Genomic DNA, 72089 nt, shown 5'->3' on the forward strand with positions numbered 1-72089 from the left:
GAGCTTCAAACTCACGAGTGTTGGGCGTAGTGACAGACGCAAAAGGATCAATGGATCCTATTCCGGCATGAGTGGGAACCGACAGATGATTAGCCATGCGGTGACAGCGCACCTGGACCATTTTCACTGAGAGGACGGATGGTAGCCATTGACAACGGTGATCCACCAACACACAGCTTGCCATAGGAGGAACCTTGCGTGCGTGAAGAAGAAGACAGGGAGAAAGCAGAGATTTAGAAGACAAAGCATCTCCAAAACTCCAACATATTCTCCATTACTGCATAACAAGTAGTATTTAATTCATGCGCTTTTATTTTTCGCAATCCAAACTGGTAATTATAATTGATATCCTGACTAAGAATTACAAGATAACCATAGATTGCTTCAAGCCAACAATCTCCGTGGGATTCGACCCTTACTCACGTAAGGTATTACTTGGATGACCCAGTGCACTTGCTGGTTAGTGGTACGAGTTGTGAAAAGTGTGATTTACAATTCGTGCACCACCTTGCTAGAATGTTCATTTAGTTGCAAGTAAAAGTACATGCTAAAGAAAGCTATCTGAAATTTTTCTCCAGCTTAAAAGTTGTCTGCATAATAATTGTCATCCTTCATTTGCTTAAATACTTTGCTTTGTTCCTTGCTTGCTTGAATAAAAGAAAGATGCTTGATTTAGAAAAGTAATTGTTCAATGTTACAAAAGTTAGAATGAAAGTTAGTGGTGGTATGTGTTTAATTCAATTGTTAGCTCATAGAATAATTGCTGCAAAATGACATGTTACTTGAAGCTTAAGCTAGTTTGCTGCTATGAGCCTTCAACTAATGAAAAATCCCTTGAAAATAAACCAAAATAGAAAGATAAAGAAATAGAAAAAGCCAAAAAAAGTGGCAAAGAAACAAACAATAAGGCTAGGCACCAATAGCTTGGACCCTAGGACATATGCCTGTGGTATTTGGGTACTAGGATATGCTTGGACAAGTAAGTTCTAAGGAGTATTTCAAAACTTGGCCACTTAGATCAACTGATTTGGGATTGCCAACTGAAAGTCCACAATAAAGAGCAACCTAGCTACAAAACACTTAGTTATCCAAAGAGATGATGGGCATCAATGATCTTAGGAAGAAAAAGGTGAGCCATGTGTCTGTGGTGAAGGAATGTTGAGTATAATTAAGCCAAAGGCTACTGCAACATTTGCCACCAAGCCTTCAATGAGTAATAAGCTCTCTAAGCAAAAGAAAGAAGGAAAAAAAAAAGCTAACAAGGGAAGTAAGCAAAAAGCAAGGCATTGTAGCAGCAACCTTAGTGAACCCTTGAAGAAACATTGTTTGTTTAACAACAAGTAATAAATGAGCTACTATTGATCTGCATGAAACCCCATGAACTAAGTTCAACTATCTGCTTAATAAGGACATGTATACTTCTCTATTTCATTTTATCTTCTCTTATGTTTAATGCTTGCTTGGGGACAAGCAAGTTTTAAGTTTGGTGTTGTGATGACAAGTCATCTTAGCCTAGTTTTACTAGTGTTTTTCTTTATTTTTATTAAGTTTCATGCACTTTCTTGCATTGTAAGTAAGTAATTTGGAATGGAATTGCATGTTTTCTTTGAATGATTTATAAACCTTGTGAATTTGGAGATACTTTGATTGGTTGTTTTGATTAATTATAGGTGAAGAAAAGAAGAAAATAAGAAAGCGTGGCCTAAGAAGCGTGGCCCAAGGAAGAGAAGAGTGAGGCAAAGAAGATGTGGAGCATGGCACATGGAAGGAGGAAGCATAGCGCTCTCTTCAGGAGCGGAGCACTCTTTCAAAGGAGTGCAACAATGAACCAGGAAAGCAAGGCATGATGCTACGCTCCCCTTGAGAGCGGAGCATACTTTTGAGCCAAGAAACAAAGGAAAGAAGAATGATGCTCCGCTCCCCTTGAGAGCATTATCGGGCTTCACTCAAGAATAATTCCAAGGAAATAAGTTGCCAATGCTTACTCCAAGGATCGAACCCATGAGCAACGGGGAGTGGGGAGCGCTACTCACAAAGGAAAATGAGCCACACTTGGCCAAAATGCCACCTCCAAGGATCGAACACAGCACCTTAAGGAAGCAAGGAGCAAGGCACTACAAGAAACCAAGGAAATTTGCATCAAAAAGCTATCCCCAAAGTCTCGAACTTGGGACTTCCCTAAGCAAAAGCCAATGCTCCGCTCCCAAGGAAAGCAGAGCGCTACTCCTTGGTGCAACACACACAAGCTTGACACGGCCAAGGAAATTTGAGCGCGCATCATGACACGGCCAGGAGACATGGAGTGCACAAGACACCCCACACCAAGGCAACAATGCTCCGCTCCCCACAAGAGCGGAGCGCTATCCTGAATGCCTCCCAAGACTTGGCACGCAACAAGGGATTCAGCACAAGCATCAATGCTCCGCTCCCCACAAGAGCAGAGCATCCTCCTGGGAGCAACATATGGGCTGAAAATTTAATTAAAAATCCAATTCTATTCAATTCTTCACCAAATTAAAAAGCCCACCCAAATTCTTAAATCCAAGAATAGAAAGTGTATAAATAGAAGCTAGTTTGATTTAGGAAGGACCTTTACTTTCACTTTTGAACTTTTACCTTTTTGCTTTTCTTTTAATTTTTGTAATTTTGAGAGTTTTTGGATCTTGGAGAATTGGGAAGGAGAATTGATCTCTCTTCTTCCTTGATTCTTGCTCTAGCACTCTTTACTTTTCATCTTGGATCTTGGGTGGAGAATTGAAGAAATTCTGTTTCAATCTCACCTTGAGATCTCTTGTTTACTTTTTACATAATTCTAGAAATTGAGATTTGAATTCCAATTCTGTTTACTGCTTCCATTCATCTATTTCTTCTGCAATTTACTTTTCCATTTTCGTTTTGCAATTGTTCTTGTTGGATCAAGGAAGGATTTGGGATCTAGACTTGTTTTCTAGTCTCTTCCGCTCCTGAGATCTTCAACATTCTTTTAATTGCTGCAATTAAGCATGGGTCACTTTCTGTTTTAATTCTTCAAGCAATTTTACTCTTATGTTTGAGATCTACTTCAATTCAATTCATCTTTTGCTCTTCTGTTTGTTGCAATTTACTTCTGCTTGTTTAAATTCTGTAATCCCAACTCCCAATCCCTTTTATAATTCAAGCAATTTACATTTCTTACACTTTAAGATTCAGTTATTTACATTTCTTGCAATCTAAGTTTCTGCAATTTAATTTACTTGTTCTTTAAGATTCAGCACTTTTATTTTTTGTTCTCTTTAATTTCCTGCAATTCTTCCCTCTCCCTTTACAATTCATGTAATTTAACTTCTGTAAATTACAAACCACTCAAATCAACACTTGATTCGCTTGACTAAATCAACCACTAAACTAAAATTTCTCAATCCTTCAATCCCTGTGGGATCGACCTCACTCATGTGAGTTATTATTACTTGATGCGACCCGGTACAGTTGCCGGTGAGTTTTGTGTTGGATCATTTTCCACACATCACATTCTTTTGTAGGCAAATACTCCAGAAGGACATGTGAATGCTGTTTTCTCTTGATCCTGAGGATCTATTGCAATTTGGTTGTAGCCTGAATAGCCATCCAAAAAGTAGTAATAGTCATGACCTGCTAGTCTCTCTAGCATCTGGTCTATGAATGGTAAAGAAAAATGATCCTTTCTGGTGGCTGTATTGAGCCTTCTGTAGTCAATACACATACGCCACCCTGTAACTGTTCTTGTAGGAACCAGTTCATTCTTTTCATTGTGAACCACTATCATGCCTCCCTTTTTGGGTACGACTTGGACAGGACTTACCCAGGGGCTATCAGAAATAGGATAAATAATCCCAGCCTCTAGTAACTTAGTGACCTCTTTCTGCACCACCTCCTTCATGGATGGATTTAGCCGCCTCTGTGGTTGAACCACTGGCTTAGCATCATCCTCCAATAGGATCTTGTGCATGCATCTTGCTGGGCTAATGCCCTTAAGATCACTTATGGACCACCCAAGAGCTATCTTGTGTGTCCTTAGCACTTGAATTAGTGCTTTCTCTTCCTGTGGATTTAAAGCAGAGCTTATGATCACTGGAAAAGTGTCACCTTCTCCCAGAAATGCATATTTCAGGGATGGTGGTAGTGGTTTGAGCTCGGGTTTAGGAGGCTTATCCTCTTCCTGAGGAATTTTCAGAGGTTCTTTTATTTCCTCTGATTTTTTCAGATCGGGCTAAACATCTTTAAAGATGTCCTCTAGCTCTGATTCAAGGCTTTCAGTCATATTGATCTCTTCCATTAAAGAGTCAATAATATCAGTGCTCATGCAGTTAATTGATGTGTCTGGATGCTGCATAGCTTTGACAGCATTTAACTTGAACTCATCCTCATTGACTCTCAGGGTTACTTCCCCTTTTTGGACATCAATGAGAGTCTGACCAGTTGCTAGGAAAGGTCTTCTTAGAATGAGAGTTGCACTCTTGTGCTCCTCCATTTCCAGCACTACAAAGTCAGTGGAAAAGGCAAATGGCCTAACCTTGACAATCATGTCCTCAATTATGCTTGATGGATGTTTAATGGAGCCATCAGCAAGTTGAAGACATATTCGGGTTGGTTTGACTTCTTCAATCAAGCCAAGCTTTCTAATATTGGATGCAGGTATTAGGTTGATACTTGCTCCAAGGTCACATAGAGCTGTCTTGGTACAAGCACCCTCTAATGTGCATGGTATTATAAAGCTTCCTGGATCTTGAAGCTTCTTTGGTAGGCTTTTTAGAATGACTGCACTGCATTCTTCAGTGAGAAACACCTTTTCAGTTTCTCTCCAATCCTTCTTATGACTTAAGATCTCTTTCATGAACTTAGCATAAGAGGGTATTTGCTCAAGTGCCTCTGCAAATGGGATCTTTATCTCGAGAGTCCTGAGATAGTCTGCAAAGCGAGCAAATTGTTTATCCTGCTCCGCTTGGCGGATTTTCTGAGGATAAGGCATCTTGGCTTTATATTCTTCAACCCTAGTTGCTGCAGATTTATTTCCTACAAAGGTGGTTGGAGAAGCCTTCTTAGAGGGGTTACTATCAGCACTTGCAGGTGTCTGATCCCTCACTGGCGTTTGAACGCCAGTACTGGGCAGGGAATGGGCGTTTAACGCCAACTTTTCTCCCTTTTCTGGCGTTTGAATGCCAGAAGTGGGCATCCACTGGGCGTTTAACGCCAATCTTTCACCTTTTCTGGCGTTTGAACGCCAAAATTATTCCTCTCTGGGCTCTTGCTGTCCTCAGAGGGATTTTGGGTAGTGGTTTGGTCATCCTCTGTTAGTTGTTCCTTTCTTGGCTTTCTGCTACTTTGAGCTTATTTATTCAATGTCTTCCTGCTCCTTAGTTGTACAGCTTGGCATTCTTCTGTTATCTGTTTAGATAGCTGTTGTCTTGTCTGATTCAATTGTGCTTCCATATTCTTGTTAGCATTTTTAGTGTCTTGGAGCATCTCTTTAAATTCTGCTAATTGTTTTGTCATAAGGAGTAATTGTTGATTAAGCTCAATAATCTGTTCTTGAGGATTAGGATCAGTAGTTACTGCCCTGGCCTCTTCCTTTATGTAGGACTCACTGCTAGAGTACAAATGTTGATTTCTAGCAACCGTATCTATGAGTTCTTGAGCCTCTTCAATCGTCTTTCTCATGTGTATAGATCCACCAGCTGAGTGGTCTAGAGACATCTGAGCTTTTTCTGTAAGCCTATAGTAGAAGATATCTAACTATACCCACTCTGAAAACATTTCAGAGGGGCATTTCTTTAGCATCCCTCTGTACCTTTCCCAGGCATTATAAAGGGATTTATGATCCTCTTGTTTAAAGCCTTGGATGTCCAGCCTTAGCTGTGTCATCCTTTTTGGAGGGTAAAATTGATTCAAAAATTTGTCTGATAACTGTCTCCATGTTTTTATGCTTGCTGTGGGTTGGTTATTTAACCACCTCTTAGCTTGATCTTTTAGAGAAAATGGAAACAGTAATAATCTGTAGACATCCTGATCCACTTCTTTATCACGTACTGTGTCAGCAATTTATAAGAACTGTGCCAGAAACTCAGTAGGTTCTTCCTGTGGAAGACCGGAATACTGGCAATTTTGCTGCACCATGATAATAAGCTGAGGATTTAGCTCAAAACTGCTTGCTTTAATGGGAGGTATACAGATGTTACTCCCATATGCAGCTATAATGAGGTTAGCATATGACCCCAGAGTCCTTCTGGACTGTTCATTTCCACTTATGTCCATGATGGAGAAAATGGAATTGATATGAATTGCAATTAAATTATATTTTTTAATTTTTTTAATTTTATTTAATTAAAAGTGACAAAAAAATAAAACAAAATAAATGGAAGATAAAATAAAACTTTCGAAAATTAGAAGAAAATAAAAGCAAATTGAAAACTAAATTAATTAATTGATTAAAAAAATTTTGGAAATTAGCAATAAAAAAAATATGATTTGAAAATTATTTTAAAAAGATATGTTGAGAAGATATGATTGCAATTTCAAAAAGAAAAAAGATATGATTGAAAAAATTGAAAAGATTTTATTTTTGAAAAAGATTTGAAAAGATCAATTTTTGAAATTAGAATTTTGACTTGACTAAAAAAAGATATGATTTTGAAAATCTTTGACTAAATTAATGCAAAATTTCGAAATTTATGAGTAAAATAGGGAAAAGATATTTTTTAATTTTTGAATTTTAATGAGGAAAGAGAAAAACAACGAAATGACACTAAACTTAGAAATTTTAGATCAAAACAAAGAGAACAAACAAGAAAACTTTGAATGTCAAGATGAACACCAAGAACACTTTGAAGATCAAGATGAACACCAAGAACAAATTTTTGAAAAAATTTTAAGTAAATAAAAGCACAAGGGACACCAAACTTAAAATTTTTAGAAAATCAAATACAAATTTTCGAAAATTTAAAGGAAAACACAAAGAAGACACCAAACTTAGAATTTTTAAAGATCAAGAAAGAACTAAGAACATGCAAATTCGAAAAATAAATAAAAAAATAAAAGCATGCAATCGACACCAAACTTAAAATATGAAACTAACTCAAATAAAAGACTCAAATTTAGTGACTCTAAACCAACAAAAATAAATTATTCATAATCTAAGCAACAAGATAAACCGTCAGTTGTCCAAACTCGAACAATCCCCGGTAACGGCGCCAAAAACTTGGTGCACGAAATTACAATCACACTTTTGCAACTTCGCACAACTAACCAGCAAGTGCACTGGGTCGTCCAAGTAATACCTTACGTGAGTAAGGGTCGATCCCACGGAGATTGTCGGCTTGAAGCAAGCTATGGTTATCTTGTAACTCTTAGTCAGGATATCAATAATTCTCAGATTTAATTGTAAAAAGTAAAAGAACATGAAATAAATACTTGTTATGCAGTAATGAAGAACAGGTTGAGGTTTTGGAGATGCTTTGGCTTCTGAATCTCTGCTTTCCTACTGTCTTCTTCTTCATGCACGCAAGGCTCCTTCCATGGCAAGCTTCATGTTGGGCATCACCGTTGTCAATGGATACTTCCCGTCCTCTCAGTGAAAATGTTCCAAATGTGCTGTCACCGCACGGCTAATCAGCTGTTGGTTCTCGATCATGTTGGAATAGGATCCATTGATCCTTTTGCGTCTGTCACACGCCCAACACTCGCGAATTTGAAGCTCGTCACAGTCATCCCTTCCCAGATCCTACTCGGAATACCACAGACAAGGTTTAGACTTTCCAAATCTCAGGAATGGCCGCCAGTAATTCTAGCCTATACCACGAAGGTTCCAATCTTAGATTAGAGACCCAAAAGATACACATTCAAGCTTCATTGCATGTAGAACGGAGGTGGTTGTCAGGCACACGTTCATAGGTGAGAATGATGATGATTGTCACGGATCATCACGTTCATCAGGTTGAAGTGCGAATGAATATCTTAGAATAGAAACAAGCGTGATAGAATAGAAAACAGTAGTAATTGCATTAATTCATGAAGAACAGCAGAGCTCCTCACCCCCAACAATGGGGTTTAGAGACTCATGCCGTAGAAGATACAATATGAAATGTGTAGAATATCATGAGGTACAAAATGAATCACTAAAAGTGGTTTTTATAATTAACTAGTGACCTAGGGTTACAGAAAATGAGTAAGCTAGGGTGTTTAGTGTAAAAATCTACTTCTGAGACCCACTTGGTGTGTGCTTGGGCTGAGCATTGAAGCATTCATGTGTAGAGACTTTTCTTGGAGTTAAACGCCAGCTTTTGTGCCAGTTTGGGCGTTTAACTCCAGCTTTTATGCCAGTTCTGGCGTTTTGACGCCAGAATTTCTATGCTGACTTGGAACGCCGGTTTGGACCATCAAATCTCGGGCAAAGTATGGACCATTATATATTGCTGGAAAGCTCAGGATGTCTACTTTCCAACGCAATTGAGAGAGCGCCAATTGGGCTTTTGTAGCTCCAGAAAATCCACTTCGAGTGCAGAGAGGTCAGAATCCAATAGCATCTGTAGTCCTTTTTCAGCCTCTGAATCAGATTTTTGCTCAGGTCCTTCAATTTCAGCCAGAAAGTACCTGAAATCACAGAAAAACACACAAACTCATAGTAAAGTCCAGAAAAGTGAATTTTACATAAAAACTAATAAAAATATGATAAAAACTAACTAAAATCTACGGAAAACATACTAAAAATAATGCCAAAAAGCGTATAAATTATCCGCTCATCATTAGCCTTTTCTCATCTCATCTGTCACCTATGCAATTTAGCTGGAGTGGTCATAGGTGAAGACATTCTCATTGAAGAGGATAAGCCCATCACTAAAAAGAGGATAGAGCAAATAAGAGAGCCCACTCATGGACCTCAACAAGAACATGAGGAAGTCCCTCATTAAGAAATCCCTGAGATGCCTAAAGAGATGCATTTTTCTCCACACAACTATTAGGAACAACTCAACAACTCTTTGGGAGATTTGAGTTCCAATATGGAGCAACTAAGGATGGAGCACCAAGAACACTCAATTATTCTCCATGAAATTAGAGAGGATCAAATAGCCATGAGGGAAGAGCAACAAAGGCAAGGAAGAGACATTGAGGAGATCAAGCACTCCATAGGATCTTTAAGAAGAACAACTAGCCGCCATCACTAAGGTGGACCCGTTCTTTAATTTTCTTGTTCTTATTTTTCTGTTTTTCGATTTTCATGCTTGATGTTCTATCTATGTTTGTGCCTTCATTACATGATCATTAGTGTCTAGTAACTATGTCTTAAAGCTATGAATAATTCCATGAATCATTCACCTCTCTTAAATGAAAAATGTTCTAATTGCAAAAGAACAAGAAGTACATGAATTTCGAATTCATCCTTGAAATTAGTTTAATTATTTTGATGTGGTGACAACCCTTTTTGTTTTCTGAATGAATGCTTGAACAGTGCATATTTTTTATAGTAAAGTTTATGAATGTTAAAATTGTTGGCTCTTGAAAGAATGATGAAAAAGGAGAAATGTTATTGATAATCTGAAAAATCATAAAATTGATTCTTGAAGCAAGAAAAAGCAGTGAAAAACAAAGCTTGAGGAAAAAAATGGTGAAAAATAAGAGAAAGAAAAAGAAAAAGCAAGCAAAAAAAGCCAATAGCCCTTTAAACCAAAAGGCAAGGGTAAAAAGGATCCAAGGCTTTGAGAATTAATGGATAGGAGGGCCTAAAGGAATAAAATCCTAGCCTAAGTGGCTATATCAAGCTGTCCCTAACCATGTGCTTGTGGCATGCAGGTCCAAGTGAAAAGCTTGAGACTGAGTGGTTAAAGTCGTGATCCAAAGCAAAAAGAGTGTGCTTAAGAACTCTGGACACCTCTAACTAGAAACTTTAGCGAAGCTGAGTCACAATCTGAAAAGGTTCACCCAGTTCTGTGTCTGTGGCATTTATGTATCCGGTGGTAATACTGGAAAACAAAGTGCTTAGGGTCACGGCCAAAACTCATAAAAGTAGCTGTGTTCAAGAATTAACATACTAAACTAGGAAAATCAATAACACTATCTGAATTCTGAGTTCCTATAGATGCCAATCATTTTAAACTTCAAAGAAAAAAGTGAGATGCCAAAACTGTTTAGAAGCAAAAAGCTACTAGTCCCGCTCATCTAATTAGAACTAAGCTTCATTGATATTTTGGAATTTACTATATATTCTCTTCTTTTTATCCTATTTTGTTTTTAGTTGCTTGGGGACAAGCAACAATTTAAGTTTGGTGTTGTGATGAGCGGATATTTTATATGCTTTTTGGTGGTATTTTCATGTAGTTTTTAGTATGTTTTAGTTACTTTTTATTATATTTTTATTAGTTTTTATGCAAAATTCACATTTATGGACTTTACTATGAGTTTGTGTGTTTTTCTGTAATTTCAGATATTTTCTGGCTGAAATTGAGGGACCTGAGCAAAAATCTGATTCAGAGGCTGAAAAAGGACTGTAGATGCTGTTGGATTCTGACCCTCTTGCACTCGAAATGAATTTTCTAGAGCTACAAAAGCCTAATTGGCGCGCTTTTAATTGCGTTGGAAAGTAGACATCCTGGGCTTTCCATCAATGTATAATAGTTCATACTTTGCCCGAAATTTGATGACCCAAACAGGCGTCAAAACGCCCACTAGAGACCCTTTTCTAGCGTTAAATGCTAGAACTGGCATAAAAGCTGGCGTTTAACTCGAAGAGTGGCCTATGCACGTGAAAGCTTCAAGGCTCAGCCCAAGCACACACCAAGTGGGCCCCGGAAGTGGATTTCTGCATCATTTACCTGTTTCTGTAAACCCTAGTAACTAGTTTATTATAAATAGGACCTTTTACTATTGTATTTTCATCTTGAGATCATCTTTAGATCATTTTTGAGACTATCTTTGTATCACTTTTGATCTCTTGATCACGTTTAGGGGGCTGGCCATTCGGCCATGCCTGGACCTTCACCACTTATGTATTTTCTACGGTGGAGTTTCTACACCTCATAGATTAAGGTGTGGAGCTCTGCTGATCCTCATGAATCAATGCAAAGTACTATCATTTTTCTATTCAATTCATGCTTATTCTTATTCTAAGATATCCACTCGTGCCTCAAACATGATGAATGTGATGATCAAGTGACACTCATCACCATTCTCACTTATGAACGCATGCCTGACAACCACTTCTGTTCTACATGCAAAAGCTTGAAGTGTATGTCTCTTGGATTCCTGGTGCACGACGCATGGTTGCCTCTCCTGACAACAGAGCGTTCCATTCCGTGAGATCAGAGTCTTCGTGGTATAAGCTAGAATCAATCGGCAGCATTCTTGAGATCCGAAAAGTCTAAACCTTGTATGTGGTATTCCGAGTAGGATTTGGGATGGGATGACTGTGATGAGCTTCAAACTCGCAACTGTTGGGAGCAGTGACAGTGCGCAAAAGGATCAATGGATCTTATTCCGACACTAGTGAGAACCGAGAGATGATTAGCCCTACGTAACCCGTAGCCGGACCATTTTCACTGAGAGGACGGACGGTAGCCATTGACAACGGTGATCCCCCAACATACAGCTTGCCATGGAAAGGGGTATGCATGATTGGATGAAGGCAATAAAAAAGCAGAGATTCAGAAGGAACAAAGTATCTCCATACGCTTATCTGAAATTCCCACCAGTGAATTACATAAGTATCTCTATCTTATTTTATGTTTTATTTATCTTTTATTTATCAAAAACTTCATAACCATTTGAATCCGCCTGACTGAGATTTACAAGATGACCATAGCTTGCTTCAAGCCGACAATCTCTGTGGGATCGACCCTTACTCACGTAAGGTATTACTTGGACGACTTAGTGCACTTGCTGGTCAGCTGCACGGATTTGTGAAGAAAAGTGTGCGATCACGATTCCGTGTACCAAGTTTTTGGCGCCGTTGCCGGGGATCGTTCGAGTTTGGACAACTGACGGTTCATCTTGTTGCTTAGATTAGGTAATTTTATTTTATGTTTAAGCTTTTATTTTAATTTTTAAAAAAATATATTTTATTCTGTTCTTCAGAATTTTTAAGAATGAATTCTAGAGTTTCAGATGATATGTGAAATCTGGCTGGCTGTTAAGCCATGTCTGATCTATTGGACCGAGGCTTCAACTTATCATCACAAGAGCTCGTTGATTTCTATCATTCTTGCTGTTGAATGTCATGACCTGCTAAAGCTTGGCTGGCCATTGGCCATGTCTAGTGTTTTGGACCGAAGCTTTCACTTAAAAGCTTGACTGGCTAGCAAGCCATATCTAATTCCTAGACCGGAACCTTAGACTAACATTACATGATTCTTGGAATTCTTATTAAAAAATTTGAATCTCTTTATTTGCTTTTTCAAAATGATTCTCAATAAAAATACAAAAAAATTTATAAAAATATAAAACCAAAAATATTTTGTGTTTCTTGTTTGGGTCTAGTGTCAAATTTTAAGTTTGGTGCCAGTTGTATGTTCTTCATTAATCTTCAAGTTGTTCTTGATGATTTTCTTTGTTCTGATCTTTAAATTCTCTTGTTTTGTGTCTTTTGTTGTTTTTCATATGCATTCTCAAAATGTTAGTGTCCCTAGTATAGAAAACTTCTAAGTTTGGTGTCTTACATGTCTTTGTTTTCTTGAAAATCTTCAAAAATATGTTCTTGATGTTCATCATGTTCTTCAAAGTGTTCTTGGTGTTCATCTTGGCATTCAAAGTGTTCTTGCATGTATTATTTGTTTTGATCTTAGTTTTTCATGTTTAATTCCATTTTGTTGTTTTTCTCTCTCATTATTAAAAATTCAAAAATTCAAAAATATATCTTTTCAAGTCAATAATACAGAGAATTGAAGATTCAGAACATACAGCAGAGGAATCACAGAGAAAAAGCTGGACGTTCAAAACACCTAGTGAAGAAAGAAATCTGGGGTTTAAACGCCAGCCAGGGTACCTGGCTGGGCGTTAAACGCCCAAAAAGGTAGTAATTTGGGCGTTAAACGCCAGAATAGGTATCATTCTGGGCGTTTAACGCCAGGATGATACAAGGGAGGTAAGTTAGTTTTCAATTCAAATCTTTTTTCAAATTGTTCATGTTTTAATTTTTAATTTTGAGATCATATCTTTCAAAATCAAATCTTTTCAATCATATCTTTTTCAAAAATAAAATCTTTTTCATTTTTCTTCTTAATATTTTCGAAAACCTTGCTAGCAATTAATGTTTTGATTCAAAAAATTTCAATTTTGTTACTTTCTTGTTAAGAAAGGTTCAACATTTGAATTTTCGAATCATATCTTTTAAATTTCTTGTTATTCAAGTCATCAATTTTAAAAATCAAATCTTTTTAATTTATCTTTCAAATCTTTTTCAAAATAAAGTTCAGTCATATCTTTTCAATCATATCTTTTTCAAATAAATATTTTTTCAATCATATCTTTTCAAAATTTGATTTCAAAATCATTTTCTAACTTCTTATCTTTTCACAAATTGATTTTCAAATCTTTTTCAATTAACCACTTGAAATTTTTTGTTTGATTTTAAAAGTTTACTATTTCTTATCTTTTTCGAAAATCACTAACATCTTTTTCGAAATTCCTTTTAATTAACTAATTGTTTTGAATTCAAATATCATTTTATTTAAAATTTTCGAAAATTCCCTCTCCCATCTCTTTCTATTTAATCACTAACACCTCTTCTTTCTTAATAATTCGAACCTTCTCCCCTCTTTATATGTTCGAATTCATCTCCTTCTACCTCATCCTTCTACTCTTCTTTTCCTCTGACACCCCAAGGAATCTCTATACTGTGATATAGAGAATTCCATACTTTCTTTATTATCTTCTCTTTCATATGAGCAGGAACAAGGACAAAGGCATTCTTGTTGAAGCTGATCCTGAACCTGAAAGGACTCTAAAGAGGAAGCTAAGAGCAGCTAAAGCACAATACTCTGAAGAGGACTTAACTGAAATTTTTGAAAAGGAAGCAGACAAAACAACCATGGCCGAACCCAACAACAACAATGCAAGGAAGGTGCTTGGTGACTTTACTGCACCAACTTCCAACTTCTATGCAAAAAGCATCTCTATTCCTGCCATTGGAGCAAACAACTTTGAGCTTAATCCTCAATTAGTTTCTCTTATGCAACAGAATTGCAAGTTTCATGGAATTCCATTGGAAGATCCTCATCAGTTCTTGGTTGACTTCTTGCAAATCTGTGACACTGTTAAGACCAATGGAGTTGATCCCGAGGTCTACAGACTTATGCTTTTCCCTTTTGCTGTAAGAGACAAAGCTAGTATATGGTTGAACTCACAACCTAAAGATAGCCTGAACTCTTGGAAAAAGCTGGTCAATGCCTTCTTAGCTAAATTCTTTCCACCATAAAAGATGAGTAAGCTTAGAGTAAAAGTTCAACCTTCAAACAGAAGTAAGGTGAATCCCTCTATGAAGCTTGGGAAAGATACAAGCAATTGATCAGAAGGTGTCCTTTTGACGTGCTTTCAGAATGGAGCATCATAGGTATCTTCTATGATGGTCTGTCTGAGTTATCCAAGATGTCATTGGACCATTCTGCAGGTGGATCTATTCATCTGAAGAAAACGCCTGCAGAAGCTCAAGAACTCATTGAAATGGTTGCAAATAACCAATTCATGTACACTTCTGAAAGAAATCCTGTAAACAATGGGATAACTCAGAAGAAAGGATTTCTTGAGATTGATACTCTGAATGCCATATTGGCTCAGAATAAATTATTGACTCAGCAAGTCAATATGATCTCTCAGAATCTGACTGGATTGCAAGCTGCATCCAGCAGTAATAAAGAAGCATCTTCTGAGGAAGAAGCTTATGATCCTAAGAACCCTGCAATGGAAGAGGTGAATTACATGGGAGAACCCTATGGAAACACCTATAATCCTTCATGGAGAAATCATCCAAATTTTTCATGGAAGGATCAACAGAAGCCTCAACAAGGCTTCAACAACAATAATGGTGGAAGAAATACATTTAGCAATAGCAAGCCTTTTCCATCATCCTCTCAGCAACAGACAGAGAATTCTGAGCAGAGCCGCTCTAGCTTAGCAACCATACTCTCTGATCTATCTAAGACCACTCTCAGTTTCATGAATGAAACAAGGTCCTCCATTAGAAATTTGGAGGCACAAGTGGGTCAGCTGAGTAAAAGGGTTACTGAAACTCCTCCTAGCACTCTCCCAAGCAATACAAAAGAGAACCCCAAGAGAGAGTGCAAGGCCATAACCATGACCAACATGGCCGAACCTGGAGAGAGTAAGGAGGACGTGAATCTCAGTGAGAAAAACCTCATGGGACGTCCTCTGGACAAAAAGGAGTTCCCCTTTGAGGAACCAAAGGAATCTGAGGCTCATACAGAGACCATAGAGATTCCATTAAACTTCCTTCTGCCATTCATGAGCTCTGATGAGTATTCTTCCTCTGAAGAGGATGAAGATATCACTGAAGAGCAAGTTGCTAAGTACTTTAGAGCAATCATGAAGCTGACTGCCAAGCTATTTGGTAATGAGACTTAGGAGGATGAACCTCCCTTGCTCACCAAAGAACTGAATGACTTGATTAGGTAGACATTACTTCAGAAGAAACCGGATCCTGGAAAATTCTTAATACCCTGAACCATAGGCACCATGACCTTTGAGAAAGCTCTGTGTGACCCGGGGTCAGGCATATACCTCATGCCACTCTCTGTAATGGAGAAATTGAGAATCTTTGAGGTGCAAGCTGCAAGAATCTCCCTAGAGATGGCAGACAAATCAATGAAACAGGATTATGGACTTGTAGAGGATGTCTTAGTGAAGGTTGAAGGCCTTTACATCCCTGCTGACTTCATAATCCTAGACACTGGGAAGGATGAAGATGACTCCATCATTCTTGGAAGACCTTTCCTAGCCACAGCAAGAGCTGTGATTGATGTGGACAGAGGAGAGTTAGTCCTTCAATTGAATGAGGACTACCTTGTGTTTAAGGCTCAAGGATCTTCCTCTGTAGCCATGGAGAGGAAGCATGAAAAGCTTCTCTCAACACAGAGTCAAACAAAGCCCCCACATTCAAACTCTAAGTTTGGTGTTGGGAGGCCACAACCATGCTCTGAATATCTGTGAGGCTCCATGAGAGCTCACTGTCAAGCTATTGACATTAAAGAAGCGCTTATTGGGAGGTAACCCAATTTTTACTTATCTATGTTAAATTTATATTTTCCATTGTTATTTTATATTTTCTTTAGGTTGATGATCATATGGAGCCACAAAAATAACTGCAAAAACTAAGCAAAAATAAAAAACAGCATTAAAAACAGCACACCCTGGAGGATGAGCTTATTGGCGTTTAAACGCCAGTAAGGGCACCAGACTGGCGTTAAACGCCAGAAAGGGAAGAAAAGCTGGAGTTAAATGCCAGAAATGGGTAGCAACCTGGCATTTAACGCCAGGATTGGCACTCAGAGGGTGTTTACATGCCAGAATGGTGCAGGGATGTACAATCTTTGACACCTCACGATCTGTGGACCCCACAGGATCCTTACCTACCTCAACTTACTCTCTCTCTCTCTTCTTCACATATTCCAATAACACCCTTCCCCAAATACCCATCATCAGTCACCTCCATCTCTCCTCCCCATCACCTCTTCACTACTCACATCCATCCACTCTTTCCCAAAAACTCCACCTACCTCACTATTCAAGTTCAAACACTTTTCCTCCCAAACCCAACCCCAAATACACGAAACCTAACCCTCCCTCCACTCCTATATAAACCCCTCATCCCTCCTTCCATGTCACACATCACAAACACCTTATACCCCATAGGCCGAACTCACTCTCTACCTCCATCTCCTCCATTTCTTCTTCTTCTTCTTCTTCTTTCCTTCTTCTTTTGCTCGAGGACAAGCAAACCTTTTAATTTTGGTGTGGTAAAAGCGTTGCTTTTTGTTTTTCCATAACCATTTATGGCACCTAAGGCCGGAGAAACCTCTAGAAAGAGAAAAGGGAAGGCAAAAGCTTCCACCTCCGAGTCATGGGAGATGGAGATATTCATCTCAAAGGTCCATCAAGACCACTTCTATGAAGTTGTGGCCAAGAAAAAGGTGATCCCTGAGGTCCCTTTCATGCTCAAGAAGAATGAGTATCCGGAGATCCGACATGAGATTCGAAGAAGAGGTTGGGAAGTTCTCACCAACCCCATTCAACAAGTCAGAATCTTAATGGTTCAAGAGTTCTATGCCAATGCATGGATCACTAAGAACCATGATCAAAGTGTGAACCTGAACCCAAAGAATTGGCATACAATAGTTCGGGGGAAATACTTAGATTTCAGTCCGAAAAATATAAGGTTGGCATTCAACTTGCCAACGATGCAAGGAGATGCACGCCCCTACACTAGAAGGGTCAACTTTGATCAAAGGTTGGACCAAGTCCTCATGGACATATGTGTGGAAGGAGCTCAGTGGAAAAGAGACTCCAAAGGCAAGCCGGTTCAATTGAGAAGGCATGACCTTAAACCTGTGGCTAGAGATGGTTAGAGTTCATCCAATGCTCTATCATTCCTACTAGCAACCGATCTGAAGTGACTGTGGATCGGGCTATCATGATCCATAGCATCATGATTGGAGAGGAAATAGAAGTTCATGAGGTCATATCTCTAGAACTCTACAAAGTGGCTGACAAAACCTCCACCTTGGCAAGGTTAGCCTTTTCTCATCTCATCTGTCACCTATGCAATTTAGCTAAAGTTGTCATAGGTGAAGACATCCTCATTGAAGATGATAAGCCCATCACTAAAAAGAGGATGGAGCAAATAAGAGAGCCCACTCATGGACCTCAACAAGAACATGAGGAAGCCCCTCATCAAGAAATTCCTGAGATGCCTCAAGGGATGCATTTTCCTCCACACAACTATTGGGAACAACTCAACACCTCTTTGGGAGATTTGAGTTCCAATATGGAGCAACTTAGGATGGAGCACCAAGAGCACTCCATTATTCTCCATGAAATTAGAGAGGATCAAATAGCCATGACAGAAGAGCAACAAAGGCAAGGAAGAGACATTAAGGAGCTCAAGCACTCCATAGGATCTTCAAGAAGAAGAACGCCATCACTAAGGTGGACCCGTACTTTAATTTCCTTGTTCTTATTTTTCTGTTTTTCGATTTTCATGCTTGATGTTCTATCTATATTTGTGTCTTCATTACATGATCATTAGTGTCTAGTAACTATGTCTTAAAGCTATGAATAATTCCATGAATCCTTCACCTCTCTTAAATGAAAAATGTTCTAATTGCAAAAGAACAAGAAGTACATGAATTTCGAATTCATCCTTGAAATTAGTTTAATTATTTTGATGTGGTGACAACACTTTTTGTTTTCTAAATGAATGCTTGAACAGTGCATATTTTTTATAGTAAAGTTTATGAATGTTAAAATTGTTGGCTCTTGAAAGAATAATGAAAAAGGAGAAATGTTATTGATAATCTGAAAAATCATAAAATTGATTCTTGAAGCAAGAAAAAGCAGTGAAAAACAAAGCTTGCGAAAAAAAAATGGCAAAAAATAAGAGAAAGAAAAAGAAAATGCAAGCAGAAAAAGCCAATAGCCCTTTAAACCAAAAGGCAATGGTAAAAAGGATCCAAGGCTTTGAGCATTAATGGATAGGAGGGCCCAAAGGAATAAAATCCTGGCCTAAGTGGCTAAATCAAGCTGTCCCTAATCATGTGCTTGTGGCATGTAGGTCCAAGTGAAAAGCTTGAGACTGAGTGGTTAAAGTCGTGATCCAAAGAAAAAAGAGTGTGCTTAAGAAATCTGGACACCTCTAACTGGGGACTTTAGCAAAGCTGAGTCACAATCTGAAAAGGTTCACCCAGTTATGTGTCTGTGGCATTTATGTATCCGGTGGTAATACTGGAAAACAAAGTGCTTAGGGTCACGGCCAAGACTCATAAAAGTAGCTGTGTTCAAGAATCAACATAATAAACTAGGAGAATCAATAACACTATCTGAATTCTGAGTTCCTATAGATGCCAATCATTTTAAACTTCAAAGGAAAAAGTGAGATGCCAAAACTGTTCAGAAGCAAAAAGCTACTAGTCCCGCTCATCTAATTAGAACTAAGCTTCATTGATATTTTGGAATTTACTGTATATTCTCTTCTTTTTATCCTATTTTGTTTTCAGTTGCTTGGGGACAAGCAACAATTTAAGTTTGGTGTTGTGATGAGCGGATATTTTTTACGCTTTTTGGTGGTATGTTCATGTAGTTTTTAGTATGTTTTAGTTACTTTTTATTATAATTTATATTAGTTTTTATGCAAAATTCACATTTCTGGATTTTACTATGAGTTTGTGTGTTTTTTTTTGTAATTTCAGGTATTTTCTGGCTGAAATTGAGGGACCTGAGCAAAAATCTGATTCAGAGGCTGAAAAAGGACTGCAGATGCTGTTGGATTCTGACCCTCCTGCACTCGAAATGGATTTTCTGGAGCTACAGAAGCCCAATTGGCGCACTCTCAATTGCGTTGGAAAGTAGACACCCTGGGCTTTCCTATAATAGTTCATACTTTTCCCGAGATTTGATGGCCCAAACTGACGTCAAAATACCCACCAGAGACCCTTTTCTGGCGTTAAACGCCAAAACTGGCATAAAAGCTGGAGTTAAACGCCCAAACTGGCATAAAAGCTGGCGTTTAACTCCAAGAGTGACCTATGCACGTGAAAGCTTCAAGGCTCAGCCCAAGCATACTCCAAGTGGGCCCTGGAAGTGAATTTCTGCATCATTTATCTATTTCTGTAAGCCCTAGTAACTAGTTTATTATAAATAGGACCTTTTACTATTGTATTTTCATCCTGAGATCATCTTTAGATCATTTTTGAGACTAACTTTGTATCACTTTTGATCTCTTGATCACATTTAGGGGGCTGGCCATTCGGCCATACCTGGACCTTCACCACTTATGTATTTTCTATGATGGAGTTTCTACACCTCAAAGATTAAGGTGTGGAGCTCTGCTGATCCTCATGAATCAATGCAAAGTACTATTATTTTTCTATTCAATTCATGCTTATTCTTATTCTAAGATATCCACTCGCGCCTCAAACATGATGAATGTGATGATCAAGTGACACTCATCACTATTCTCACTTATGAACGCGTGCCTGACAACCACTTCCGTTCTACTTGCAAAAGCTTGAAGTGTATGTCTCCTGGATTCTTGGTGCACGACGCATGGTTGCCTTTCCTGACAACAGAGCCTTCCATTCTGTGAGATCAGAGTCTTCGTGGTATAAGCTAGAATCAATTGGCAGCATTCTTAAGATCCGAAAAGTCTAAACCTTGTCTGTGGTATTCCGAGTAGGATCTGGGATGGGATGACTGTGACGAACTTCAAACTCGCGACTGTTGGGTGTAGTAACAGTGCGCAAAAGGATCAATGGATCTTATTCCGACACTAGTGAGAACCGACAGATGATTAGCCCTACGTAACCCGTAGCCGGACCATTTTCACTGAGAGGACGGACAGTAGCCATTGACAACGGTGATCCCCCAACATATAACTTGCCATGGAAAGGGGTATGCATGATTGGATGAAGGCAATAAGAAAGCAGAGATTCAGAAGGAACAAAGCATCTCCATACGCTTATCTGAAATTCCCACCAGTGAATTACATAAGTATCTCTATCTTATTTTATGTTTTATTTATCTTTTATTTATCAAAAACTTCATAACCATTTGAATCCGCCGGACTGAGATTTACAAGATGACCATAGCTTGCTTCAAGCCGACAATCTCTGTGGGATCGACCCTTACTCACGTAAGGTATTACTTAGACGACCCAGTGCACTTGTTGGTCAGCTGCACGGATTTGTTAAGAAAAGTGTGCGATCACGATTCCGTGTACCAAGTTTTTGGTGCCGTTGCCGGGGATTGTTCAAGTTTGGACAACTGACGGTTCATCTTGTTACTCAGATTAGGTAATTTTATTTTATGTTTAAGCTTTTATTTTAATTTTCGAAAAAAATATTTTATTCTGTTCTTCAGAATTTTTAAGAATGAATTCTAGAGTTTCAGATGATATGTGAAATATGGCTTGCTGTTAAGCCATGTCTGATCTTTCGGACCGAGGCTTCAACTTATCATCACAAGAGCTCGTTGATTTCTATCAATCTTGCTATTGAATGTCATGACCTGCTAAAGCTTGGCTGGCCATTGGCCATGTCTAGTGTTTTGGACTGAAGCTTTCACTTAAAGCTTGGCTGGCTAGCAAGCCATGTCTAATTTCTGGACCGGAGCTTTAGACTAACATTACATGATTCCTGAAATTCTTATTAAAAATTTTGAATATCTTTATTTGCTTTTTCAAAATGATTCTCGAAAAAAATACAAAAAAAATTATCAAACCATAAAACCAAAAATATTTTGTGTTTCTTGTTTGGGTCTAGTGTCAAATTTTAAGTTTGGTGTCAGTTGCATGTTTTTACTTTCTTGTAATTTTCGAAAATATATGCATGGTGCTCTTCATTGATCTTCAAGTTGTTCTTGATGATTTTCTTTGTTCTAATCTTTAAATTCTCTTGTTTTGTGTCTTTTGTTGTTTTTCATATGCATTCTCAAATTGTTAGTGTCCCTAGTATAGAAAACATCTAAGTTTGGTGTCTTGCATGTCTTTGTTTTTTTGAAAATCTTCAAAAATATGTTCTTGATGTTCATCATGTTCTTCAAAGTGTTCTTGTTGTTCATCTTGGCATTCAAAGTGTCTTGCATGCATTATTTGTTTTGATCTTAGTTTTTCATGTTTAATTCCATTTTATTGTTTTTCTCTCTCATCATTAAAAATTCAAAAATTCAAAAATTTATCTTTTCAAGTCAATAATACAGAGAATTGAAGATTCAGAAAATACAGCAGAGGAATCACAGAGAAAAAGCTGGGCATTCAAAATGCCCAGTTAGGAAGGAAATCTGGCATTTAAACGCCAGCCAGGGTACCTGGCTGGGCGTCAAACGCCCAAAAAGGTAGTAATTTGGGCGTTAAACGCCAGAATGCGTATCATTTTGGGCGTTTAACGCCAGGATGATACAAGGGAGGTAAGTTAGTTTTCAATTCAAATCTTTTTCAAATTTTCATGTTTTAATTTTTAATTTTGAGATCATATCTTTCAAAATCAAATCTTTTCAATCATATTTTTTTCATTTTTCTTCTTAATATTTTCGAAAACCTTGCTAGCAATTAATGTTTTGATTCAAAAAATTTCAAGTTTGTTACTTTCTTGTTAAGAAAGGTTCAACATTTGAATTTTAGAATCATATCTTTTAAATTTCTTGTTAGTCAAGTCATCAATTTTAAAAATTAAATCTTTTTAATTTATCTTTCAAATCTTTTTCAAAATAAAGTTCATTCATATCTTTTCAATCATATCTTTTTCAAACAAATGTTTTTTCAATCATATCTTTTCAAAATTTGATTTCAAAATCTTTTTCTAACTTCTTATCTTTTCACAAATTGATTTTCAAATCTTTTTCAATTAACCACTTGAAATTTTTTGTTTGATTTTAAAAGTTTACTATTTCTTATCTTTTTCGAAAATCACTAACATCTTTTTCAAAATTTCTTTTAATTAACTAATTGTTTTGAATTCAAATTTCATTTTATTTAAAATTTTCGAAAATTCCCTCTCCCATCTCTTTCTATTTAATCACTAACACCTCTCCTCTCTTAATAATTTGAACCCTCTCCCCTCTTTATATGTTCGAATTCATCTCCTTCTACCTCATCCTTCTATTCTTCTTTTCCTCTGACACCCCAAGGAATCTCTATACTGTGACATAGAGGATTCCATGCTTTCTTTGTTAGCTTCTCTTTCATATGAGCAGGAACAAGGACAAAGGCATTCTGGTTGAAGCTGATCCTGAACATGAAAGGACTCTAAAGAGGAAGCTAAGAGCAGCTAAAGAACAATACTCTGAAGAGGACTTAACTGAAATTTTTGAAAAGGAAGCAGACAAAACAACCATGGCCGAACCCAACAACAATAATGCAAGGAAGGTGCTTGGTGACTTTACTGCACCAACTTCCAACTTCTATGGAAGAAGCATCGCTATTCTTGCCATTGGAGCAAACAACTTTGAGCTTAAGCCTCAATTAGTTTCTCTGATGCAACAGAATTGCAAGTTTCATGGACTTCCATTGGAAGATCCTCATCAGTTCTTGGCTGACTTCTTGTAAATCTGTGACACTGTTAAGACCAATGGAGTTATGATAAACCACTATTTCATAGTTTATCTTGTACTCAATTGAGTGGTTTTTATCAACTCTTTACCCACTTATTCATACTATTTGCATGGTTTTACAATTCCTTCCCAAAATTTGTTCTATGATTGAAAACTTGCTTCCTAGAGTCTTTAATTTGTGTATTTTAATCATCTCTTATTACCAGTGATTGCCTTGATATGCTTGTTAAGTGATTTCAGGGATTACAGGGCACGAATGGCTTAGAGGATGGAAAGGAAGTATGCAAAAATGGAAGGAATACAAGAAGTTAAAGAAATTGCTAAAGTTGTCCAGCCTGACCTCTTCGCACTCAAACAGTCATAACTTGAGCTACAGAGGTCCAAATGATGCGGTTCTAGTTGCGTTGGAAAGCTAACGTTTGGGGCTTCGATTTGATATTTAATTTGCCATAGTGGTCGTATAGCTAGGCGACGCAAATACGTGCTCCACGCGGATGCGTCGCAGTGACAAAAATCAGCGTGACAGAATTCGCAAACAGCGATTTCTGGGCTGTTTCTGACCCAGTTTTCGGCCCAAAAAATAAGATTAGAGGCTATAAAGTGGGGGAGTCCATCCATTTATAAAACAAAAGCTAATAATTCACAATTTTAGGTTTAGATGTAGTTTTAGAGAGAGAGAGGCTCTCTCCTCTCTCTTAGGATTTAGGATTAGGATTCCTGTTAAAGGATTTAGGATTTCTTCTTCTCAATTTCCAGGTTTAATGTTCCTTTTATTTATTTTCTCAATTTAATTTATGAACTTTTTATGTTAGATTTGAATTTATGATTAAATATAATTTGAGGTATTTCAGATTTATGATTTTTACTTAGCTTTTTATATTCTTGGCTTTAATTGATGAATTGATTAATTGGAGACACTTGAGTTATCAAACTCATTGTGATTGATAATTGTTATCTTTGCTAATTAATTTGAATTCCAATAACTCTAGTCTTTTCTTAGGAATTGACTAGGATCTGAGGAATTGATGAGCGGATATTTTATACGCTTTTTGGGGTTAATTTCATATAGTTTTTAGTATGTTTTTGTTAGTTTTTAGTTTATTTTCATTAGTTTTTAGGAAAATTCATATTTCTGGACTTTACTATGAGTTGTGTATTTTTCTGTAATTTCAGGTATTTTTCTGGCTGAAATTGAGGGAGCTTAGCAAAAATCTGATTCAGGCTGAAAAAGGACTGCTGATGCTGTTGGATTCTGACCTCCCTGCACTCAAAGTGAATTTTTTGGAGCTACAGAACTCGAAATGGCGTGCTTTTAATTACGTTGGAAAGTAGAAATCCAGGGCTTTCCAGCAATATATAATAGTTCATACTTTGCTCAAGGATAGACGATGTAAACTGGCATTCAACGCCAGTTCTCTGCCCAATTCTGGCGTCCAGCGCCAGAAAAAGGATCAAAAGTTGGAGTTCAACGCCAGAAATGGATCCAAACCTGGCGTTGAACGCCCAAAACAGCCTTATGCACGTGAATTGCTTAAGTCTCAGCCCCAGCACACACCAAGTGGGCCCCAGAAGTGGATCTCTGCACCATCCATCATAGTTTACTCATTTCTTGTAAACCTAGGCTACTAGTTTAGTATTTAAACAACTTTTAGAGACTTATTTTGAATCTCATGACATTTTAGATCTGAACTTTGTATTCTCTGACGGCATGAGTCTCTAAACTCCATTGTTGGGGGTGAGGAGCTCTGCTGTGTCTCGATGAATTAATGCAAGTATTTCTGTTTTCCATTCAACATGCGTGTTCCTATCTAAGATATTCATTCGCACTTCAACCTGAATGTGATGAACGTGACAATCATCATCATTCCCTATGAACGCGTGCCTGACAACCACTTTCGTTCTACTTTAGATTGAATGAGTATCTCTTAGATCTCTTAATCAGAATCTTCGTGGTATAAGCTAGATTGATGGCGGCATTCATGAGAGTCCAGAAATTCTAAACCTTGTCTGTGGTATTCCGAGTAGGACTCTGGGATTGAATGACTGTAACGTGCTTCAAACTCGTGAGTGCTGGGAGTAGTGACAGACGCAAAAGGATAATAAATCCTATTCCGGTACGATTGAGAACCTGCAGATGATTAGCCGTGCGGTGACAGCGCACCTGGACCATTTTCACTGGAAGGATGGATGGTAGCCATTGACAACAGTGATCCACCAACACACAGCTTGCCATAGGAGGACGTGCATGCATGAATCAGAAGACAGAGGAAAGCAGAGATTCAGAATACAAAGCATCTCCAAAATTCCAACATATTCTCCATTACTGCACAACAAGTAACCTTTAATCCATGCTCTCTTGTTTATTCGCAATTCAACTGATAAATATAATTGACTTCCTGACTAAGAATTACAAGATAACCATAGATTGCTTCAAACCAACAATCTCCATGGGATTCGACCCTTACTCACGTAAGGTATTACTTGGATGACCCAGTGCACTTGCTGGTTAGTGGTACGCGTTGTGAAAAGTGTGATTCACAATTCGTGCACCAAGTTTTTGGCGCCGTTGCTGGGGATTGTTCGTGTTTGGACAACTAACGGTTTATTTTGTTGCTTAGATTAGGAAAAATTTCTCTTTTTGTTTAGAGTCTCGTATTAGTGTCGTGTTAAAATTTTAGAATCCTTATTTTCTTCTTAAAACCTTTTTCAAAAATAATTTTTCTATTAAAACCTGTGCCAAACTTTAAGTTTGGTATTTTCTTGTTGATTTCTCTGTGTTTTTCGAAAATTTTAGTTTGGTTTTCTAAAAATTTTAAGTTTGGTGTTCTTCCTTTGTGTTCTTGTGTTCTTGTGAATCTTCAAAGTGTTCTTGAGTTTCCCGTGTGTCTGGATCTTAAAATTTTTAAGTTTGGTGTTCCTTAGTGTTTTTCCTTAAAAATTTTCGAAAACAAGGAGCATCAGATCTAAAAATTTTAAATCTTGTGCTATCTTATTGTTTTTTTCTCTCCTCTTTAAATTCAAAAATATCTTTTCTCTTTGTTTTAAAAGCAAATTTTCGAAATCTATTTTTAAAATTCAGATTTTTATTCCAAAATTTAAAACCTTTTTTCAAAAATCATCATATCCTTTTCAAAACTTCCTAACCACTTTCTCTCTCCTCAATTTTTCGAAAATCTTCACCCATTTTTATTAATCTTTATGTTATTTTCAAAAAAAAATATATTTTCTCTATTTTACATCATCTCCCTTTCTCCATCATGGACCTAAGCGGAAATGAACAGTCCAGGAGGACTCTGGGGTCATATTCTAACCCCTCTACTGCTTCATATGGGAGTAGCATCTGCATACCCTCCATTGGAGTCAATAGCTTTGAGTTGAATCCTCAGCTCATTATCATGGTGCAGCAAAATTGCCAGTATTCCGGTCTTCCACAGGAAGAACCTACAGAGTTTCTGGCACAGTTTCTACAGATTGCTGACACAGTACATGATAAAAAAATAGATCAGGATGTCTACAGACTATTACTGTTTCCATTTGCTGTAAAAGATCAAGCTAAGAGGTGGTTGAATAACCAACCTAAGGTCAGCATAAGGACATGGAAACAGCTGACAGAAAAATTCCTGAATCAATACTTTCCCCCAAAACGGATGACACAGCTAAGGCTGGACATCCAAGGCTTTAAACAAGGAGATAATGAATCTCTTTATGATGCCTGGGAGAGAGACAGAGAGATGCTACGAAAATGCCCATCTAAAATGTTTTCAGAGTGGGTTCAGTTAGACATCTTCTACTATGGGCTTGCAGAAGGAGCTCAGATGTCTCTAGATTACTCAGCTGGTGGATCTATCCACATGAGAAAGACAATTGAAGAGGCTCAAGAGCTCATTGATACAGTTGCCAGGAATCAGCATCTGTACTTAAGCAGTGACCCTTCCATGAAAGAAGAGGTTAAGACAGTAACTGCTGAACTCAGTCCTGTAGAACAAGCTGCTGAATTCAATCAGCAATTGGACTTTCTAACAAAGCAGTTAGCCGAATTCAAAGATATACTATAGGAGACAAGGATGGCTAATATACATATGGAAGAACAGTTTAAGCAAACAAAGCAACAGCTGTCAAGGCAAATAACAGAAGAATGCCAAGCAGTTCAATTAAGAAGTGGGAAAACATTAAATACCCCACCTCAAGGCAGCAAAAAGCTAAGAAATGAGCAAACCACCCAAAATTCACCTGAGGACAGTAAGAGCCCAGGGAAAAGTAATTCTGGAACTAAAACGCCAGAAATTTGGTGGAAGGCTGGAGCTGAACGCCCAGACCATGCTCAGGACTGGCGTTCAACGCCAGAAACAAGGCAGGACTGGCGTTCAATGCCAGAAATAGGCAAGGATCTAGCGTTGAACGCCCAAAATGGGCAAGATCTGGCGCTGAACGCCCAAAATGGGCACAATTTTGGCATTCAGGCGCCAGGAACAGACAAGGAGTTGGCATCTAACGTCACTCCAGCTTTTAACTCTGGCACTCAATTGCCAGTGAGGGATCAGACACACACAAATGTTGATAACAACCCCTCTAAAAAGGCTTCTTCAACCACTTCTGTAGGTAATAACCCTACAGCAACTAAGGTTGAAGAATATAAAGCCAGGATACCTTATCCTCAAAAACTCCAGAAAGAAGAGCAGGATAAGCAATTTGCTCGCTTTGCAGATTATCTCAGGACTCTTGAAATAAAGATTCCATTTGCAGAGGCACTTGAGCAAATACCTTCTTATGCCAAGTTCTTGAAAGAGATCTTGAGTCATAAAAAGGATTGGAGAGAAACAGAAAGAGTTCTCCTCACTGAAGAATGCAGTGCAGTCATTCTGAAAAGCTTTCCTGAAAAGCTTAAAGACCTTGGGAGTTTTCTGATACCATGCATACTAGAAGGTCAATGAACCAAGACAGCTTTATGCGATCTTGGGGCAAGCATCAACCTAATACCTGCATCCACTATCAGAAAGCTTGGCTTAACTGAAGAAGTTAAACCACCCCGGATATGTCTCCAACTCGCTGATGGTTCCACTAAATACCCATCAGGCGTGATTGAAGACATGATTGTCAGAGTTGGGCCATTCGCCTTTCCCACTGACTTTGTAGTGCTGGAAATGGAGGAGCACAAGAATGCTACTCTCATTCTAGGAAGACCCTTCCTAGCAACTGGACGAACTCTCATTGATGTCCAACAGGGGGAAATAACCCTGAGAGTCAATGATGATGAGTTTAAGTTGAACGCTGTCAAAGCCATGCAGCATCCAGACACATCAACAGACTGCATGAAAGTTGATCTTATTGACTCCTTGGTAGAAGAGATCAACATGGCTGAGAGTCTCGAATCAGAGTTGGAAGACATCTTTAAAGATGTTCAGCCTGATTTGGAGGATTCAGAGGACATGAAAGAGCCTCTGAAACTTCTTCTGGAAGAGGAAAAACCTCCTAAACCCGAGCTCAAGCCATTACCACCATCCTTGAAATATGCATTTCTGGGAGAAGGTGACACTTTTCCAGTGATCATAAGCTCTGCTTTAAATTCACAGGAAGAGGAAGCACTTATTCAAGTGTTAAGGACACACAAGACAGCTCTTGGGTGGTCCATAGGTGACCTTAAGGGCATAAGCCCAGCTAGATGCATGCACAAAATTTTATTGGAGGATAATGCTAAACCAGTGGTTCAACCACAGAGGCGACTAAATCCAGCCATGAAAGAAGTGGTGTAGAAAGAGGTCACCAAACTACTAGAGGCTGGGATTATTTATCCTATTTCTGATAGCCCCTGGGTGAGCCCTGTCCAAGTCGTCCCAAAAAAGGGAGGCATGACAGTGATTCATAATGAAAAAAATGAACTGGTTCCTACAAGAACAGTCACAGGGTGGCGCATGTGTATTGACTACAGAAGACTCAATACAGCCACCAGAAAGGATCATTTTCCTTTACCATTCATAGACCAGATGCTAGAAAGACTGGCAGGTCATGATTATTACTGCTTTTTGGATGGCTACTCAGGTTATAACCAGACTGCAGTAGATCCCCAGGATCAAGAGAAAACGGCATTCACATGTCCATCTGGAGTGTTTGCTTATAGAAGGATGCCATTCGGGCTGTGTAATGCGCCTGCAACCTTCCAGAGATGCATGCTCTCTATTTTCTCTGACATGGTGGAAAAATTTCTGGAAGTCTTCATGGATGACTTCTCAGTATATGGAGACTCATTCAGCTCCTGTCTTGATCACCTAAAACTTGTTCTGAAGAGATGCCAAGAGACCAACCTAGTTTTAAACTGGGAAAAATGTCACTTCATGGTGACTGAGGGGATTGTCCTTGGGCATAAAATCTCTAACAAGGGAATAGAGGTGGATCAAGCAAAAATAGAGGTAATTGAAAAATTACCACCACCTGCCAACGTTAAGGCAATCAGAAGCTTTCTGGGGCATGCAGGATTCTATAGAAGGTTTATAAAGGATTTTTCAAAAATCGCAAAACCTCTAAGCAATCTGCTAGCTGTTGACACGCCATTTGTGTTTGACACAGAGTGCCTGCAGGCGTTTGAAACGCTGAAAGCTAAGCTGGTCACAGCACCAGTTATTTCTGCACCAGACTGGACATTACCATTTGAGCTAATGTGTGACGCCAGTGATCACGCCATTGGTGCAGTACTGGGACAGAGGCATGACAAGCTTCTGCATGTCATTTATTACGCTAGTCGCGTTTTAAATGATGCCCAGAAAAATTACACAACCACAGAAAAAGAATTACTTGCAGTGGTTTACGCCATTGACAAGTTCAGATCATACTTAGTAGGATCAAAAGTGATTGTGTATACTGACCATGCTGCTCTTAAATATCTACTCACAAAGCAGGATTCAAAACCCAGGCTCATCAGATGGGTGTTGCTTCTGCAAGAGTTTGATATAGAAATAAGAGACAGAAAAGGGACAGAGAACCAAGTGGCTGATCATCTGTCCCGGATAGAGCCAGTAGAAGGGACGCCCCTCCTCTCTCTTGAGATCTCTGAGACTTTTCCGGATGAGCATTTATTTACCATTCAGGAAACACCATGGTTTGCCGATATTGCAAACTATAAAGCTGCAAGGTTCATACCCAAGGAGTACAACATGATACAAAAGAAGAAATTAATTACTGATGCAAAGTACTACTTGTGGGATGAACCTTATCTCTTTAAGAGATGTGCAGACGGAATAATCCGTAGGTGTGTGCCTAGAGAAGAAGCACAGAGGATCCTGTGGCATTGCCATGGATCTCAATATGGAGGACATTTCGGAGGTGAGCGAACAGCCACCAAGGTCCTCCAATGTGGCTTCTATTGGCCCACACTCTATAAAGATTCCCGAGAGTTTGTACGTAACTGTGACAGTTGCTAAAGAGCCGGTAATCTGCCTCATGGTTACGCCATGCCTCAACAAGGAATCATGGAAATTGAGTTGTTTGACGTATGGGGAATTGATTTCATGGGACCTTTCCCACCATCATACTCAAACACTTATATTCTGGTGGCAGTTGACTATGTATCAAAATGGGTTGAGGCCATTGCCACACCCACCAATGATACTAAAACAGTGCTGAAGTTCCTCCAGAAACATATCTTTAGCAGGTTTGGTGTCCCTAGAGTACTAATCAGTGATGGGGGCACTCACTTCTGCAATAAACAGCTTTACTCTGCCATGGTTCGGTATGGAATTCGCCATAAGGTGGCTACTCCATATCATCCACAAACTAATGAGCAAGCTGAAGTCTCTAACAGAGAATTAAAGAGAATCCTAGAACAGACAGTAAGTACCCGTAGAAAGGATTGGGCACGGAGCTTGGATGATGCTCTGTGGGCTTACAGAACAGCATTCAAGACCCCTATAGGGACCTCTCTATACCAACTTGTGTATGGTAAGGCATGTCACCTGCCCGTGGAACTGGAACATAAAGCCTACTGGACAACCAGATTCCTAAACTTTGATGCCAAATTAGCTGGAGAAAAAAGATTGCTCCAGCTAAATGAGCTAGAGGAATTCAGATTCAAGGCTTTCGAAAATGCCAAGCTTTATAAAGAGAAATAAAAAAAGTGGCATGAAAGAAAGCTGTCATCTAGAATCTTTGAGCCAGGACAGAAGGTTCTGCTGTTCAACTCTAGACTCAGGCTATTCCCCGGGAAATTGAAATCCCGGTGGAGGGGACCATACGTGATTACAAGTGTATCACCATATGGTTATGTGGAGCTTCAAGATAGTGATTCTGATAAGAGGTTCATTGTCAATGGACAGAGAATCAAACATTATCTTGAAGGCAACATTGAGCAAGAGTGCTCAAGGCTGAAGCTAGACTAAAAGCTCAGCAAGGTCCAGCTAAAGACAATAAAGAAGCGCTTGCAGGGAGGCAACCCAGCCATGGGGCATCAATCCTCTAAGAATTTTGCCCTATTTCTATTTTTATTTTTGTTTGTTTATATAGAGTTCATGGATGACAAGGTAAAGAATCAATTGCATAAGTTCACAGGGTTACAGAAGGAATTTGCAAACAAAATAGAGAAAAAGAGCTCACTGGCAAGAAAACGCCAGTAAGAGCCTATTTTGGGCGTTCAGCGCCCAAAAGGGGCAGCCAGTGGGCGCTGAACGCCAGTAAGGGTAGCAATCTGGCGTTCAACACCAGAAAAGGGGAACAACTGGGCGTTGAACGCCCAGGAGATCAGCATTTGGGCGTTGAACGCCCAAAACAGGCAGTGTTTGGGCGTTCAAACGCCAGGATGGCAGGGAGGAGGCAAACTCATTTTTCTTCATATTTTTTCATTCTAATCTTGATTTTCATACTTCAATTCATGATTTCTTGCATAAACATGTTAAGAACCCTGATTTCTAAAATCCCTAATTTCTAAAAATCCTACTTTAAAAATATCAAATGTATCTTAATCCATAAGCACCAAGCCTCTTTGCAAATTCAATCCAACTCTTTTCAAATCCTATTTTCAAAACAAATCTAATTTTTTCCAACTAATATCTTTTTCAAAATCTCCACATTATCTTTTTCAAAATCTAGATTTATCTTTTTCAAAAATCTCTCATATCTTTTCAATTTTAAACTATATCCTCTCTTATCATATCTTCTATCTTATCTTTTCCAAATCAATCTTTTTATCATATCTTTATCTCTTTTTTCGAAAACCCACCCTCCCTTCCTTTAAAATTGAGTTCGGCCTCCCTCCCCTCCCATCAACAATTGCACCTAGCTCTCCTTCTTTCCCTCTCCTTTCTTTTCTTTTGCTTGAGGACAACCAAACCTCTAAGTTTGGTGTGTTTATCCGCGATCACTAAGATCATGGCTCCTAAAGGAAAACAACCCACTCCAAGAGGCAAGAAAGAGAGCGTTCCAAAACCACTTTGGAATCAAGGGAAGTTCTTATCTAAAGAACATTCAGACCATTATAACAAAATAATGGGTCTGAGATCAGTGATCCCGGAAGTTAGATTTGATCTGAAAGAAGATGAATATCCGGAGATCCAGGAGCAAATTCGAATCAGGAACTGGGAAGTCCTAGCTAATCCTGAAACGAAAGTGGGAAGGAATATGATCTAGGAGTTCTATGCTAATATGTGGCAGACTGACAAGCAAAAACTATCTGGAACTGCTTTCTATGAATATCGGACCATGGTCAGCGGAAAGATTGTTCATACCACCCTGATGCCAAGGCATCTTAGGCTAGTTTCACTAGCATTTTTTTGTTATTTTTAGTTGTTTTATGCATTTTCTTGAGCCTTAAGTAATCATTTGGGCCAAATAGTCATGCTTGTCTTAAATCATTCAAACATGAAGATTTTGATGCAAATTCCATGAGTTTTAGTTATATTACTTGAATGCTATGAATGGAAGATTTCTCATGAAATTTTGCAAGACTTTGATGCAATTGTTTGGATGATTTCAGGGAAGAAGAGGCTAAGCAAGGAAGCAACAAAATCAATAAAGGAAGCTTGAATATCACATGTGGAGTTTAAGTTCCAGTTTAAGCCTAAACTGGAGCTTAAACGCCAAAAATCATGAAGGATAAGAAATGCTGGAAATGAAGTTTAACCTCCAGTTTGACCTCAAACTGGAGGTTAAACGCCAGAATGGAAGGTCTCACCAAAGAAGCATTTCCACGTTTAACCTCCAGTTTGACCTCAAACTGGAGGTTAAACGCCAGAATAATAATGCCACTCAGGAAGGAGTTCCACGTTTAACCTCCAGTTTGACCTCAAACTGGAGGTTAAACGTGTTCGACACCTCCAGGGCTACCATTCTAAGCTTCCACGTTTAACCTCCAGTTTGACCTCAAACTGGAGGTTAAACGTGTTCGACCTCCAGGGCTGCCCTTCCTTTATCCACGTTTAAGCTTCAGTTTAACCTTAAACTGAAGCTTAAACGTGTTATATGGAACAGCTTGACCATGCCTTCTTCAAACATAAATAACTTGAGCTACAAAACTCCAAATGAGGTGATTCAAAATGCATTGGAAAGAAGACATCTAGAGCTTTCCAAGCATATATGGCATGCATGGTGGATACTAAAAATTGAGGGAGAAAACAGCCCCGTAATGTGCATAGAAGAGCATAGTACCAACATGCAATCAGGCCAGCTGACCTCTTCACCTTCCATGGAGTATAACTCGAGTTGTAGAGATCCAATTGAGGTGCTTCTAGTTGCGTTAGAAAGCTGACATCCATAGCTTTCCAACGAGGTATAATAGTCTATATTTGGCATCAAATTGGCAAGGTTGACAAGAGAACAAAGTGACGACTCAAGAAAGGGGGTGCAACATTTGAGTGTAGTTTAATGGATCATTATCCTTTTTGGATCAATTATGTCACTCAGCCCTTCAAGCAAGCAAGGCCCATCAACAACACCAAATCAAGGCCACAAGAATCATCTAGAATAGTTTATTTTCATTTGATTGTAATTTGCTTTGAATTTCATTTTCATTTTGTAATTTAGGGAGCCTATTTAAAGGCCTTAGTTTTTGCATTAGAGAGGGGGGATTGAAGGGGAATCCAGCCCCTGAGGGGGATTGAAGGGGAATCCAGCCCCTGAGGGGGATTACTTTTACTTTTTCTTTTAGCTAGTTTCTTTTTCTTTGTAATTGAATTCAGAGCTATGATTCACTAAACCCCCTTTCATTGGGTTAGGGAGCTCTATTGTAATTCAATGAATCAATAATAGTTTATCTTCTTCTTCAATCTTTTCTCTTGAATTTTGTTAGAAAGCTTCTCGATCTAATTCCATTGAGTAGTTGTCTTGGGAAAGAGACTACTCATACTTGGAATCCTTCGGAGCCTTGGGAAAGGAATGGAGGATTCATGCTAGAGAAGCTTTCTCACAGTGGATTGGATTGGGGTTTGGATGGATATTGTGACATGTAATCCTACCAAATTGTGGTTCATGAAATTGTGTGGTATAATCAGTGATCAAGCATCATCTCTTCTTATGAACATTTAAACCAAGGGATTGGGAATTTGTTTGTTTTTAGAGAGTATTGGTGAGCCAAGGAATTGGGATCCAATCATATAAGATTGCCAAGCAAAATTCAATGAATGCATTGGTTGAGGAAGAGATATACATGTTTTGATTCGGAGATTTCAATATCTCCTGAACCCAATGAATTCCCCATTTCTGATTTCCACTTTCTCTTTACATTCTGCAATTCAATTCTTGCAATCACCCCCATTCCCTTTCAATTTCAGCAATTTACATTCTGCTCTTTAATTCATGCAATTTAAGATTCAGCCATTTAATTTTCTTGTCATTTACTTTTCCCGCCAATTTTACATTCCGCAATTCTCATCTCAAATCTTGATTCCGCTCAACTAGAACACACTTCTAATCCGAATTGCTCAATCAACCAATCCTTGTGGGATTCGACCTCACTCTATTGTGAGTTTTTACTTGACAACGATAACCGGTGCACTTGCCGGAAGGAATTTTGCCGATCGTGCAATTTCCTAAATCGTAGCATAACTAGTTTATGTGCATCACACCCCTGACAAGATCAGAGAGATCTTAAAGCTACCTCAGCTGAAAGATGATCCAGACTCCTTCAACAGGAGAATGATGAGAACAGACAAGGGCCTGGATAAGATTCTAGAGGACATATGTATCCCTGGAGCCAGTGGACCACCAACACAAAGGGTGTCCCAAATCAACTCAAGAGAGAAGATCTCAAACCAATCGCCAGAGGATGGCTGGACTTCATTGGGCATTCTCTGTTGCCTACTAGCAACCGTTCTGAAGTCACAGTTAAAAGAGCAGTGATGATCCATTGCATCATGATGGGAAAAGAAGTGGAAGTTCATCAGCTGATCTCAGTTGAACTCTACAAAATTGCTAACAAAAATTCTAAAGAAGCCAGGTTGGCTTATCCAAACGTGATTTCTCTGCTCTGCAAGGACGCTGGGGTAAGGATGGGAATAACTGAGTATATCTCAGTTGAGAAATCAATCACCAAAGCATCAATGGAAAAACAACAAGCACAGGATGATCCCACCAAGAAGAAAACACAGGAATCTCTCCCAGAAATCCCTCAATCTGAATACTGGGAGTATCTTGAGATGTCTGTTACCAAGATACGGGAAGCTATAGAACAAATAATAAAAGAACAGAAGGAGCACAGTCAAATTCTCACCTATATGTTTAAAGAACAAGAGGAGCAAGGGCGTGACTTGAGGGACTTGAAGCGCCAGAAGTTATCTCTTGAAGGACCAAACACCCCAAAGATCCGAGGAACACCCATTTCCCATAACTAAGGTTGTTAAATTCCAATTTCTGCTTTAACTCTGTGATAGTGTCATTATAGAAGTTACCTTAGGAGTCATATAGTAGTAATTAGTATCTATTTTGATTTTATCTCCAATTAAGCTATAGTTTATTTTTCTCATCATCAACAAACATGAATAAAATAGTAGATCTTTTGAATAAGAGGCAATAAAATTTCGAGTTTTAATAAAAGAAATTCTAATTAGTTACATGTGGTGGCAATGCTTTTTGTCTTCTGAATGAATGCTTGAACAATGCATATGTCTTTTGAATTTGTTGTTTAAGACTGTTAAATATGTTGGCTCTTGAAAGAATGATGAACATGAGACATGTTATTGATAATCTGAAAAATCATAAAAATGATTCTTGAAGCAAGAAAAAGCAGCAAAAAAAAAAGAGAGAGAGAAAGAGAGCAAGCAGAAAAAGCCAATAGCCCTTAAAACCAAAAGGCAAGGGTAATAAAAAGGATCCCAAGGCTTTGAGCATCAGTGGATAGGAGGGCCTAAGGGAATAAAATCCTGGCCTAAGCGGCTAAATCAAGCTGTCCCTAACCATGTGCTTGTGGCGTGAAGGTGTCAAGTGAAAACTTGAGACTGAGCGGTTAAAGTCAAGGTCCAAAGTAGAAAGAAGAGTGTGCTTAAGAACTCTGGACACCTCTAATTGGGGACTTTAGCAAAGCTGAGTCACAATCCAAAGGGTTCATCCAATTATGTGTCTGTGGCATTTATGTATCCGGTGGTAATACTGGAAAACAAAGTGCTTAGGGCCACGGCCAAGACTCATGAAATAGCTGTGTTCAAAAATCATCATACTAAAATAGGAGAATCAATAACACTATCTGGATTCTAAGTTCTTATAGATGCCAATCACTCTGAGCTTCAATGGATAAAGTGAGATGCCAAAACAGTTCGGAAGCAAAAAGCTACTAGTCCCGCTCATCTAATTAGAATCTGAGCTTCACTCAAAAACTCTGAGATATTATTGCTTCTCAACCTATTAGTCTTCTATTTTATTTGTCTAGTTGCTTGAGGATAAGCAACAGTTTAAGTTTGGTGTTGTGATGAGCGGATATTTTATACGCTTTTTGGGGTTAATTTCATATAGTTTTTAGTATGTTTTAGTTAGTTTTTAGTTTATTTTCATTAGTTTTTAGGAAAAATTCATATTTCTGGACTTTAATATGAGTTTTGTGTTTTTCTGTAATTTCAGGTATTTTTCTGGCTGAAATTGAGGGAGCTGAGCAAAAATCTGATTCAGGCTGAAAAAGGACTGCTGATGCTGTTGGATTCTGACCTCCCTGCACTCAAAGTGAATTTTCTGGAGCTACAGAACTCGAAATGGCGTGCTTCCAATTGCGTTGGAAAGTAGACATCCAGGGCTTTCCAGAAATATATAATAGTCTATACTTTGCTCAAGGATAGATGACGTAAACTGGCATTCAACGCCAGTTTTCTGCCCAATTCTGGCGTTCAGCGCCAGAAAAGGATCAAAAGTTGGAGTTCAACGCCAGAAATGGATCCAAACCTGGCGTTGAACGCCCAAAACAGCCTTATGCACGTGAATTGCTTAAGTCTCAGCCCCAGCACACACCAAGTGGGCCCTAGAAGTGGATCTCTGCACCATCCATCATAGTTTACTCATTTTTTGTAAACCTAGGCTACTAGTTTAGTATTTAAACAACTTTTAGAGACTTATTTTGAATCTCATGACATTTTAGATCTGAACTTTGTATTCTCTGACGGCATGAGTCTCTAAACTCCATTGTTGGGGGTGAGGAGCTCTGCTGTGTCTCGATGAATTAATGCAAGTATTTCTGTTTTCCATTCAACATGCGTGTTCCTATCTAAAATATTCATTCGCACTTCAACCTGAATGTGATGAACGTGACAATCATCATCATTCCCTATGAACGCGTGCCTGACAACCACTTCCGTTCTACTTTAGATTGAATGAGTATCTCTTAGATCTCTTAATCAGAATCTTCGTGGTATAAGCTAGATTGATGGCGGCATTCATGAGAGTCCGGAAAGTCTAAACCTTGTCTGTGGTATTCCGAATAGGACTCTGGGATTGAATGACTGTAACGTGCTTCAAACTCGTGAGTGCTGGGCGTAGTGATAGACGCAAAAGGATAATAAATCCTATTCCGGTACGATTGAGAACCTGCAGATGATTAGCCGTGCGGTGATAGCGCACCTGGACCATTTTCACTGGAAGGATGGATAGTAGCCATTGACAACGGTGATCCACCAACACACAGCTTGCCATAGGAGGACGTGCATGCATGAATCAGAAGACAGAGGAAAGCAGAGATTCAGAACACAAAGCATCTCCAAAACTCCAACATATTCTCCATTACTGCACAACAAGTAACCTTTAATCCATGCTCTCTTGTTTATTCGCAATTCAACTGATAAATATAATTGACTTCCTGACTAAGAATTACAAGATAACCATAGATTACTTCAAACTAACAATCTCCGTGGGATTCGACCCTTACTCACGTAAGGTATTACTTGGATGACCCAGTGCACTTGCTGGTTAGTGGTACGCGTTGTGAAAAGTGTGATTCACAATTCGTGCACCAGGAATCAAATTGATTTATCCACTTAACTTACCTTCATAGTTAGAGGTTAATAAGGTGGGAGCAAAATCCAATTCTCATCATAAATGATAAGGATAACTAGGATAGGACGTCCAGTTTTCATATCTTGTCGAGAGTTTTCTTAATTATTAATTTATTTTTCTTGTCATTTAAATTACTTGTTCCTTATTTCAAAAACCCAAAAAATTCTACCTTTTCCATAACCAATAATAAATCACACTTCTCTGCAATTCCTTGAGAAGACGACCCGAGGTTTAAATACTTCGGTTTATTATTTTTATTGGGTTTGCTTTAGTGACAAACAATCCTTTGTACGAAAGGATTCTTGTTGGTTTAGAAACTATACTTGCAACGCAACTTATTTATGAAATTCTAAACCGTCAAAAGTCCTCTCGTCAAAATGGCGCCGTTGCCGGGGAATTGCAAACGTGTTCCTTATTATTGGTTATTGTAAATATTTGCTTTTTGCTTGTTTATTTGTTTTTATTTTTGTTTTTATTTTTGCTTTTTCATAAATTAAGAGGTTATTGGCTTTTATTTAGTTATTAAAATTTTCAAAAATAATGTTCCTTGTTCTTTCTTGATCTTCAAGTTGTTCTTCGTGTTCATCTTGACCTTCAAGTTGTTCTTGGTTGTTTTCTTCGTTTTGATCTAAAAATTTTAAGTTTGGTGTCATTTTATTGTTTTTCTCTTTTCTCATTAAATTCAAAAATATCTTTTCTCTTTATTTTAATTGATTTTTTTTCGGAAATTAAAAAAAAATCAGATTTTTATTTTAAAATTTTTTATCTTATCTTATCTTAGTTTTAAATTTCAAAATTCAAATCTTTTTCAAAAATCATATCTTTTTCAAAATCTTATCTTATCTTATTTCAAAATCAAAATTTCAAATTCCAATATTTAAATTCCAAAATTCAAAATTTAAATTTAAAATTTTAAAAATCAAACCTCTTCAAAATTTACACCTTTTTCAAATTTTTATCTTATATTGTTGTCAGTGTTTCTAGTTTTAGTAGTTTATTTTCATTAATTTATTTTATATTAGTTTTTATTCTTATTTTTTTAGCTACTATGAACTCTCACCCCTTTGGCTATGAGTCTGGTTAGAATTATGTTGCAAGGAGAGGAGATTACAATGAGAACATGCATCAAGGATGGGACAACCAAGGATGGGAGGAGCCACAAGGATTTGATCAACCCTCTTGGCAACAACCTCCACTAGCATACTATGACCAAGAGCCCTTCCAAGAGGCATACCAAGATAACGGCTATGGTGAGCACTCTTTTGATTATCAACAACCACCACCATACGTCTATGAACCCCCTCCCCAACATAACTTTGAACCACCACACTCACAATCCCCTTTCCACCATTCACCTTCATATGACCCTTATCATCATCCACCATACCAATCACCTTATGAGCCATATGACCCATATCTAGAACTACCCCAATTCCAATCCAACTACTTCCAAGAACCACCACTTTAATATTCACCATCTCCATGCCCTTACCAAGAAGAACCACCTCCGTGTTATGAGCCTTTTCTCCAGAATAATGAACCCTCCTATCAACCCCAAACCTCCATAGAGAACACACTTACCTCTCTCATTAGTCTCACCTCTAAACTCCAAAATCTTATATCCCGCATGGACCAACCCTCTACTTCCAATATTCAACCCTTAAGCTCCAGTGCACTTCCACCTCAACCACATAATGATCCACCCATCCCATCACCACCCCCATGGAAGAGCACCCACATCCATTAATCCAAGAGCAACATGATCCTAATGATGCTATTGACATGGAACAAGAGAGAGAGGATCATCTTCGCGAATCCATACTTCATAAGGAGCTAGAGGAGGCACTAAAGGTGAAGGTAGAAGAGACCTTTGCAGATGAAGGAGTAGTTGAAGGGAGTTGTCATAGAAGGGAGATCATCAAGGAGGATGGTGCACGAAATTGTGATATCCAGGCTCGAGCAATCCCTGGTAATGGCTCCAAAGCTTGGTGCTTTGATCTTAATTCATAATTGTCACAACTTCGATACAACTAACCAGCAAGTGCACTGGGTCGTCCAAGTAATACCTTACGTGAGTAAGGGTCGAATCCCACGGAGATTGTTGGTATGAAGCAAGCTATGGTCACCTTGTAAATCTCAGTCAGGCAGATATAAAACAGTGATATGGTTTTTGAATAATGAATAATAAAATAGTGATAGAGATACTTATGTAAATTATTGGTAGGAATTTCAGATAAGCGAATGGAGATGCTTTTCGTTCCTCTGAACCTCTGCTTTCTTACTATCTTCATCCAATCAGTCTTACTCCTTTCCATGGCTGGCTTTATGTGATACATCACCACTGTCAATGGCTACTTTCGGTCATCTCACGGGAAAATGATCCAATGCCCTGTCACGGCACGGCTAATCGTCTGGAGGCATCACCCTTGTCAATGGCTTCATCTTTTTCTCTCATTGAATAATATGCTCACGCACCCTGTCACGGCACGGCTATTCATCTGTCGGTTCTCGATCATGCTAGAATAGGATTTACTATCCTTTTGCGTCTGTCACTAACGCCCTGCAATCGTGAGTTCGGAGCTCATCACAGTCATTCAATCATTGAATCCTACTCGGAATACCACAGACAAGGTTTAGACCTTCCGGATTCTCTTGAATGCCGCCATCATTCTAGCTTACGCCACGAAGATTCTGGTTAGGAGATCTAAGAGATACTCATTCTAGCTTTATTTCATGTAGAACGGAGGTGTTTGTCAGACACGTGTTCGTAGGAGAGATGGTGATGAGCGTCACACATAATCATCACCTTCATCACGTTATTGGGTGCGAATGGATATCTTAGAAGCGAAATAAGAAGAATTGAATAGAAAACATAAGTACTTTGCATTAATCTTTGAGGAACAGCAGAGCTCCACACCTTAATCTATGGAGTGTAGAAACTCTACCGTTGAAAATACATAAGTGATAGGTCCAGTTATGGCCGAGATGGCCAGCCCCTCTGATCTAAGAACCAGGCGTCCAAAGATGCCTAATACAATAGTAAGAGGTCCTATTTATAATAAACTAGCTACTAGGGTTTACATGAGTAAGTAATTGATGTATAAATCCACTTTCGGGGCCCACTTGGTGTGTGTTTGGGCTGAGCTTAAGTGTTCCACGTGCAGAGGCCATTTGTGGAGTTGAACGCTAGTTTTTGTGCCAGTTTGGGCGTTCAACTCTGGTTTTGGCTCCTTTTCTGGCGCTGGACGCCAGATTTGGGTAGAAAGCTGGCGTTGAACGCCCGTTTACGTCGTCTATCCTTGGCCAAAGTATGGACTATTATATATTGCTGGAAAGCCCTGGATGTCTACTTTCCAACGCAATTGGAAGCACGCCATTTCGAGTTCTGTAGCTCCAGAAAATCCACTTTGAGTGCAGGGAGGTCAGAATCCAACAGCATCAGCAGTCCTTCTTCAACCTCTGAATCTGATTTCTGCTCAAGTCCCTCAATTTCAGCCAGAAAATACCTGAAATCACAGAAAAACACACAAACTCATAGTAAAGTCCCGATATGTGAATTTAACACAAAATCTATTAAAAACATCCCTAAAAGTAACTAGATCCTACTAAAAACATATTAAAAACAATGTCAAAAAGCGTATAAATTATCCGCTCATCACAACACCAAACTTAAATTGTTGCTTGTCCCCAAGCAACTGAAAATCAAAATAGGATAAAAAGAATAGAATATACTATAAATTCCAAACTATCAATAAAACAGAGCTTCAATCATATGAGCGGGACTTATAGCTTTTTGCCTCTTGAATAGTTTTGGCATCTCACTTTATCCATTGAGGTTCAGAATGATTGGCATCTATAGGAACTTCAGATTTCGAATAGTGTTATTGACTCTCCTAGTTCAGTATGATGATTCTTGAACACAGCTTCTCTATGAGTCTTGGCCGTGGCCCTAAGCACTTTGTTTTCCAGTATTACCACCGGATACATAAATGCCACAGACACATAATTGGGTGAACCTTTTCAGATTCTGACTCAGCTTTGCTAAAGTCTCCAATTAGAGGTGTCCAGGGTTCTTAAGCACACTCTTTTTTTGCTTTGGACCTTGACTTTAACCGCTCAGTCTCAAGTTTTCACTTGACACCTACACGCCACAAGCACATGGTTAGGGACAGCTTGGTTTAGCCGCTTAGGCCAGGATTTTATTCCTTTAGGCCCTCCTATTCACTGATGCTCAAAGCCTTGGGATCCTTTTTATTTACCCTTGCCTTTTGGTTTTAAGGGTTATTGGCTTTTTTTTTTTGCTCTTGCCTCTTGGTTTTAAGAGCTTTGGCTTTTTCTGCTTGCTTTTTCTTTTTCTTTCTATATATTTTTTTTTTGCCTATTTTTTTTTTTGTTTTTTCTGCAAGCTTTGTTCTTTGCTGCTTTTTCTTGCTTCAAGAATCATTTTTATGATTTTTCAGATTATCAAATAACATGTCTCCTAGTCATCATTCTTTCAAGAGCCAACATATTTAACATTCTTAAACAACAACTTCAAAAGACATATGCACTATTCAAGCATGCATTCAGAAAATAAGAAGCATTGTCACCACATTAATATAATTAAACTAAGTTCAAGGATAAATTCGAAACTCATGTACTTCTTGTTCTTTTGAATTAAAACATTTTTCATTTAAGAGAGGTGATGGATTCATAGGACATTCATAACTTTAAGGCAAAGTTACTAACTACTAATGATCATGTAATGAAGACACAAACATAGATAAGCACATATCATAGAAAACGAAAAACAGAAGAAATAAGAACAAGGAATGAATCCACCTTAGTGATGGTGGCGTTTCCTTCTTGAGGAACCAATGATGTCCTTGAGCTCTTCTATGTCTCTTCCTTGTCTTTGCTGCTCCTCCTTCATTGCTTTTAGATCTTCTCTGATTTCATGAAGGATGATGGAGTGCTCTTGATGTTCCACCCTTAGTTGCTTCCAATAATTGTGTGGAAGAAAATGTATCCCCTGAGGTATCTCAGGGATCTCTTGATTTGCAGTCAAATGTTCTACCACTGAGCTATAGACCCTTGATGGAAGCTTTTGTCTTCCCTTTCCTCTTTCTAGAGGTTTCTCTGGCCTTAGGTGCCATCAATGGTTATGGAAAAAACAAAAAAGCTATGCTTTTATCACACCAAACTTAGAATGTTGCTCGCCCTCGAGCAAAAGAAGAAAGAATAGAAGAAGAAGAAGATATGGAGGAGATGGATGGCTGTGTGTATTCGGCCATATGGGTGGGATTGGGTGGGAGAGAGATGTTGAATTTTGAAGGTAGTGGGTGTATGAATGTGAATGGTAAATGGAAAACAGAAGGGAGGATCATGAATGGAAAGAGAGATGATGAGGTAGGTGGGGGTCCTGTGGAGTCCACAGATCCTGAGATGATCCTGTGGGGTCCACAGATCCTGAGGTGTCAAGGCATTTACATCCCTGCACCAATTTAGGCATGTAAAATGCCCTTGCACACAACTCTGGGCGTTCAGCGCCAGGTTGGTGCCCATTTTGGGCGTTCAACGCCCATTTGCTGCCATTTCTGGCGTTGAACGCCAGAACCATGCTTGTTCTGGGCGTTCAGCGCCAGGATGCTCCTATTCTGGGCGTTCAGCGCCAGAACTATGCTCTGTTCTGGCGTTTGAACGCCAGACAGATGCTCCTCCAGGGTGTGATTTTTCTTCTGCTGTTTTTGATTTCGTTTTCAATTTTTATATTTATTTTGTGACTCCTCATGATCATGAACCTATAAAGACATATAACTAAGAAAAATATAGTTAGATAAATAAACATTGGGTTGCCTCCCAACAAGCGCTTCTTTAATGTCAATAGCTTGACAGTGAGCTCTCGTGGAGCCTTATAGGTGTGCAGAGCTTTGTTGAGACTCTCCAACACCAAACTTAGAGTTTGGATATGGGAGTTCAACACCAAACTTAGAGTTTGGTTGTGGCCTCCCAACACCAAACTTAGAGTTTGACTGTGGGGGCTCTGGTTGACTCTGCTCTGAGAGAAGCTTTTTCTGCTTCCTCTCCATGGTTGCAGAGAGAGATCCTTGAGTTGTAAACACAAGGGAGGAGTCCTCATTCCATTGAAGGACTATTTCACCTCTGTCAACATCTATCACAGCTCTTGCTGTGGCCAGGAAAGGTCTTCCTAGGATGATGGATTCATCCTCTTCCTTTCCAGTATCCAGGACTATGAAATCAGTAGGTATGTAAAGGCCCTCAACCTTTACTAATACATCTTCTACTTGTCCATAAGCCTGTTTTCTTGAGCTGTCTGCCATTTCTGATGAGATTTTAGTAGCTTGCACCCCATAGATTCCCAGTTTCTCTATTACAGAGAGGGGCATGAGGTTTATTCCTGAACCAAGGTCACACAGGGCCTTAAAGATCATGGTGCCTATGGTACAGGGTATTATGAACTTTCCAGGATCCTGTCTCTTCTGAGGCAATGTCAGTTGATCCAGATCACTTAGTTCATTGATGAAAAAGGGAGGTTCAACTTCCCAAGCATCAATGCCAAACAATTTGGCATTCAGCTTCATGATTGCACCAAGAAACTTGGCAGTTTGCTCTTCAGTAACATCCTCATTCTCTTCAGAAGAGGAATACTCGTCAGAGCTCATGAAGGGCATAAGGAGGTTCAATGGAATCTCTATGGTCTCTAGATGGGCCCCAGAGTCCTTTGGTTCCTCAGAGGGAAGCTCCTTATTGACCACTGGACGTCCCAGGAGGTCTTCCTCCTTGGGATTCACGTCATCTCCTCTCCTCACAGGTTCGGCCATAGCGCTTATGTCAATGGCCTTGCACTCTCCTTTTGGATTCTCTTCTGTATTGCTTGGGAGAGTACTAGGAGGGATTTCAGTGATCCTTTTACTCAGCTGGCCCACTTGTGCTTCCAGATTTCTAATGGAAGACCTTGTTTCATTCATGAAACTTACAGTGGCCTTAGATAGATCAGAGACTAGATTTGCTAAATTAGAAGCATTTTGTTCAGAGTTCTCTGTCTGTTGCTGAGTTGATGATGGAAAAGGTTTATTATTGTTAAACCTGTTTCTTCCACCATTATTAAAGCCTTGTTGGGGCTTTTGATCCTTCCATGAGAAATTTGGATGATTTTTCCATGTTGAGTTATAGGTGTTTCCATAAGGTTCACCTAAGTAATTTACCTCTGCTATTGCAGGGTTCTCAGGATCATAAGCTTCTTCTTCAGAAGAAGCCTCTTGAGTACTGTTGGATGCAGCTTGCATTCCATTCAGACTCTGAGAAATCATATTAACTTGCTGAGTCAATATTTTATTCTGAGCCAATATGGCATTCAGAGTATCAACTTCAAGAACTCCCTTCTTCATAGGCGTCCCATTACTCACAGGATTCCTTTCAGAAGTGTACATGAACTGGTTATTAGAAACCATGTCAATGAGTTCTTGAGCTTCTGCAGGCGTTTTCTTTAGGTGAATGGATCCACCTGCAGAAGTGTCCAGTGACATCTTTGATAGCTCAGATAAACCATCATAGAATATATCCAGGATGGTCCATTCTGAAAGCATGTCAGACGGACACTTTTTGGTCAACTGTTTGTATCTTTCCCAAGCTTCATAGAGGGATTCACCTTCTTTCTGTCTGAAGGTTTGAACATCAGCTCTAAGCTTGCTCAGCTTTTGAGGAGGAAAGTACTTGGCTAAGAAAGCCGTGACCAGCTTATCCCAAGAGTTCAGGCTGTCTTTGGGTTGTGAATCCAACCACAATCTAGCTCTGTCTCTTACAGCAAAGGGGAAAAGCATGAGCCTGTAGACTTCGGGATCTATTCCATTAGTCTTAACAGTATCACATATCTGCAAGAATTCAGTTAAGAACTGAAAAGGATCTTCAGATGGAAGTCCATGAAACTTGCAGTTCTGCTGCATCAGAGAAACTAATTGAGGTTTCAGCTCAAAGTTGTTTGCTCCAATGGCAGGAATGGAGATGCTTCTTCCATGTAAATTGGAATTAGGTGCAGTAAAGTCACCAAGCATCTTCCTTACATTACTATTATTTTCGGCTGCCATCTCCTCTTCCTGTTCGAAAATTTCTGAAAGGTTTTCTCTGGACTGTTGTATTTTAGCTTCTCTTAATTTTTTTCTTCAGAGTCCTTTCAGGTTCTGGATCTGCTTTAGCAAGAATGTTCTTGTCCTTGCTCCTGCTCATATGACAAAGAAGATGGCACAGAAAAAATAGTAATAATAATATGGATCCTTTATACCACAGTATAGGGATCCTTGTGTTAGTAGAAGAAAAGAAGGGAAGAGAATCTGAACTCAGAGAGAGAGGGGGTTCGGATTTTTGGAGAGTTGAAGGAAAGATGTTAGTATATCAATAAACAAATAGAAGAAGATGAGAGGGGGAAGTGAATTTTCGAAAACAATTTTTGAAAAAGAGTTAGTGATTTTTGAAAAAGGTTAGTATTTTTTTCGAAATTTTTTTTTTATATAAAAAATAAAAATAATTAGTAAAAAAAAAGAAATTTTTGAAAAAGAGGGAAGATATTTTCGAAAATTAGAGAGAGAGAGTTAGTTAGGTAGTTTTGAAAAAGTTAAGAAACAAACAAAAAGTTAGTTAGTTAGTTGAAACAAATTTGAAAAGATAAGAAGTTGGGAAGTTAGAAAAGATATTTTGAAATCAAATTTTGAAAAAGATAAGATAAGAAGATATTTTTGAAAAGATATGATAGAAATTAGTTTTTGAGAAAGATTTGATTTTTAAAATCACAATTAATGACTTGATTCATAAGAAATCATAAGATATGATTCTAGAACTTAAAGTTTGAATCTTTTCTTAACAAGCAAGTAACAAACTTCAAATTTTTGAATCAAAACATTAATTGATTATGTTATTTTCGAAAATTATGATATAAAATAAGAAAAAGGTTTTTGAAAATTATTTTTTTGGAATTTTCGAAAATAACCATGAATTTTGAAAAAGATTTTGAATTTTGAAAAAGATTTTGAAAAAGATAAGATTTTCAAATTGAAAATTTGATTTGACTCATAAGAAACAACTTGATTTTAAAAATTTTTGAAAAAGTCAATCCAAATTTTCGAATTTGATGAGAGAAAAAAAAAGGAAAGATATTTTTTTTTATTTTTAAAAATTTTTATGAAAAACATGAAAATTATGCAATGCATGAAATTTTTAGATCAAAACATGTGATGCATGCAAGAATGCTATGAATGTCAAGATGAACACCAAGAACACTATGAATGTCAAGATGAACATCAAGAACATAATTTTGAAAAATTTTAATGCAAAGAAAACATGCAAGACACCAAACTTAGAATTCTTTAATGCTTAGACACTAAGAATTCAAGAATGCATATGAAAAACAATAAAAGATTCAAAACAAAAAAAATCATCAAGATCAAACAAGAAGACTTACCAAGAACAACTTGAAGATCATGAAGAACACTATTAATGCATGATATTTTCGAAAAATGCAAGATGCATATGCAAGTGACACCAAAATTATGATATGACTCAAGACTCAAACAAGAAACACAAAAATATTTTTGATTTTTATGATTTTCTACTTTTTTTGGATTTTTATTTTATATTTTTCGAAAAATTATTTAGAAAAAGGAAAAATAAGGATTCCAAAATTTTTAATATGAATTCCAGGAATCTTGCCATGTTAGTCTTAAAGCTCCAATCAAAGGGTCTGGCATGGCTTAACAGCCAGCCAAGCTTTAGCATATAATTACATGGGCTGGAGTGATTAGTTGAATACCAATCCCAAAGTAGTTTGGGTATGGCTTTACAGCCAGATATGATTCAACATATTTCATGAAACACTAGAATTCATTCTTAAAAATTTTGAAGCCATAGAATAATTTATTTTTGAAAACATTTTTTTTCTTTTTTGAAAACTTTTTTTTTTTTTTCGAAAACAAAGAAGAATTTTTTGAAAGATTTTTGAAAAATTTTTGAAAAGAAAACAAAAAGAAAATTACCTAATCTGAGCAACAAGATGAACCGTCAGTTGTCCAAACTCAAACAATTCCCGGCAACGGCGCCAAAAACTTGGTGCACGAAATTGTGATATCCAGGCTCGAGCAATCCCTGGTAATGGCTCCAAAGCTTGGTGCTTTGATCTTAATTCATAATTGTCACAACTTCGATACAACTAACCAGCAAGTGCACTGGGTCGTCCAAGTAATACCTTACGTGAGTAAGGGTCGAATCCCACGGAGATTGTTGGTATGAAGCAAGCTATGGTCACCTTGTAAATCTCAGTCAGGCAGATATAAAACAGTGATATGGTTTTCAAATAATGAATAATAAAATAGTGATAGAGATACTTATGTAAATTATTGGTAGGAATTTCAGATAAGCGAATGGAGATGCTTTTCGTTCCTCTGAACCTCTGCTTTCTTGCTATCTTCATCCAATCAGTCTTACTCCTTTCCATGGCTGGCTTTATGTGATACATCACCACTGTCAATGGCTACTTTCGGTCATCTCACGGGAAAATGATCCAATGCCCTGTCACGGCACGGCTAATCGTCTGGAGGCATCACCCTTGTCAATGGCTTCATCTTTTCCTCTCAGTGAATAATATGCTCACGCACCCTGTCACGGCACGGCTATTCATCTGTCGGTTCTCGATCATGCTGGAATAGGATTTACTATCCTTTTGCGTCTGTCACTAACGCCCTGCAATCGCGAGTTCGGAGCTCATCACAGTCATTCAATCATTGAATCCTACTCGGAATACCACAGACAAGGTTTAGACCTTCCGGATTCTCTTGAATGCCGCCATCATTCTAGCTTATGCCACGAAGATTCTGGTTAGGAGATCTAAGAGATACTCATTCTAGCTTTATTTCATGTAGAACGGAGGTGTTTGTCAGACACGTGTTCGTAGGAGAGATGGTGATGAGCGTCACACATAATCATCACCTTCATCACGTTATTGGGTGCGAATGGATATCTTAGAAGCGAAATAAGAAGAATTGAATAGAAAACATAAGTACTTTGCATTAATCTTTGAGGAACAGCAGAGCTCCACACCTTAATCTATGGAGTGTAGAAACTCTACCGTTGAAAATACATAAGTGATAGGTCCAGGCATGGCCGAGATGGCCAGCCCCTCTGATCTAAGAACCAGGCATCCAAAGATGCCTAATACAATAGTAAGAGGTCCTATTTATAATAAACTAGCTACTAGGGTTTACATGAGTAAGTAATTGATGTATAAATCCATTTTCGGGGCCCACTTGGTGTGTGTTTGGGCTGAGCTTAAGTGTTCCACGTGCAGAGGCCATTTGTGGAGTTGAACGCCAGTTTTTGTGCCAGTTTGGGCGTTCAACTCTGGTTTTGGCTCCTTTTCTGGCGCTGGACGCCAGATTTGGGTAGAAAGCTGGCGTTGAACGCCCGTTTACGTCGTCTATCCTTGGCCAAAGTATGGACTATTATATATTGCTGGAAAGCCCTGGATGTCTACTTTCCAACGCAATTGGAAGCACGCCATTTCGAGTTCTGTAGCTCCAGAAAATCCACTTTGAGTGCAGGGAGGTCAGAATCCAACAGCATCAGCAGTCCTTCTTCAACCTCTGAATCTGATTTTTGCTCAAGTCCCTCAATTTCAGCCAGAAAATACCTGAAATCACAGAAAAACACACAAACTCATAGTAAAGTCCCGAAATGTGAATTTAACACAAAATCTATTAAAAACATCCCTAAAAGTAACTAGATCCTACTAAAAACATATTAAAAACAATGTCAAAAAGCGTATAAATTATCCGCTCATCAGAGGAGTACGATTTTATACTTAAACAATTGGACAAAGCAGTAATTATTGAAGAGGAAGAAGTGTTTGAAGACTTAGGAGATGCAGAACCTCCATAGAAAACTCAAGTCATAGAGTCTCATTCCAAGACGTTTGAAATTGATGTTGAGGAGGGTGTACAACCTCCAAGGCATATCATGGTTGAAGACTTGGAAGAGGTTGATCAAGAGATGAAGATTCAAGAAGAAAAAGCACAATCTCCCATGCTCTTGGTAAGCAATGAAGAAAAGATTGAAGTGGAAGAAAGCTACCAAGAGGAAGATGTTGAAATTGAAGAAGCTTGCAAAGAGGTGGAAGTTGTCAAGAAAGAACACAAGGGAATGGAGCTTGAAATCACCCTGCCAAAGCTGTTGGAGACCTCTCTCCCAAAGCCATTACCATCCAACACAACATTCAAGTGGGTAAAATACTTATCCTTAACCTTTACTTTCCCACTTGAATATGGGCTACTGGAGACGGATAGGTAACTTAGAGCTCTTTGTGGCATTAAGCGTAAGAGGGAGATGGTCAGTGGTAGAAGTTGTCATGCAAGGTTCAATATGGTTGTATGTTCCAAGTTGAAATGCAAGGGTTGGCATAGAGCTAGATTGCATGGGTCTAGGAAGTTATTTGACAGCTCCCCTGAGGATTCAGATTGCTTGCCACCTGGTTGGAACACTGATGATCAACAAGAAGACGGGTGCAGAAACAAGATTTGGGATCCAGGAATATATGAGGATCAATTTTGGGAGCTCAAAGCTTGTGAAGAACTCCATCAAAGCTTGAGGAATTTACTTGGAATAGATAGAGCTTTATGGAAGTCCAAGCATTGGTGAAAATTTCAAGATGAGTTCAAGCACAAGCCACCATGACAAGGAGCTCGCCAAATGTCCAACTTAAGGACTTTAACTAAAAGTGCTAGCTGGGAGACAACCCACCATGGTATGATCATTCCTTTTTCAATTTCAATTTTTATTTCATTTTGTTTGTCTTTAAGTTTTATTTTATTTTATTTTATTGAACCTGGAATTATTCATAACATCCATATCAGCATTGCATTTTGCATACTGCATAAAAAAAAATGGCACGCGACGCGACAGCGTCGCCGACGCGTCCGCGTCACCTGTGCCTTAGGAAGAAAAGAGACTTTACAGAAAGCCACGCAAAAGCGTGGCTGGAGGCGTGCCTTTGGCACAAATTAATCCACGCGACCGCGTCGCTGACGCGTTTGCGTCATTTGCGAAATAGCCTCCCCACGCGTCCGCATCACCCACGTGAACGCGTGGCCCTGTAAAATCGACGTAAAAAGGTGTATGGCAGTAAGTTGAGCTGGAATTGGGCTGGAATGGTGCTGGAAGCACCAGCCCTATCATGCGAACGCGTGCACCATCCGTCCGCGTCATTTTTCAAAAGGAGGCCATTCACGCGATCGCGTCACCCACGCGAACGCGTCACCCTAAATTTTGGCAATGTGCGTATCACACAGAGAGTTGTGCGTGCGCGAGGCTGCACTCGCGCCAATAGCACAAATCAAGTCACGCGATCGCCTGACCCACGCGTCCGCGTCACCTGAACTTATCGCCCAGCACGCGAACGCGTGCCCCACATGTCCGCGTCGCCTGCGCCGCACAGGTTATCCAAATCAGCGCTAGATATCTTATCTTTTCTTCCCCAATCATAATCTTTTCTTTTCCTTCTTATTTCTTTCTTCTTCCCTTTTTACCTTTTCATTATTATTTTATTTTTATTTACGTTTTCTTCTTCTTTTCTTTTTGTTTTCATTATCTATATTTTTTTAGTCTTTCTTTTTCTTTTCTAATCCTTTTAATTGGTGTTGGAAATTTATTTGAGTCATTATTTTCTATATTTGGCTTATGAATTATTAAAGAATTGTTTGACAATTATATATTACTTTTTATAGGGTTGCTTGCATGTTCAATTTAATACTTTCAACAACATCCTTACCATGCATGCTAAGTGTTTGTGAAAATGTTGTATGGCATTGTGCATTATTTTTAAATTATTCTATTCTACTACTTTAATGTCTATTTTTCACAAAACCCCTTTTATGTTTTATTAATTAAATATAATTGTCAATACAAACAGATTATTAGTTTGAAAGGCTTGGTAATCTAACTTGGACATTGATTGCTTGATCTATGCTACTCATGCCTTTGCCAGCATGCCAATAAACATCTTGCATTCAATTGCCATAACATGCACTTGCTGTGTTAACTTTGATGAACTTTTTACATGTAGTCTAGACCATGTGTTAACGACATCTTTCTTTACCGTGCATTGATTACCACCCATAATATTCGCTCCCTTGCTCGAACCCTTCGCTTTACATATTACTTTCTCTTTCCTTTTTCAGGATGGCCACCAAGAAAGGCAAGGAGAAAGCTACTCCCAAACCACAGGCAAGGAAAGGAACAATAAGAGCACTAGCTGCGGAGCCACCTATCCACTTGTACATCTCTGCATGCACCACGGACGGTGCAATCTTTAAGTGTGGGGAGGTCGATACCGATCTCCGTGGGTTAGTTATTTTCTTCTCAATACCAATGTTTTATTTTATTTGTTAGTTCATTGTTGCATTTACATGTTTGATTGCATATTTTCTTGATTTTGTGCATATTTTACCACTGCTTTGTTAAAGTAATAAATTTCTTTTCAAGACTCTATTTTATAATATTTCACTAATTTAAATTGAAAAAAAAATTTGTGTTAAATTTGTTTGAAGATTGTAAATTGGAACATGGTTTTTGAGCTAAAGAACACACAACCTGTGAGATTTAAGCTTATTTATATGGTTACATTATTTAACCATAAATATTTTATTCTTGTGTGTTTTCTTCTCTATGATTGCAATCTTTGCTTTGTTCCATTCTATATGTCCACTATTTAGTGTATTTACATGCTTGCATATGATTGAGGCCATTACTTGTTTTTGCTCACTTATCCCAAAAAAGCCTACCCTTCCAATCACCTTGCTAGCCACCTTGAGCCTTTTAATCCCATTTATTCTATATTTTACCACATCACTAGCCTTAAGCGGAAAAACAAATAATTACCCCAATTGAATCTTTGGTTAGCTTAAGATAGAGATTGTGTATCAACTAAGTGTGGGAAAACTGTGGGAACATGGGTTAATAAGGAAATGTGTTATGTTTTTACTTTGATAAAATATTGGGAATTTGGGTACCTACTCATGTGAGACCAGAAAAATTAAAAGTCCATGTGCATTGGTAAGTGATGTTTATTTTTAATAATAATAAAAATAATAATAATAAAAAAAAGAAAAAATCCAAAAAAATATTCAATAAATAAGTAAATAAATAAGGGGACAAAATTACCCCAATGCTAAGTTTAATAAAAGATCAATGCATATGTGATAAAATTAAGAAAAATTAGTACATGAGTATGTAATACAAAAGTGGAAATTTTGGGTAGCTAGGCATGATTTTAGAAGTTATATAGAATGTATGTATGTTAGGTGATAGCTTAGGTTACTCAAAAATTCAATTCATAGCTCACTTAGCCATATATATATCCTCACCTTTACCTTAGCCCCATTACAACCTTGAAAAGACCTCATGATGTTTGCATTGGTATATTAAATATTTGTTGATTGGTTAGATGAAGAACAAAGTTTAGAAAGCATGATTAGAGAAGAGTAGAGTGAATTATCCTATACACATGAGAGATTAGAATGCACATACACTACTAGTGAGGGTTCAATGCTTGATTCTATGTTCCCTGCTTTCATGAGCTATCTTCTTACCAGTTTACTTGTCTTTTATTGTGTAATTTGAATTAGTGGAATTTGATTCATATTTGTCTTGGAGAACTTATTTACTCTTAACCAAGTAGGTAGAAACATCTTAGCATGTAGTTGCATTCATATAGATAGGTTGCATTTCATACATTTTACCATTCCTCTTCACTTCTTTATAGCTTCTCTTGAGCTTAGCATGAGGACATGCTAATGTTTAAGTGTGGGGAGGTTGATAAACCACTATTTCATGGTTTATCTTGTACTCAATTGAGTGGTTTTTATCAAATTTTTACCCACTTATTCATACTATTTGCATGGTTTTACAATTCCTTCCCAGAATTTGTTCTATGATTGAAAACTTGCTTCCTAGAGTCTTTAATTTGTGTATTTTAATCATCTCTTATTACCATTCGATGCCTTGAAATGTGTGTTAAGTGATTTCAGGGATTACAAGGCAGGAATGGCTTAGAGGATGGAAAGGAAGCATGCAAAAATGGAAGGAATACAAGAAGTTAAAGAAATTGCTAAAGCTGTCCATCCTAACCTCTTCGCACTCAAACGGTCATAACTTGAGCTACAGAGATCCAAATGATGCGATTTCAGTTGCGTTGGAAAGCTAACGTTTGGGGCTTCGATTTGATATATAATTTGCCATAGTGGCCGTATAGCTAGGCGACGCGAATACGTGCTCCACGCGGATGCGTCGCAGTGACAAAAATTAGCGTGACAGAATTCGCAAACAGCGATTTCTGGGCTGTTTCTGACCCAGTTTTCGGCCCAAAAAATAAGATTAGAGGCTATAAAGTGGGGGAGTCCATCCATTCATAAAACAAAAGCTAATAATTCACAATTTTAGGTTTAGATGTAGTTTTAGAGAGAGAGAGAGGCTCTCTCCTCTCTCTTAGGATTTAGGATTAGGATTCCTGTTAAAGGATTTAGGATTTCTTCTTCTCAATTTCTAGGTTTAATGTTCCTTTTATTTATTTTCTCAATTTAATTTATGAACTTTTTATGTTAGATTTGAATTTATGATTAAATATAATTTGAGGTATTTCAGATTTATGATTTTTACTTAGCTTTTTATATTCTTGGCTTTAATTGATGAATTGATTAATTGGAGACACTTGAGTTATCAAACTCATTGTGATTGATAATTGTTATCTTTGCTATTAATTTGAATTCCAATAACTCTAGTCTTTTCTTAGGAATTGACTAGGATCTGAGGAATCAAATTGATTTATCCACTTAATTTATCTTCATAGTTAGAGGTTAATAAGGTGGGAGCAAAATCCAATTCTCATCATAACTGATAAGGATAACTAGGATAGGACGTCCAGTTTTCATATCTTGTCAGGAGTTTTCTTAATTATTAATTTATTTTTCTTGTCATTTAAATTACTTGTTCCTTATTTCAAAAACCCAAAAAATTCTACCTTTTTCATAACCAATAATAAATCACACTTCCCTGTAATTCCTTGAGAAGATGACCTGAGATTTAAATACTTCGGTTTATTATTTTATTGGGTTTGCTTTAGTGACAAACAATCCTTTGTACGAAAGGATTCTTGTTGGTTTAGAAACTATATTTGCAACGCAACTTATTTATGAAATTCTAAACTGTCAAAAGTCCTCTCGTCAAGTTGATCCCGAGGTCTACAGACTTATGCTTTTCCCTTTTGCTATAAGAGACAAAGCTAGTATATGGTTGAACTCACAACCTAAAGACAGCCTGAACTCTTGGAAAAAGCTGGTCAATGCCTTCTTAGCTAAATTCTTTCCACCTCAAAAGATGAGTAAGCTTAGAGTGAAAGTTCAAACCTTCAAATAGAAGTAAGGTGAATCCCTCTATGAAGCTTGGAAAAGATACAAAGAATTGATCAGAAGGTGTCCTTTTGACGTGCTTTCAGAATGGAGCATCATAGGTATCTTCTATGATGGTCTATCTGAGTTATCCAAGATGTCATTGGACCATTTTGCAGGTGGATCTATTCATCTGAAGAAAACGCCTGTAGAAGCTCAAGAACTCATTGAAATGGTTGCAAATAACTAATTCATGTACACTTCTGAAAGAAATCCTGTAAACAATGGGATAACTCAGAAGAAAGGATTTTTTGAGATTGATACTCTAAATGCCATATTGGCTCAGAACAAATTATTGACTCAGCAAGTCAATATGATCTCTCAGAATCTGACTGGATTGCAAGCTACATCCAGTAGTAATAAAGAAGCATCTTCTGAGGAAGAAGCTTATGATCCTGAGAACCCTGCAATGGAAGAGGTGAATTACATGGGAGAACCCTATGGAAACACCTATAATCCTTCATGGAGAAATCATCCAAATTTTTCATGGAAGGATCAACAAAAGCCTCAACAAGGCTTCAACAACAATAATGGTGGAAGAAATAGGTTTAGCAATAGCAAGCTATTTCCATCATCCTCTCAGCAACAGACAGATAATTCTGAGCAGAGCCGCTCTAGCTTAGCAACCATACTCTCTAATCTATCTAAGACCACTCTCAGTTTCATGAATGAAACAAGATCCTCCATTAGAAATTTGGAGGCACAAATGGGTCAGCTGAGTAAAAGGGTTACTAAAACTCCTCCTAGCACTCTCCCAAGCAATACAGAAGAGAACCACAAGAGAGAGTGTGAAAGAACTGAAGATTGACGGTTTAGAAGTTATAATAAATACTCGTTGTAAGTATAGTTACTAAACCAAGCAATCAACCTTTCTTACAAACATTTTGGTTGTCACAAGTAACAAACCCCTTTAAAAATTGTTAACCGAGTATTCAAACCTCGGGTCGTCTTCTCAAGGAACTGCATGGAAGTATGTTCTTATTATTGGCTATAAAGGTTGTAATCGGGGTTTAGAAGGTGAGAAGCTAGTGATTTAAATGACAAGTAAAGTAAATGGCAATTAAAATAAATAAAACTGTAAAGCAAACTTTTGGCAAAGTAAGAGAAATTGGAAGTCCAACTTAGTTATCTCTCTCAACAATAATGAAAGTTGAATCTAAATTCCACTTAGTCAACCTTTACTAAAGCAAAGGAAAGTCAAGGGACTAATTAGTTTGACCTTCGAATTCTATTTATTTCCTGAGAAAAAGTTGGGATTATTGAAGTTCAGTTCAATTAGCAAGATCGCAATTATCAGTTATACTGAGTTTGATAATGTTGAGTTACTAATTTCTTAACCAAGACCAAAAGGGGAAAAAGTAAAATTGTTGGAATAAAAATGCCCTTAGATGGGAACCAAAAATATCTTAAATCAAAGAGAACAATAATAAACTGAAATACCTCAAATAACATTAATTCAAATAATCTGGAACATAGAAGAATTCATAAAGTAGCTTGCAAAAGAAAATAAAAGGAATATTGAACCTGATCAAAGGAGACAATCCTGAAAGCGAATAAAAATCCTAAATCTAAATCCTAATCCTAAAGAGAGAGGAGAGAATCTCCCTCTCAAAACTAAATCTAAATCATGGGAAGTAAAAATTGGCTAGCTCTCCCTGAATGGATGCATTCCCCCACTTTATAGCCTCTAATCTGTGTTCTCTGGGCCAAAAACTGGGTCAAAAGCAGCTCAGAAATTGCCCCCTGCGATTTCTGTTATGTTCAAATCGCAGGCAAGTGACGCGGAGGGGTCGTTCATGCGGCCGCGAGGGTTGAGGTTCGCAGATGCGACGCGGCCGCGTGGGGCACGCGTTCGTGTCGCCTAGCGTCAGAGCAACTATTGCATATTATATATCAAATCGAAGCCCCGGACGTTAGCTTTCCAACGCAACTGGAACCGCGTCGTTTGGACCTCCGTAGCTAAAGTTATAGCCGTTTGAGTGCGAAGAGGTCAGGCTGGACAGCTTAGCAGTTTCTCCAACTTCTTGTATTCCTTCCACTTTTGCATGCTTCCTTTCCATCCTCTGAGCCATTCCTGCTCTGTAATCTCAGAAAACACTTAACACACATATCAAGGCATCTAATGGTAATAGGAGAGGATTAATAATAAGCAAATATAAGATCAAAGAAGCATGTTTTCAATTATAACACAAAACCAAGAAGGAAAATGTAAAACATGCAAATATTATGAATAAGTGGGTAAAGAGTTAATAAAAACCACTCAATTGAGTACAAGATAAACCATAAAATAGTGGTTTATCAACTTCGCCACACTTAAATAATAGCATGTCCTCATGCTAAACTCAAGAGAAGCTATAAAGATGAAGAGGAATGATAGAAAGTATGAAATGCAATCCTATCTATATGAATGCAACTAAATGTAAAATGTTTCTACCTACTTGGTTAAAAGTACATAAGTTCTCCAAGGCAAATGCAAACCAATTTACACTAATTCAAATCGTACAATAAAAAGCAAGTAAACTGGTAAGAAGACAGCTCATGAAAGCAGGGAACATAGAATCAAGCATTGAACCCTCACTGGAAGTGTATATCACTCTAATCTCTAAAGTGTATAGGGTTATTCACTCTACTCTTCTCTAATCATGCTTTCTAAACTTTGTTCTTCATCTAACCAATCAACAAAATTTAGCATACCAATGCAAACATCATGAGGTCTTTTCAAGGTTGTAATGGGGCTGAGGTAAAGGTAAGGATATATGTATGGCCAAGTGAGCTATAATATGAATCTTTAATTAACCTAAGCTCTCACCTAATATACATATACTCTATATATTTTTAAATTCATGCCTAGCTACCCATAATTCCCACTTTTGCATAATTTCCATACTCATGTACCAACTTTTTCTTTTTAATTTATCACATGTGCATTGACTTTTCATTAACTTAACATTGGGGTAATTTTGTCCCCTTATTTATTTATTTATATTATATATTTTTTTTTCTTTTCTTTTTTTTTCTCTTTTTTGTTGTTTTTTGAATCATAAAAGCAAACATAACTTATCAATGCACATGGATTCTCCATTATTTTTCTATTCTGGTTTTTCATGAGTAGGTTCCTACATTCCCAATATTCAAATAGATTAGAAACATGATACATTCCCTTATTAACCCATGTTCCCACAGTTTCCCCGCACTTAGTTGATGCACAATTTCTATCTTAAGCTAACCAAAGATTCACTTGGGATTTTTAATTTTTTTTTCTGCTTAAGGCTAGTAATGTGGTTATAGAACAAGAGGGGATTAAAAGCTCAAGGGGCTAACAAAGGTGATGTAAAAGGTAGGCTTATTTGGGATAAGTGAGTTATTAATCAAATATGGCCTCAATCATATGCAAGCATGTAAATACACTAAATAATGGACATATAGATTGGAGCAAAATATAGATTACAATCATAGAGAAGGAAACACACAGGAATAAAATATTTATGGTTAAATAATGTAACCATATAAATAAGCTCAAAGTCTCACAGGTTGTGTGTTCTTTGGCTCAAAAGCCATGTTCCAAATACAACTTCAAACAAATTTAACACATAAAAATTTTTCATTTAAATTAGTGAAAATTTTCAAAAATAGGATCTTAAGAAGAAACTTATTATTTTAACCAAGCAATAACTAAATGCATAAAATCAAATAAACATGCAAATAAACATGCAAATGCAACAACTAATTTAATAAAGAAAATTTAAACATTGGTGTTGAAACAGAAAGGTACTAACCCATGGAGATCGGTATCGACCTCCCCACACTTAAAGATTGCACCGTCCTCGGTGCATGCTAAGATGTGCAAGTGGACGGGTTGCTTCAACTGATGCTTTTCTCATCGAGGAATGTGCGTAGGAACTTGTTTGTCTCTCCCATGTAAACGTCTTCCGGTTCTCTTCCTGGTGGCCATCCTGAAAGAAAAAAGGAAGAAAAGTAACCCAAAACAAAGATAAAAAACAAATAAAACATGGGTTGGTTAATGCCAAATAATGAGGGTCTCAATTACATGGTAGCTACAACATGCAAGTGAGAAAACAATAGAATCCATGGCATGCCAGTGGTGCAAGATTTGAAACATAGGGGGAGAGTGTGGGTAATGAAAGACAGTATAAGCTCATGTCAATGCAAAAAGGAATACAAATATTATAAAAGATTAGCATTGATTTGAATAATATTACCCAACAGTGTAATTAAGTCACTAAGCACCAAATAATACCAGAAAAGACACAATAGTTGAATATGAACATTTAACACCAATGGAAAAAATAATAAATTTAGAAAAATAAAAATATGCAACGAATGAAAGTATGCAAATAAATTAAATAAAATAAAAGATAAGAAGATTGAGAAGGGAAAGAAGGGAAGAAGAAGTAAGTAAGAAAGGAGGGAGGAAAAATTAGGATTGGGGAAGAAAAGAAAAGATATTTGGCAAATTAGGATAAGCTGTGCGGCGCAAGCGACGCGGACACGTGGGGCACGCGGTCGCGCGGCTTGCGCTTAAATTGATTGACGCGGTCGCGTCGGTCACGCGTTCGCGTGACCCGTTTTATGCTACTGGCGCGAGGGCAGCCTCGCACTCGCACAACTCTCTGTTCAAAATCATATTGCCAAATATTGGGTGACGCGATCGCATAGGGCATGCGATCGCGCGAGTGGCCACTTAGTAGAATGTGACGCAACCGCGTGGGGCACGCGGTCGCGTGAGATGGACTGCGCGTCCAGTGCCAGTCCAGCACCACTCTAGCACAACTTTCGGCTGTGCACCATTATTACGTCGAAATCCCGGTCACGCGGCCGCGTGGGGCACGCTTTCGCGTGGGAGGCCATTATTCCCATATGAAGCGGTCGCGTCAGCCACGCTCCAGCGTGACTCTCTGTTCGTTTGTATTTTTTTCCCTTCTCCTTGTGACGCGAACGCATCGCTGATGCGGTCGCGTCGCATGGCATTTTCCTCTTTTTTTTATGCATGAAAAATGCAGAATGCAATGATTAATATGAGTGAGATACAAAATTCCAGGTTCAATATAATAAAATAAAATAAAACTTGAAAACAAAGAAAACTAAATAAAAATTAGAAAGAAACGAGCATACCATGGTGGGTTGTCTCCCACCTTGCACTTTTAGTTAAAGTCCTTAAGTTGGATATTGGAGGAGCTTCCTGTTATGGTGGCTTATGTTTAAATTGATCCAAAAATCTCCACCAATGCTTGGAATGCCAATGGCCTCCGAGGTCCCAAACTAGGCATGTGAAGCTTCTGAGCAGCTTCAAACAGATTGTCAGGCTCCCGGGATGATGAATATCAGAATATTTTCCAGGATCCCAAACTTTGGTTCTAAATCCGCCTTCGTTTTGATCTATACTTTTCCATCCGGGCAGTTTGGAAATTAGATTCTCACCATGGTGACCAAACATTTTCCGAGATCCATTCGATTGAACATGATACCAATCCGTGTACTTCGAGGTGAAGCGTGGAACCATATTGAACCTTGTGCACCAACTCTGAGTACGAGCCATTTTCCTCTTACTCTTAAAGCCGCAAAGAGCTCTAAGCTGGCCATCTATTTCAAGCAAACCATATTCAAGTGAATAAGTAAAGTTATAGGTTAAGGATTGTACCCACTTGAAGCTTGTATTAGGTGGTAATGGCATAGGGATAAGTGTTTCCGGTGATTCTGTAAGTTCTACTCCCTTGTGCTCTTCCGTGAATTCCTCCACTTTTTTGCAAGAATCTTCAAATGTATCTGTGTCCTGGTCAAAGTCTCCTATGTCTTCCTCATCACTTGAGTCATAGATTGGAGGTTGAGAGAAATCTACCCCTGCATCGTCTTCATATTCACTTGGGGAAGATTCTTCGATCTCAGAGAATTTACTTGCGGATGCAAGTTCATTACTAAGAAAGCCAGACTTGTGACTGTCATCATCAAGGGAATTTGTGTCTTGGGTTATTCCGTCTAATTCTTCATAAACAACTTGCCTTGGGGATTGTACAATATCCTCCTTAGCATCAACTGTAGCGTCCTTGACGGGGTTCTCCTCAGTTCTGGATTCCCATGGAGGTTCAGCATCTCCTAGATCTTCAACCAACTCTTCTTCTTGAACAATGACAGCTTCTTCTACTTGTTCTAGTACGAATTCATTCTCTGTCTTGTCCACTGGAGTTTCTGGTATCTCCTTCATGCTACGCTCTTCGTTAGACTGTTCACATGGGGCTGTGGCTGATCCTTGTATATTTGAGCGCCTAGAAACCCATTGAATTACTGGTTGCTCCAGTTGTCGAATGGTTGTTTGAAGTTTATTTACTGTTTCCTTTAGGCGAACCTCTGCTTCTCGGGTTGCCGGATTTGGACATGATACATAGGAAAGTACTGGTGGTTGGGAGTGATTGGATTGGAATCTGGGTAAGGAAGGATCATATGGTGGCGAATGGTGACGAGAAGCTTGTGAGTGTGGTGGTTCGAGGTTATGTTGAAAGGATGGTTTATATGCACGGGGTGGGGCTTGTTGGTAGTTACAAGGTTGTCCACCATATCTTTCAGCTGGGTATGCATTGTAGAATGGTCCTTGTCCATGATATCTTGGAGGGTGTTGTTGCCTAAAGGGTTGATTAGATCCTCTTGGCTCCATCCATCCTTGATTGGTCTGACCTTGATGCACATTCCTGCTGTAACTTCTATTTCTTTCAACAAAATTAGAACCAAACTCAAAGCGAGAGGGGTGAGAGTTCATGGTAACTAATGCAAATAAAAATAAAAATAAACAAATAAACAAGTAAAAGAAAAATATTTACAATAACCAATAATAAGGCACACGTTAGCAGTTTCCCGGCAACGGCGCCATTTTGAAAGAACTGAAGATTGACGGTTTAGAAGTTATAATAAATACTCGTTGTAAGTATAGTTACTAAACCAAGCAATCAACCTTTCTTACAAACGTTTTGGTTGTCACAAGTAACAAACCCCTTTAAAAATTGTTAACCGAGTATTCAAACCTCGGGTCGTCTTCTCAAGGAACTGCAAGGAAGTATGTTCGTATTATTGGCTATAAAGGTTGTAATCGGGGTTTAGAAGGTGAGAAGCTAGTGATTTAAATGACAAGTAAAGTAAATGGCAATTAAAATAAATAAAACTGTAAAGCAAACTTTTGGCAAAGTAAGAGAAATTGGAAGTCCAACTTAGTTATCTCTCTCAACAATAATGAAAGTTGAATCTAAATTCCACTTAGTCAACCTTTACTAAAGCAAAGGAAAGTCAAGGGACTAATTAGTTTGACCTTCGAATCCTATTTATTTCCTGAGAAAAAGTTGAGATTATTGAAGTTCAGTTCAATTAGCAAGATCGCGATTATCAGTTATACTGAGTTTGATAATGTTGAGTTACTAATTTCTTAACCAAGACCAAAAGGGAAAAAAGTAAAATTGTTGGAATAAAAATGCCCTTAGATGGGAACCAAAAATATCTTAAATCAAAGAGAACAATAATAAATTGAAATACCTCAAATAACATTAATTCAAATAATCTGGAACATAGAAGAATTCATAAAGTATCTTGCAAAAGAAAATAAAAGGAATATTGAACCTGATCAAAGGAGACAATCCTGAAAGCGAATAAAAATCCTAAATCTAAATCCTAATCTTAAAGAGAGAGGAAAGAATCTCCCTCTCAAAACTAAATCTAAATCATGGGAAGTAAAAATTGGCTAGCTCTCCCTGAATGGATGCATTCTCCCCCTTTATAGCCTCTAATCTGTGTTCTCTGGGCCAAAAACTGGGTCAAAAGCAGCTCAGAAATTGCCCTCTGCGATTTCTGTTACGTTCCGGTTGCGGGCAAGTGACACGGAGGCGTCGTCCATGCGGCCGCTCGGGTTGAGGTTCGCAGATGCGACGCGGCCGCGTGGGGCACGCGTTCGCGTCCCCTAGCGTCAGGGCAACTATAGCATATTATATATCAAATCGAAGCCCCAGACGTTAGCTTTCCAACACAACTAAAACTGCTTCGTTTGGACCTCTGTAGCTAAAGTTAAAGCCGTTTGAGTGTGAAGAGGTCAGGCTGGACAGCTTAGTAGTTTCTCCAACTTCTTGTATTCCTTCCACTTTTGCATGCTTCCTTTCCATCCTCTGAGCCATTCCTGCCCTGTAATCTCTGAAAACACTTAACACACATATCAAGGCATATAATGGTAATAGGAGAGGATTAATAATAAGCAAATATAAGATCAAAGAAGCATGTTTTCAATTATAGCACAAAACCAGAAAGGAAAATGTAAAACATGCAAATAGTATGAATAAGTGGGTAAAGAGTTGATAAAAACCACTCAATTGAGTACAAGATAAACCATAAAATAGTGGTTTATCAACCTCCCTACACTTAAATAATAGCATGTCCTCATGCTAAACTCAAGAGAAGCTATAAAGATGAAGAGGAATGATAGAAAGTATGAAATGCAATCCTATCTATATGAATGCAACTAAATGTGAAATGTTTCTACCTACTTGGTTAAAAGTAAATAAGTTCTCCCAGGCAAACGCAAACCAATTTACACTAATTCAAATCGTACAATAAAAAGCAAGTAAACTTGTAAGAAGACAGCTCATGAAGGCAGGGAACATAGAATCAAGCATTGAACCCTCACTGGAAGTGTATATCACTCTAATCCCTCAAGTGTATAGGGTTATTCACTCTACTCTTCTCTAATCATGCTTTCTAAACTTTGTTCTTCATCTAACCAATCAACAAAATTTAGCATACCAATGCAAACATCATGAGGTCTTTTCAAGGTTGTAATGGGGCTGAGGTAAAGGTAAGGATATATGTATGGCCAAGTGAGCTATAATATGAATCTTTAATTAACCTAAGCTCTCACCTAATATACATATACTCTATATATTTTTAAATTCATGCCTAGCTACCCATAATTCCCACTTTTGCATAATTTCCATACTCATGAACCAACTTTTTCTTTTTAATTTATCACATGTGCATTGATTTTTCATTAACTTAACATTGGGGTAATTTTGTCCCCTTATTTATTTATTTATATTATATATATATTTTTTTCTTTTCTTTTTTTTCTCTCTTTTTTTTTGAATCATAAAAGCAAACATAACTTATCAATGCACATGGATTCTCCATTATTTTTCTATTCTGGTTTTTCATGAGTAGGTTCCCACATTCCCAATATTCAAATAGATTAGAAATATGATACATTCCCTTATTAACCCATGTTCCCACAGTTTCCCCGCACTTAGTTGATGCACAATTTCTATCTTAAGCTAACCAAAGATTCACTTGGGATTTTTAATTTGTTTTTCTGCTTAAGGCTAGTAATGTGGTTATAGAACAAGAGGGGATTAAAAGCTCAAGGGGCTAACAAAGGTGATGTAAAAGGTAGGCTTATTTGGGATAAGTGAGTTAATAATCAAATATGGCCTCAATCATATGCAAGCATGTAAATACACTAAATAATGGACATATAGATTGGAGCAAAATATAGATTACAATCATAGAGAAGGAAACACACAGGAATAAAATATTTATGGTTAAATAATGTAACCATATAAATAAGCTCAAAGTCTCACAAGTTGTGTGTTCTTTGGTTCAAAAGTCATGTTCCAAATACAACTTCAAACAAATTTAACACATAAAAATTTTTCATTTAAGTTAGTGAAAATTTTCAAAAATAGGATTTTAAGAAGAAACTTATTATTTTAACCAAGTAGTAACTAAATGCATAAAATCAAATAAACATGCAAATAAACATGCAAATGCAACAACTAATTTAATAAAGAAAATTTAAACATTGGTGTTGAAACAGAAAGGTACTAACCCATGGAGATCGGTATCGACCTCCCCACACTTAAAGATTGCACCGTCCTCGATGCATGCTAAGATGTGCAAGTGGACGGGTTGCTTCAACTGATGCTTTTCTCATCGAAGAATGTGCGTAGGAACTTGTTTGTCTCTCCCATGTAAACGTCTTCCGGTTCTCTTCCTGGTGGCCATCCTGAAAGAAAAAAGGAAGAAAAGTAACCCAAAACAAAGATAAAAAACCAATAAAACATGGGTTGGTTAATGCCAAATAATGAGGGTCTCAATTACATGGTAGCTACAACATGCAAGTAAGAAAATAATAGAAGCCATAGCATGCCAGTGGTGCAAGATTTGAAACATAGGGGGGAGAGTGTGGGTAATGAAAGACAGTATAAGCTCATGTCAATGCAAAAAGGAATACAAATATCATAAAAGATTAGCATTGATTTGAATAATATTACCCAACAGTGTAATTAAGTCACTAAGCACCAAATAATACCAGAAAAGACACAATAGTTGAATATGAACATTTAACACCAATGGAAAAAATAATAAATTTAGAAAAATAAAAATATACAATGAATGAAAGTATGCAAATAAATTAAATAAAATAAAAGATAAGAAGATTGAGAAGGGAAAGAAGGGAAGAAGAAGTAAGTAAGAAAGGAGGGAGGAAAAATTAGGATTGGGAAAGAAAAGATAAGATATTTGGCAAATTAGGATAAGCTGTGCGGCGCAAGCGACACGGACGCGTGAGGCACGCGGTCGCGCGGCTTGCACTTAAATTGATTGACGCGGTCGCGTGACCCGTTTTATGCTACTGGCACGAGTGCAGCCTCGCACTCGCACAACTCTCTGTTCAAAATCATATTGCCAAATATTGGGTGACGCGATCGCATAGGGCATGCGATCGCGCGAGTGGCCACTTAGTAGGATGTGACGCGGCCGTGTGGGGTACGCGGTCGCGTGAGATGGACTGCGCGTCCAGCGCCAGTCCAGCACTACTCTAGCACAACTTTCGGCTGTGCACCATTATTACGTCGAAACCCTGGTCACGCGGTCGGGTCAGCGACGCGGTCGCGTGGAACGATTTGTGCCATTGGCACGCCTCCAGCCATGCTCCAGCGTGACTCTCTGTTCATTTGTATTTTTCTCCCTTCTCCTTGTGACGCGGACGCATCGCTGATGCGGTTGTGTCGCGTGGCATTTTCCTCTTTTTTTTTTATGCATGAAAAATGCAGAATGCAATGATTAATATGAGTGAGATGCAAAATTCCAGGTTCAATATAATAAAATAAAATAAAACTTGAAAACAAAGAAAACTAAATAAAAATTAGAAAGAAACGAGCATACCATGGTGGGTTGTCTCCCACCTAGCACTTTTAGTTAAAGTCCTTAAGTTGGACATTGGAGGAGCTTCCTGTTATGGTGGCTTATGTTTAAATTCATCCAAAAATCTCCACCAATGCTTGGAATGCCAATGGCCTCCGGGGTCCCAAACTAGGCATGTGAAGCTTCTAAGCAGCTTCAAACAGATTGTCAGGCTCCCGGGATGATGAATATCAGAATATTTTCCAGGATCCTAAACTTTGGTTCTAAATCCGCCTTCATTTTGATCTATACTTTTCCATCCGGGCGGTTTGGAAATTAGATTCTCACCATGGTGACCAAACGTTTTCCGAGATCCATTTGATTGAACATGATACCAATCCGTGTACTTTGAGGTGAAGCGTGGAACCTTATTGAACCTTGTGCACCAACTCTGAGTACGAGCCATTTCCCTCTTACTCTTAAAGCCGCAAATAGCTCTAAGCTGGCCATCTGTTTCAAGCAAACCATATTCAAGTGAATAAGTAAAGTTATAGGTTAAGGATTGTACCCACTTGAAGCTTGTATTAGGTGGTAATGGCATAGGGATAAGTGTTTCCGGTGGTTCTGTAAGTTCTACTCCCTTGTGCTCTTCCGTGAATTCCTCCACTTTTTTGCAGGAATCTTCAAATGTATCTGTGTCCTGGTCAAAGTCTCCTATGTCTTCCTCATCACTTGAGTCATAGATTGGAGGTTGAGAGAAATCTACCTCTGCATCGTCTTCGTATTCACTTGGGGAAGATTCTTCGATCTCAGAGAATTCACTTGCGGATGCAAGTTCATTACTAAGAAAGCCAGACTTGTGACTGTCATCATCAAGGGAATTTGTGTCTTGGGTTATTCCGTCTAATTCTTCATAAACAACTTGCCATGGGAATTGTACAATATTTTCCTTAGCATCAACTGTAGCGTCCTTGACAGAGTTCTCCTCAGTTCTGGATTCCCATGGAGGTTCAGCATCTCCTAGATCTTCAACCAACTATTCTTCTTGAACAATGACAGCTTCTTCTACTTGTTCTAGTACGAATTCATTCTCTGTCTTGTCCACTGGAGTTTCTGGTATCTCCTTCATGCTACGCTCTTCGTTAGACTGTTCACATGGGGCTGTGGCTGATCCTTGTATATTTGAGCGCCTAGAAACCCATTGAATTACTGGTTGCTCCAGTTGTCGAATGGTTGTTTGAAGTTTATTTACTGTTTCCTTTAGGCGAACCTCTGCTTCTCGGGTTGCCGGATTTGGACATGATACATAGGAAAGTACTGGTGGTTGGGAGTGATTGGATTGGAATCTGGGTAAGGAAGGATCATATGGTGGCGAATGGTGACGAGAAGCTTGTGAGTGTGGTGGTTCGAGGTTATGTTGAAAGGATGGTTTATATGCACGGGGTGGGGCTTGTTGGTAGTTACAAGGTTGTCCACCATATCTTTCAGCTGGGTATGCATTGTAGAATGGTCCTTGTCCATGATATCTTGGAGGGTGTTGTTGCCTAAAGGGTTGATTAGATCCTCTTGGCTCCATCCATCCTTGATTGGTCTGACCTTGATGCACATTCCTGCTGTAACTTCTATTTCTTTCAACAAAATTAGAACCAAACTCAAAGCGAGAGGGGTGAGAGTTCATGGTAACTAATGCAAATAAAAATAAAAATAAACAAATAAACAAGTAAAAGAAAAATATTTACAATAACCAATAATAAGGCACACGTTAGCAGTTTCCCGGCAACGGCGCCATTTTGAAAGAACTGAAGATTGACGGTTTAGAAGTTATAATAAATACTCGTTGTAAGTATAGTTACTAAACCAAGCAATCAACCTTTCTTACAAACGTTTTGGTTGTCACAAGTAACAAACCCCTTTAAAAATTGTTAACCGAGTATTCAAACCTCGGGTCGTCTTCTCAAGGAACTGCAAGGAAGTATGTTCGTATTATTGGCTATAAAGGTTGTAATCGGGGTTTAGAAGGTGAGAAGCTAGTGATTTAAATGACAAGTAAAGTAAATGGCAATTAAAATAAATAAAACTGTAAAGCAAACTTTTGGCAAAGTAAGAGAAATTGGAAGTCCAACTTAGTTATCTCTCTCAACAATAATGAAAGTTGAATCTAAATTCCACTTAGTCAACCTTTACTAAAGCAAAGGAAAGTCAAGGGACTAATTAGTTTGACCTTCGAATCCTATTTATTTCCTGAGAAAAAGTTGAGATTATTGAAGTTCAGTTCAATTAGCAAGATCGCGATTATCAGTTATACTGAGTTTGATAATGTTGAGTTACTAATTTCTTAACCAAGACCAAAAGGGAAAAAAGTAAAATTGTTGGAATAAAAATGCCCTTAGATGGGAACCAAAAATATCTTAAATCAAAGAGAACAATAATAAATTGAAATACCTCAAATAACATTAATTCAAATAATCTGGAACATAGAAGAATTCATAAAGTATCTTGCAAAAGAAAATAAAAGGAATATTGAACCTGATCAAAGGAGACAATCCTGAAAGCGAATAAAAATCCTAAATCTAAATCCTAATCTTAAAGAGAGAGGAAAGAATCTCCCTCTCAAAACTAAATCTAAATCATGGGAAGTAAAAATTGGCTAGCTCTCCCTGAATGGATGCATTCCCCCACTTTATAGCCTCTAATCTGTGTTCTCTGGGCCGAAAACTGGGTCAAAAGTAGCCCAGAAATCACCCCCTGTAATTTCTGTTACATTCAGGTCACGGGCAAGTGACGCGGAGGCGTCGTCCATGCGGCCACGTGGGTTGAGGTTCGCAGATGCGACGCGGCCGCGTGGGGCACGCGTTTGCGTCATTTAGCGTCAGAGAAACTATGGCATATTATATAAAAAATCGAAGCCCCGGACTTTAGCTTTCCAACGCAACTGGAACCGCGTCGTTTGGACCTCTGTAGCTAAAGTTATAGCTGTTTGAGTGCGAAGAGGTCAGGCTGGACAGCTTAGTAGTTTCTCCAACTTCTTGTATTCCTTCCACTTTTGCATGCTTCCTTTCCAACCTCTGAGCCATTCATGTCCTGTAATCTCTGAAAATACTTAATACACATATCAAGGCATCTAATGGTAATAGGAGAGGATTAATAATAAGCAAATATAAGATCAAAGAAGCATGTTTTCAATTATAGCACAAAACCAGGAAGGAAAATGTAAAACATGCAAATAGTATGAATAAGTGGGTAAAGAGTTGATAAAAACCACTCAATTGAGTACAAGATAAACCATAAAATAGTGGTTTATCAGAGTGCAAGGCCATAACCATGATCAACATGGCCAAACCTGGAGAAAGTAAGGAGGAAGTGAATCCCAGTGAGAAAAACCCCATGGGACGTCCTCTGGACAAAAAAGAGTTCCCGTTTGAGGAACCAAAGGAATTTGAGGCTCATACAGAGACCATAGAGATTCCATTAAACTTTCTTCTGTCATTCATGAGCTCTGATGAGTATTCTTCCTCTGAAGAGGATGAAGATATTACTGAAGAGCAAGTTGCTAAGTACCTTGGCGCAATCATGAAGCTGAATGCCAAGCTATTTGGTAATGAGACTTAGGAGGATGAACCTCCCTTGCTCACCAATGAACTGAATGGCTTGATTAGGCAGACATTACCTCAAAAGAAACCGGATTCCAGAAAAATTCTTAATACCCTGTACCATAGGCACCATGACCTTTGAGAAAGCTTTGTGTGACCTGGGGTCAGGCATAAACCTCATGCCACTCTTTGTAATGGAGAAACTAGGAATCTTTGAGGTGCAAGCTGCAAGAATCTCCCTAGAGATGGCAGACAAATCAATGAAACAGGATTATGGACTTGTAGAGGATGTCTTAGTGAAGGTTGAAGGCCTTTACATCCCTACTGACTTCATAATCCTAGACACTAGGAAGGATGAAGATGACTCCATCATTCTTGGAAGACCCTTCCTAGCCACAGCAAGAGCTGTGATTGATGTGGACAGAGGATAGTTAGTCCTTCAATTGAATGAGGACTACCTTGTGTTTAAAGCTCAAGGATCTTCCTCTGTAGCCATGGAGAGGAAGCATGAAAAGCTTCTCTCAACACAGAGTCAAATAAAGCCCCCATATTCAAACTCTAAGTTTGGTGTTGGGAGGCCACAACCATGCTCTGAATATCTGTGAGGCTCCATGAGACCTCACTGTCAAGCTATTGACATTAAAGAAGCACTTACTGGAGGATGAGCTTACTGGCGTTAAACACCAGAAAGGGAAGAAAAGCTGGCGTTAAACGCCAGAAATGGGCAGCAACCTAGCGTTTAACGCCAGGATTGGCACTCAAAGGGCGTTTACACGCCAGAATGGTGCAGGGATGCACAATCCTTGACACCTCAAGATCTGTGGACCCCACAGGATCCCCACCTACCTCAACTCACTCTCTCTCTTCTTCACATATTCCAATAACACCCTTCCCCAAATACCCTTCCCCAAATACCCTTCACCAATCACCTCCATCTCTCCTCCCATCACCTCTTTACCACTCACATCTATCCACTCTTCCCCAAAAACCCCCACCTACCTCACTATTCAAGTTCAACACTTTCCCTCCCAAACCCAACCCCAAATACACGAACCCTAACCCTCCCTCCACTCCTATATAAACCCCTCATCCCTCCTTCCATTTCACACATCACAAACACCTTATACTCCCTAGGCCGAGCTCACTC

At 38.4% G+C, this 72089-nt stretch overlaps 1 non-coding gene across 1 annotated transcript; it reads left to right on the forward strand.

The window, feature by feature from the left end:
- The first annotated feature begins 46295 nt into the window (after positions 1-46295).
- Positions 46296-46403, forward strand: LOC112761737 (small nucleolar RNA R71). The gene has a single exon (XR_003182117.1). It is a non-coding gene; the product is annotated as a small nucleolar RNA R71 (small nucleolar RNA).
- Positions 46404-72089: the final 25686 nt, after the last annotated feature.

Source organism: Arachis hypogaea, chromosome 16, assembly GCF_003086295.3.
Source record: "Arachis hypogaea cultivar Tifrunner chromosome 16, arahy.Tifrunner.gnm2.J5K5, whole genome shotgun sequence".
NCBI lineage: Eukaryota > Viridiplantae > Streptophyta > Magnoliopsida > Fabales > Fabaceae > Arachis > Arachis hypogaea.